The 72,089-nt window shown below is 44.8% G+C and overlaps 2 protein-coding genes across 2 annotated transcripts; both read right to left on the bottom strand.

The window, feature by feature from the left end:
* Positions 1–30,260: 30,260 nt before the first annotated feature.
* Positions 30,261–60,876, bottom strand: LOC311105556 (paired box protein Pax-3-A-like; the record flags this gene model as incomplete). Its single annotated transcript, XM_084147732.1, has 9 exons — positions 30,261–30,295; positions 31,775–32,057; positions 35,215–35,432; positions 35,638–35,803; positions 37,274–37,473; positions 58,402–58,545; positions 59,041–59,170; positions 59,398–59,633; positions 60,792–60,876. 9 exons carry the CDS (start codon positions 60,874–60,876, stop codon positions 30,261–30,263), a joined length of 1,497 nt encoding a protein of 498 aa, XP_084003858.1.
* Positions 60,877–67,917: 7,041 nt separating this feature from the next.
* Positions 67,918–68,679, bottom strand: LOC311105449 (RING finger protein 228-like; the record flags this gene model as incomplete). Its single annotated transcript, XM_084147603.1, has 1 exon — positions 67,918–68,679. The coding sequence occupies one exon, from the start codon at positions 68,677–68,679 to the stop codon at positions 67,918–67,920; it is 762 nt and encodes a 253-aa protein (XP_084003729.1).
* Between the last annotated feature and the right edge of the window lie 3,410 nt (positions 68,680–72,089).

Here is a 72,089-nt window from a genome sequence, read left to right as displayed (position 1 = left end):
TAGATGCAGGCAAGAGTGTACAAGGCAGTATTCAACGTGTCACTGTCTGTCACCTTGACTACTCAACTTTTTTTTTGTAGCAACTTAGGGAACATTTTAGTATGATGTAGTAACCTAAACGTATCGATTTTAGATTGATCTGGGAGAATGGAATATGAATCATAGTCTTCCAATATGCTGTAATAGAAATAAGGCCTCCCTCATCTTAAACGGCACCGACTGCTACTGGCCTTCAGAAAGTATTCACACCCTTTGACATTTTGTTGTGTTACAGCCTGAATTTAAAATGGATTACATTGAGATTGTGTGTCACAGGCCTAATAATGTCAAAGTGGAATTCTGTTTGTAGAAAATGTTACAAATTAATGTAATGTATACGCTAGGAGTCAGGAAGCAGGTGCAGAAGGTGACTTTAATAATGAGAATAAGCAGCTAAACAAAACAGGAGAAGCGTACTGAACGTGAACAAAACCAATACTGCCTGAAGACTGAGGCTACTGAGGGCTAAATAAAGGGGAAGTAATCAAGGTAATGATGAAGTCCAGGTGTGCATAACAATGGGGAGCAGGTGTACGTAGTGATGGTTGCCAGGTGTGCGTAATGTGGGTTGCCAGGACCGGTGGTTAGTTGACCGGTGACGTTGAGTGGCGGAGAGAGGGAACGGGAGTAGGCGTGACACTGCCCCCCCTCCCCCCACCGCGCGGCTCCAGCCGCAGGATGACGCCGGCCAGAAGGATGGCCCTGAGGAAGAGGAGAGGGCCGGTCCAGACGGCAGAGATGGGGTCCAGGATGTCGGCCACCGGAACCCAACAGCACTCCTCTGGGCCGTACCCCTCCCACTCCACAAGGTACTGAAGCCAACCCCCACGACATCGGGAGTCCAGTAGGGACCTGACGGCATAGGCAGGGGACCCATCGATGTCCAGGGGAGGCGGAGGGGTGTCACAGGGGACGGCATCAGCAAGGAGACCAGGAACCACCGGCCTGAGGAGGGAAACATGAAAAGAGGGTGAGATCCGGTAGTTGGTGGGGAGTTGTAAACGGTAAGTTACCTCATTAACCCTCCGGAGGACCTTGAAGGGCCCCACAAACCAGGGGCTCAGCTTCCAGCAGGGCAGGTGGAGCGGGATGTTCTTGGTGGAGAGCCAGACGCGATCACCAGGATTGAATACGGGAGCCTCACTGCGGTGGCGGTCCACCTGATCCTTCTGGTGGAGGACAGCGCGCTGGAGCCTCACGTGGGCGGCGTTCCACACCTCTTCTGCACGTCGGAACAACTTGTCCACTGCAGGGGCCTCTGTCTGGCTCGGAGTCCACAGAGCCAGGGCCGGCTGATATCCCCGGACGCACTGGAAGGGAGTCAGCCCGGTGGAGGAGTAATGAAGTGAGTTCTGGGCATATTCCGCCCAGGAAAGGAACCGGGTCCACCCCCTGCCAGTCCTGACAGTGACTCCTGAGGAACCTTCCCAGCTCCTGGTTGGTCCTCTCCACCTGCCCTTTGGACTGAGGTCGGTACCCGGATGTGAGGCTGACCGTGGCCCCCAGCTTCTGCGTAAAGGCTTTCCAGACCTGTGACGTGAATTGGGGACCACGGTCAGAAACTATGTCCTCCAGAAGGCCATAGTGCCAGAAGACCTGCTGGAATAGTGCCTCAGCGACCTGGAGAGCGGTAGGTAGACCAGAGAGAGGGATAAAACGTCAGGAGGTAGAGAATCTGTCAATTACCATAATAGTGCTAAAACTATCAGAAAGGGGGAGATCAGTTATAAAGTCTATGGACAGATGTGACTAAGGCCGCTGAGGCGCGGGAAGGGGAAGTCGTTTCCGTGCTGGAGCGTGCCAGGGAGTTTTGGATTGAGTACATACCGAACATGAGTTGACATAGTGGGCGACATCCTGCGCCAAGGTGGGCCACCAGTATTTATCGGAGAGGGATTGGATGGTGCGGGTGATACCTGGGTTTCCAGCAGCAAGGGATGTGTGTGCCCAGGTCAACAGCCAATCTCTCACACCCGTGGGGAATAAGATGCGCTCTGGAGGGATGGTAGCAGGAGCGGGTTCCCTCTCCAGAGCCTGGTGGATGTCCACATCTACGTCCCAACACACGGGGCCAATGATTCGGGAGGACAGATTGATAGGCTGGAGGGCACTCACAGGACCCTCCACCAACGTGGGACTACAGGGTGCGGGAAAGCAGGTCCTCCGGCATCCTGGTCCTCAGGCGGTGAATCTCATCCTCAACCAGGAGATGGTGGGATTATGAAGTTGGAGCCACGAGATGCCGAGGATGACTTTGTGTACGGGTGAGGTGGTGATGAGGAAGGGAAGGCTTCTTGGTGCATGGGTCCCACTGTGAGGGTGAGTGGTGCGTAATTGTGCCAGATTCCAATGGTTGCGTATCCAGGGCTTGGACAGGAGAGCAGGTATGAAGTTAAGTTCATGAAGTTCCCAGCCGCACCGGAATCCACTAGAGCTGTAGAGACAACACTTGAGGGACAGCCAGCCAGTGAAATGGGAACCAGAAAGGGTTTGGCGGAAAACGATGATAATGGAATACTCACGCCTACCCTGGGAGACGGAAGGTCACAGGGCCGCCCCTCTGCTCTAGTGGATCCCGGGTTGGGACGTACCGGACACTGCTGAAGCTGGTGTCCCTCCTGGACGCAATAGGGACAGAGCCCCAGCTGTCACCAGCGACGCCTCTCTGCCGCGGAGAGGTGTGTGGCCCCTACCTCCATGGGTTCAGGCTCTACCTCAGGACAGCCAAAGGAGGGAGACGAGGTGGACACCGGTGCTCTTGAATAAGGTTATCCAAACGGATATGTTGTCATCCCGACATGCCAACTCCGTCTGGACCTCCTCGCACAGTCCACTGTGGAATAGAGTGCGGAGCGCCGGCTCATTCCATCCGCTGGATGCTGCCACAGTCTGAAAGGTTAGGACGGGCTCCGCAGCAGTCTGGGCACCCTGTTGGAGTTGGAAAAGTCGCTTACCTCCCCCTGTCCTCTGGAGGATGGTCAAAGACCGCCCTGAACAGAGCCATTATCCTCTCATAGGAACCCAGCTCCTCGTCTCTCTGCCAGACGACTGTAGCCCACTCCAACGCCCGTCCAGTCAGCAGGGAAATTACCGTGACAACCTTAGACCTCTCGGTGGTGGGGGCTCCCGTCTGATAGGGAAAATAGAGGGAGCACTGGAGTAGGAAGCCACGGCATTTCAATGGCGTACCGTCATACTTCTCCGGAAGGGACAGTCGGGCATCACTGACCTGGGCGGACGGCTGGGTAGGCTGGGGGACTAGCTCACTGTGATGACCCGTTGTAGGAGGCCCTCCATCAGAGGTATGGAGAACCTCACTGGTGGTGTTCGAGGCGGTGGAGAATGCGGAGGACCTCCTTCATGGTCGTACCCAGTAGAGTCAGCTGGTCGTGGTGTTGGTTGAGATGACCCTGTTCCTCAACCATCCAGAAGACGTTGTTATCTTCTGCTGCTTCCATTTTTTTCAGAGGCAGTATTCTGTAACGTATACACTAGGAGTCAGGAAGCAGGTGCAGAAGGCGAGTTTAATAATGAGAATAAGCAGATAAACAAAACAGGAGAAGCACACTGAACGTGAACAAAAACCAGTACTGCCTGAAGGCTGAGGCTACTGAGGGCTAAATAAAAGGGAAGTAATCAAGGTAATTAAGTCCAGGTGTGCATAACGATGGGGAGCAGGTGTGCATAATGATGGTTGCCAGGTGTGTGTAATGTGGGTTGCCAGGACCGGTGGTTAGTAGACTGGCGACGTCGAGTGCCGGAGAGAGGGAACGGGAGTTGGCGTGACAATTAATTACAAATGAAAAGATGAAATGTCTTGAGTCAATAAATATTCGACCCTTTGATATGGCAAGCCTAAATAAGTTCAGGAGTAAAATTTGCTTAACAAGTCACATAATAAATTGCATGGATTATTTTATGACTACCTCATCTCTGTACCCCACACTTACAATTGTCTTTAAGATCCCTCATTTGAGCTGTGAATTTCAAACATAGATTCAACCACAAAGATCAGGTAAGTTTTCCAATGCCTCGCAAAGAAGGGCCCCTATTGGTAGATGGGTAAAAATATCCCATTGAGCATGGTGAAGTTTGGATGGTGTATCAGTACACCCAGTCACTACAAAGATACAGGCGTCTTTCCTAACTCAGTTGGGGGGGGGGGGGCAGAGTGAACTGACCTGCACATCCCCCATTTCTTTCTCCAGTTTGGTGGCTGTTCTGAAGCTTGTTAAACATTGATTCCAATATGGCCATTCTGACAGTTTATCAAAGGTAAAGCTCTCCAGAGGGTTAAACTTGGGTATAGTTCTCCATTTAGTTTTTGTAACGACTTGCAAATGTTTCTGACACAATGTCAGAATTTTGCCTGAATGCAAGGAAGGATTTGGTCGGTCATTAGTCAGGCAAGGACACATACCTTTGTAGCTTTATAGCACATCCCAACCTCAGTTTACACCCTGTCATAAAGACTACTCAAAATCTTTAAGAGCTATTATGACCGGGAATGTATTAATCCTATATCTACCTAAACAAAAATCACATGTAATATGTTTATAACTAGCAGAGGAGAGAGAAGGAGAGAGAAGGAGAGAGAAGGAGAGAGAAGGAGAGAGAAGGAGAGAGCGAGGGAGAGACAGAGATGAAGCTCTGTAAGACGTAAAGCTTTCTTCTCTTTTTCTCTTTCAACATTTATATATTTTTCTCAGACATTCTGACTGTGTTTGTGTATCCTCAGCTATTGCTATATCTTTTAGAAACGGGAGGTGATGCATCGTGACCGATGAAACATTTATCACAGGGTGATTTTTCATCAAGCCAAGGAAAGAGCCTCCATCAATATTTCAATGTGCCCATTTGAGGCGTGTGTGTGTGTGTGTGTCTGTATGAAAGTTTGTGTGTGTGAGCGTATGTTTGTTTGTTTAAGGCTGTAGTAACGGAGAACCATAGGCTGCTGTCTCCCTGTCTTCCGTCAACCCCAACACACTATCACAGATTATCACACCATCTCTCTCTCTCTCTCTCTCTCTCTCTCTCTCTCTCGGTCATTCACTCTCTCGCTCGCTTTCTCTCTTTCTCTCCCTCTCTCCCCCTCTCAGTAGGTGTTTAGCCAGGACGAAAGCAGTGTTTAGTCTGCAGGTCTGTGTACTGTATGTTCTGTTTTTCCCCCTGCTCTTCCTGTTGCTGGTCTCCGCGGTAACCCTCTCTTCTCTGAGCAGTTGTAGCTGTCACTTGTTCAGAGTTCACCGCGCTGGCTTTAGTCATCACCCCATCAAATATTAATAGAAGAGAGAAGGAAGGGTTGTAAGGTTCTCTCTCGCTCCTCCCTCTCTCCCAGTCTCTCTCCTCTCCTCCCTCTGTTCGCTCTCTCCTCTCTCCCCTCTCCTCCCTCTCTCCCAGTCTCTCTCCTCTCCTCCCTCTGTCCTCTCTCCCAGTTCTCTCCTCTCCTTCCTCTCTCCCAGTCTCTCTCCTCTCCTCCCTCTCTCCCAGTCTCTCTCCTCCCTCTCCTCTCCTCCCCTCCCTCTCTCCCAGTCTCTCTCCTCTCCTCCCTCTCTCCCAATCTCTCTCCTCTCCTCCCTCGCTCCCAGTCTCTCTCTCTCCTCCCTCACTCTCCTCTCTCGCTCTCCTCTCCTCCCTCTCTCCCAGTCTCTCTCTCTCCTCCCTCACTCTCCTCTCTCGCTCTCCTCTCCTCTCTCACTCTCCTCTCCTCCCTCTCTCCCAGTCTCTCTCCTCTCCTCTCCTCCCTCTCTCCCAGTCTCTCTCCTCTCCTCCCTCTCTCCCAGTCTCTCTCCTCTCCTCCCTCTCTCCCAGTCTCTCTCCCAGTCTCTCTCCTCTCCTCCTTCTGTCCTCTCTCCCAGTCTCTCTCCTCTCCTCCCTCTGTCCTCTCTCCCAGTCTCTCTCCTCTCCTCCCTCTGTCCTCTCTCCCAGTCTCTCTCCTCTCCTCCCTCTGTCCTCTCTCCCAGTCTCTCTCCTCTCCTCCCTCTCTCCCAGTCTCTCTCCTCTCCTCCCTCTGTCCTCTCTCCCAGTCTCTCTCCTCCCTCTCCCAGTCTATCTCCTCTCCTCTCTCTCTCCCAGTCTCTCTCCTCTCCATCCCTCTCTCTCCTCTCCTCCCTCTCTCTCAGTCTCTCTCCTCTCCTCCCTCTGTCCTCTCTCCTAGTCTCTCTCTTCTCCTCCCTCTCTCCCCTCTCGTTGTTTTCTCATTCTGTATCTCAGTATGGAGGGAGGACAGCCAACAGGACAGGGATGGACATAGGAAAGGGAGTGATGGAGAGAGGTGACAGAAAATGAAAAGACATGAAAATGAGGTGATCCATTCCAATCTGCTCTTCTCTCTGCAGATTCCCCGTCTTATGTCTGATCCTGTGTTGTATAAATATACATTTTAACTAACATCAAGATTTGAAAGAGAATAATGCTATGCTACTTTTTTCATCTTCCCAGTGCCCAAGAAAACCTGGGCAACAGGAAAGCAGAGTAGACCAGCATTAACTGTAGCAGGAGAGCAGAGGGGCGGTAGAGAGGGGTGAAGGAGAGACAGAGGACTATGAAGGAGAGAGAGGAGAGAAATAGGGAGAGAGGGGTGAAGGAGAAACCGAGGACTGTGGAGGAGAGAGGGGAGAGGGAGAGAGGGGCGAAAGCGAGACAGAGGACTATGAAGGAGAGAGAGGGGGAGTGAAGGAGAGGGAGGGGAAGTAAAAGAGAGAGGGGAGTGAAGGATAGAGAGGTTTAGTAAAGGAGAGGGAGGTTGGGTAAAGGAGACAGAGAGAGCGAGGAGAAGGTCATATTAATATTTCATCCTGCAGGGGAAGGTGCTGTCCCAGCAGTCCTTGTGATCAGTAGGGCTATACAAATATTTACCTTAAACACAGCACTGTGGGACACGAGAGCATAGTAGACGAGAGAGGAGAGGAGCCCCAGCCCCAGCTCAGCCCGACACAATGTGACACATGCAGAAAGCTGCCTGTATGCCCCCTCAGCTAAACTAAACTGGGTCACCACTGGCCACACAACACACATAGAGGAAGAGATGGAGGATTTAACCAGAGATAAAAGGAGGGAGAAAAGGGGAACAAATGGGAGTAAGGGAGACAAATGGAGTGGAAGAGAGATGGAGGCAAAAGAGGTGGACAAAGAGAACTACAGAAGGAGAAAAAAGAAGAGAGAGACATAAAAACAGATAGAATGGGTGGGAAAGTTAGAGGGGGTAAAAGAGTGAGAGTGAAGAGGAGGGAGGGAGAAAGTCAATGATTTATTCAGTTATATGTTTCTGTGGGGCACCAGCACTGTGTGGCTTAAAGCTTTGGGCCTTAAGAGGCTAAACATGATGGAGTGCCAACCATTACAGTGTTTAAAGTGCTGCCTCCCTCCCACTCCCTAAATTACAGCATGGTTAGCTCTCACATAAACCATACATCCATGGTTTATATCACGTGTCCAACTCATTCCACGGAGGGCCGAGTGTCTGCGGGTTTTCGCTCCACCCTTGTACTTGATTGATGAATCAAGGTCACTAATTAGTAAGGAACTCCCCTCACCTGGTTGTCTAGGTCTTAATTGAAAGGAAAAAACAAAAACCCGCAGACACTCAGCCCTCTGTGGAATGAGTTTGACACCCCTGGTTTATATAATCATATCTTTCTTTACTTCTCAACACTGTGTGTGTGTGTGTGTGTGTGTGTGTGTGTGTGAGTGTGTGTGTGTGTGTGTGTGTGTGTGTGTGTGTGTGTGTGTGTGTGTGTGTGTGTGTGTGTGTGTGTGTGTGTGTGTGTGTGTGTGTGTGTGTGTGTGTGTGTGTGTGTGTGTGTGTGCGTGAGTGTGTGTGTACGTATGACATCTAACATCTGACAAGGTAAGCAAGACGTCTGAATCACCGACACCAGACACTTCTCCAACTTACCCTACAGCACAAAACGACGGGACAGAGTTGGGACTTGGAACACCATGTAAGCGTCACAGACTAACAGATCACAGCTTTCCCCAAAAAAACTACAAAGCAAAAGGCCCTTTTATGTCTGTCGGGCGGTAGGTGAAGATCAACCAACCAGTGGCCGGCCGTCTGTCTGAGAGCTCATCAACATCAAACGGCTGGCAGGGAGCGCACCGGTTGGCACAGATGGCCCAAGTCAAATGGGACATTCTAATGAGGAACAACCAGGTATTAGTAGTCTAGGCAGGGAATGACGGAAGAGAAGAGGAGAGAGAGAGAGGAGAACAACACACAGGTGCAGGCTGAGATGATTGAGGGTAAGGGGGAGGAGATGGGGAGGGGTGGAGTGGAGAGTGGAGAGAACGAGAGACAGGCAGCTGGGAGGACTGGCTTTTTTTCTTTCTCTGACAACTTCATAACACACAACACAGACACATACCGTAACACTACATACCACTCACTGCAGTATTCATACCTTATGGGAGATAAAACGGCATAAACTAAACTCATAACTGACATCTATCTGCCTTTGAGGAGAATCTGAGATTCTTCTCACATTGGGAGGTTGGGTGTGAAGTAGAGGGCCTTGGGATGATATGCAGTCTCCTACTCCCACCTAGTGGTTATACACTAGATATTCAAAGAAATTGGCTATGTCCGAATACCCGTAGGCTACTTGTGTTGTAAATAGTAGGCATTTGGGGTATGCGAAAAAAATATGTTTTACAGTAGGCCTATGTGAAATTTCGATAATATAGTATTGTTTAAATGCCAGGATGTCATACTCATTTCAGCTTTTCATCTAGTAGAATTCGCCGCAAACTATTGAGGAAGAGAATATTGTTTCGAAAACCACGTGTGTCTGACAAGCGCTGATTAACAGCTGATAATAAACTGAGGGGATGCGCTGTACCAAAATGAACGAATGGCGTGAATCAACGCAATTGCGCATTAGACTAAGCATTCTCAGTAGGATGCTTTTATTTGTTGCTTTCTGTATTCATTTTTACTAAACAGTAAATAATATGTAGTATGATTCAGTGGAGGCTCCTCAGAGGAGGAAGGGGAGGACCATTCTAAGTGAATTATATATTTTTTAAAATGGTGAAACATTAAAAAAGTTATAAAACTATACTAAATATATTCACGTCACCAAATAATTAATTAAAACACACTGTTTTGCAATTAAGGTCTACAGTAGCCTCAACAACACACTGTGGGGTAGGAACATGGTGTAGCCAGAGGACAGCTTCCGTTCTCCTCTGGGTACATTGGCTTCAATGCAAAACCTAAAAGGCTCATGGTTCTCACCCCCTTCCATACATTTACCATACGCTCTTATCCAGAGCAACTTACAGTTAGTGAGTGCATACATTAAATTCTTCATTTTTTCATACTGGTCCCCTGTGGGAATGGAACCCACAACCCTGGCATTGCAAACGCCATGCTTTACCAACTGAGCTACATTCCTGCCAGCAATTCCCTCCCCCACAACCCTGGCGTTGCAAACGCAATGCTTTACCAACTGAGCTACATCCCTGCCAGCAATTCCCTCCCCTACCCTGGGCCAATTGTGCGCCGCCCCATGGGTCTCCCGGTCGGCTACGGCAGAGCCTGGATTCGAACCAGGATCTCTAGTGGCACAGCGCTACTCGGGAGGACATAGACTTACACAGTAATTATGACAACTTCCGTAGGACGTCCTCCAACCTACACTATATATACAAAAGTATGTGGACGCCCCTTCAAATTAATAGATTCAGCTGTTTCAGCCACACCCGTTGCTGACAGGTATATAAAATCGAGCACACAGCCATGCAATCTCCATAGCCAAACATTGGCCCGTACTGAAGAAGAGCTCAGTGACTTTCATCGTGGCACCGTCATAGGATGCCAGCTTTCCAACAAGTCAGTTCGTCAAATTTATTCCCTGCTAGAGCTGCCCCTCAACTATAAGTGCTGTTATTGTGAAGTAGAAATGTCTAGGAGCAACAACGGCTCAACTGCAAAGTGGAAGGCCACACAAGCTCAGAACGGGACCAGCTAGTGCTGAAGCGCCTAGCGCATAAAAATCGTCTGTCCTCACTACCGAGTTCCAAACTGCCTCTGGAAGCAACATCAACACAATAACTATTCGTCGGGAGCTTAATGAAATGGGTTTCCATCGCCGAGCAGCCGCACATAAGCCTAAGATCACCATGCACAATGCCAAGTGTCGGCTTGAGTGGTGTAAAGCTCGCTGCCATTTGGACTCTGGAGCAGTGGAAACAAGTTCTCTGGAGTGATGAATCACACTTCACCATCTGGCAGTCCGACGGACAAATCTGGGTTTGGAGGATGCCAGGAGAACACTACCTGCCCGAATGCATAGTGCCAACTGTAAAGTTTAGTGAAGGAGGAATAATGGTCTGGGGCTGTTTTTCATGGTTCTGGCTAGGTCCCTTAGTTCCAGTGAAGGGAAATCTTAACGCTACAGCATACAATGACATCGTAGACAATTCTGTGCTTCCAACTTTGTGGCAACAGTTTGGGGAAGGCCCTTTCCTGTTATAGCATGACAATGCCCCCGGGCACAAAGCAAGATCCATACAGAAATGTTTTGTCGAGATTGGTGTGGAAGAACTTGATTGGCCTGTACAGAGCCCTGATCTCAACCACATCGAACACCTTTGGGATGAATTGAAACACAGACTGCGAGCCAGGCCTAATTGCCCAACATCAGTGCCGACCTCACTAATGCTCTTGTGGCTGAATGGAAGCAAGTCCCTGCAGCAATGTTCCAACATCTAGTGGAAAGCCTTCCCAGAAGAGTGGAGGCTGTTATAGCAGCAAAGAAGGGAACTACTCCATATTAAAGCCCATGATTTTGGAATGTGATGTTCGATGAGCAGGTGTCCACATACTTTTGGTGATGTTGTGTACCAGAGCTCTTGCAGCATGAACTGACATGTTGTCCACCCAATCAAAGTATCAGAGAATGAATCTAGTACCGACAGCATAAGCTACAGCTAGCACTGCAGTGCATAAAATGTGGTGAGTAGTTGACTCAAAGAAAGAGAAAGAAAATAGTTGAACAGTTTTGAACAAATTAATTTATTCAAAACTGAAAGAAGTGAGAGAGAGATATTGAGCTTTTTTTTTCACTTTCACTTACTTTAATTCATAGGCTAGGTTGTAGAAACCTCATGATGGGTATAGGGAAAATCATGTTGTAGCCTAAACCTATCACTGTTACATTGAACTGGGTGAATGGAATATCAATGACAGTCATCCAATATGCTCTAATAGAAATAATACCATGCTCATGGGAGAAAATAAATCGTCCTCCATCATCTTAAACGGCACCGACCGCCACTGGTACGATTAGTTTAAGTAGTAGGCAAAATTTCGGACAAGGCAACTGACTGGAAATTAAGGTAGTTGTGTAGTAACTCGAGCATGTCAGTAGAGGTCAGTGTTTAGTCGTGAATTGTCTCATCGCCTGTTGAGAAAGAGTATCTATTATATTGACAAGATAGCCGAGTTTCCCGCTCTAACAACGGAAATGCATGTCCTCGATGATTGAAGATCCCAACTCTGACGTCACCCCATTGAAGTATAAATTAAACGATTAAGGGTTAAGGTTGGGGTTCGTTAGCTAAGGGTTATGGTTAAGGTGAGGGTATGATTCCGGATAGCATTAACCGTGAAGAGATGGGATGTAGGCTACATTTGGTAAGAGTTTAGGGTCAGAGACCACAGAGTTTTTGTTTCAGTGAAGGAAGAGGGTTAGCCTCTCTAGACTGGGCCCAATGTGGCGTGGGGAAAATAATGGACCTACATGAAAGTGTTAGGCCATATTTTGTATTTTTTTTCTCCAATAATTTGAAAGGGCAGCTGTTTTCGTCATTTCTTTCAAATAGCTGTTTGCATATTAGCCTATTGCTCATGATGTGATCAAACATTCATGTTTTTATTCATGGGAGGGAAAAAAATAGGATGAAGCAGTGGAATTTCGTTTTGTTTTGGGTTTGTATCATTAATCCAATACGCTATTTGAAAATGATTCTGAATGTAACCGAAGTGAGCAGCTGCGCTGAATGACTCAAAAGATTCCATTTGTATATGTTCAATCCGTGTCTGGTCAAAATTAGTTTTCCCTTTGATGTGCCCTCATGAAAACTGGATATCTAAATGTCAAAATCAAAAACTGTAAGAACAAATATTTAATAAAACTCAGTGTGGTGATGTTTAATTTATTCAAGGTAGATTTATGTAATACTTTATACCACAGTAGGCCTATAGGGTTCCGACATTTAATTGGATACCAGTTTGTTGCCCACACCAACTAACTTATTTCTAATGTAGGCCCACAAAATACTATGGAATATGACTAATTTTCTTTTCTATTGTCATTTATAACTAAGAAATTACCCAGCCAACAACCCCGATCGTATAGCTTGAGGTAACGTTGCTAATTTGCAGGCTTCCTGCAATTAGTCTTTTAAACTTCCAGGACAAGATTATAATACCAAAAACGGGAAAAATATATATTTCAGTTTAAACTGGAAAAATATAGTGACTTACTTGTTGTTGAGACAATGAAACTGCAGACCGCTGTCCAGGAAAAGAAAAAAACGTGTGGTGTTTCTGGTTATGGACTTTCTGGTCGACAAGCCATCACGTTCAATTCGATAACTATCCAACTCCATAAAGTTAAGACGTTTTTTCGCTTAATCTTTTTGTGGGTCGTAAACTAGGATCATATGTGTTCAATCACGGGTTGAAATCAGAGTCTAAAATGACGTAACTCAAGTCGACAGGGATGCTATGCTGTACTTGGGGAAACTATTCATTGCTCCACACAGCTCTCACATTAAGGCCCAATTAAACAGTAACGAGGCCAAATTGATGCGAAGATCTTAGACTGCATTACTGCTTCATATAGGCCTAAAAACTAAATGATTATAAAAGAGTTATATATATATATTTATAATTATGATTCATGTTGTAGACTAGTGTGTGTGTGTGTGTTCCATTTGTGGGGTCTCACAGCAGGCACATCTGGCTTGTGTGATGTCTGTTACTTCATGGTGTTTCAGCCTGATTCATGGGCCAGCTCTGCCTCAGCTGGTATTCCACTTTAACCATTTAACACCACATACCTCCCAAAACCTCTCTCTCCTTTCACCCACATACCTTCCCAGACTCTTCCTCTGCCTTGGTCTCTTCCCGGTTGAGGTTGCTTCCCACAGCTCTCAAAGTCCCTCTTCATCTGGCTGCCTCTACCTTCCAAAACCTCTATCTGTCTCTCTCACTCATATACCGTAAGTCACGACTGTGTATCCAGTCTCTCGGTCTGTCTCTCATTGATCTACCTCTTTTTCCAGAAATGTTGTAATTTGTGTCTACTTTAATCTTCACCCTTTTTCAAATGTTTCATGTCCAACCTCTCTTCCTTGTTCAGTATGTTTCACTTTATCTATGTCTGTCTCTTGAGTCTCAATCCTTCACATCCTTCACTTCCTGTCGCACCTCTCATCGCCACTTTTCCGTCATGGAAAATAGTTTGAGGTTTTCAGCACATCCTCATGGCTATAGGAATACTGCCGGATGTTGCCCAATGCCTTGATTGTGTTATGGCTACACCATGAAACACTCACACAACTTCACCTGTCAATCATCTAGAGGATAGGAGGAAAGTCATTAGAACTTACATCAATGAATAATAGGAATTATGAATGAATATTGACAATATCAAATAGAGTATGGATAGGATTCAGATCTTCAATGTTCTGCTGACATTGCAATGGTGCTGATTCTCGGATTGTAATGTAACCAAGTTATATTTCTAAACAAGCCAGACCCTCAACAAAGACATACAATGAAATAGCACACAGTATTGAACGTTAAATTAAAGACGAGCTCGTCACAAGTTAAGGCCATGGAATAAGAAAAATCATGTCTGTTTCTACTAGTATTTGTGGGTGTGAGTGTAAATTATGACTTGTTGTGTTTGGTCAGCCCTCCCTAGATCACACATGTTCTCCGGCTTTGTTTTGGTCATGTGGTCTCTTCATTACATTCATTTCATTGCAAAAAAACAAAGACTAAAGCATTCTAGACCCCAGTTGCCACCCTCGCTACAATTTTTTGTTGTTGTTGTTATACAATAATAGTAAATCAGTGTTAAGCTAAACTAAGTAAGTTCAACTGTGAATGGTCTTGGCGCACCCAAAAAAAGTGTCAAGGGAAGCCAGTTTGGATTTGGCTTCACACCAATCACATCACATCAAGCCAAACATTATAAACAGAAAAAAAAACTTGAATTGTTGCATCTTGTTCTGTTGTTGTCGACCGGTGGCTAGCTAGCTAGCTAAAATTGGCCCTTTCCTAAATTAGCCATGGACGGAGATATGGATATGGACTTACATTTACATTTTAAATTTTCGTCATTTAGCAGACGCTCTTATCCAGAGCGACTTACAAATTGGACTTGTGGTTTTACTTAATTATCCCTACTGGCCAATGATTATAATGGTGATTCTGATCCAACCATAAATTCAAACATTCTGCCTCTGGCCAGAGAGGATGGAAGTTCAATATATATGGCATTCGGAAAGTATTCAGATCCCTTGACTTTTTCCACATTTTGTTATGTTACAGCCTTATTCTAAAATGGATTAAATTGTATTTTTTTCTCAACAATCTACACACAATACCCCATAATGACAAAGCAAAAACAGGTTTTTAGTAATTTTTGCTAAACATTAAATACAAAGAAATATCACATTTGCATAAGTATTCAGACCCTTTACTCAGAACTTTGTTGAAGCACCTTTGGCAGCGATTATAGCCTCGAGTCTTCTTTAGTGTGACGCTACAAGCTTGGCACACCTGTATTTGGAGAGTTTCTCCCATTCTTCTCTGCAGATCCTCTCAAGCTCTATCAAGTTGGATGGGGAGCGTCGCTGCACAGCTATTTTCAGGTCTCGCCAGAGATGTTCGATCGGGTTCAAGTCTGGGCTCTGGCTGGGCCACTCAAGGACATTCAGAGACTTGTCACGAAGCCACTCCTGCGTTGTCTTGGCTGTGTGCTTAGGGTTGTTGTCCTGTTGGAAGGTGAACCTTCGCCCCAGTCGGAGGTCCTGAGCGCTCTGTGGCAGGTTTTCATCAAGGATCTCTCTGTACTTTACTCCGTTCATCTTTCCCTCGATTCTGACTAGTCTCACAGTCCATACCACTGAAAAACATCCCCACAGCATGATGCTGCCGCCACCATGCTTCACCACAGGGATGGTGCCAGGTTTTCCCCAGACTTGACACTTGGCATTCAGGCCAAAGAGTTCAATCTTGATTTCATCAGACCAGATAATCTTGTTTCTGTCTGGCCACTCTACCATAAAGGCCTGATTGGTGGAGTGCTGCAGAGATGATTGTCCTTCTGGAAGGTTCTCCCATCTCCACAGAGGAACTCTGGAGCTCTGTCAGATTGACCATCAGGTTTTTGGTCACCTCCCTGACCAAGGCCCTTCTCCCCCGATTGCTCAGTTTGGCCGGGCGGCCAGCTCTAGGAAGGGTCTTGGTGGTTCCAAACTTCTTCCATTTAAGAATGATGGAGGCGACTGTGTTGTTGGGAACCTTGAATGCTGCAGAAATTTTTTGGTAACCTTCCCGCACTATGGCAATTAATTCGACCGCATTTATTGGTTGACATGCACTGTCATCTGTGGGTCCTTATATAGACAGGTGTGTGCCTTTCCAAAACATGTCCAATCAATTGAACTTACCACAGGTGGACTCCAATCTTGTTGTTGAAACATCTCAAGGATGATCAATGGAAACAGGATGCACCTGAGCTCAATTTAGAGTCTCATAGCAAAGGGTCTGAATACTTATGTAAATAAGGTATTTCTGTTTATTTTTTATACATTTGCAAACATTTCTAAAAACCTATTTTCGCTTTGTCATTATGGGGTATTGTGTTAGATTGATGAGAAAAATAATTAATTTAATCAATTTTGGAATAAGGCAGTAATGTAACAAAATGTAGAAAAAGTCAAGGGGTCTAAATACTTTCCGAATGCACTGTATAGCTAGATGTAATAGGCTAATGTTAACTAGCAGACTAATCATTGCCAATGAAAGGAAGTTAGGCTAGCGAGCAAGCATTTTAGCCAGGTAGCCTAGAACAACAAAAACTGAAAGCGTGTACTGTAATCTTGGATTGCGTCCTACCTGACAGGTCGCTCCTACCAAGTGGCGTGGCGAGAATCTGTCTCCGCACCACGTGCTCTCACCACTGGTGTCCCCCAGGGCTCAGTTCTAGGTCCTCTCCTATTCTCGCTATACACCAAGTCACTTGGCTCTGTCATATCCTCACATGGCCTCTCCTATCATTGCTACGCAGACGACACACAACTAATCTTCTCCTTTCCCCCTTCTGATAACCAGGTGGCGAATTGCATCTCTGCATGTCTGGCAGACATATCAGTGTGGATGACGGATCACCACCTCAAGCTGAACCTCGGCAAGACGGAGCTGCTCTTCCTCCCGGGGGAAGGACTGCCCGTTCCATGATCTCGCCATCACGGTTGACAACTCCGTTGTGTCCTCCTCCCAGAGTGCAAAGAGCCTTGGGGTGACCCTGGACAACACCCTGTCGTTCTCCGCTAACATCAAGGCGGTGACCCGGTCCTGTAGGTTCATGCTCTACAACATTTGGAGAGTACAACCCTGCCTTACACAGGAAGCGGCACAGGTCCTAATCCAGGCACTTGTCATCTCCCGTCTGGATTACTGCAACTCGCTGTTGGCTGGGCTCCCTGACTGTGCCATTAAACCCCTACAACTCATCCAGAATGCCGCAGCCCGTCTGGTGTTCAACCTTCCCAAGTTCTCTCACGTCACCCCGCTCCTCCGCACACTCCACTGGCTTCCAGTTGAAGCTCGCATCTGCTACAAGACCATGGTGCTTGCCTACGGAGCTGTGAGGGGAACGGCACCTCCTTACCTTCAGGCTCTGATCAGTCCCTACACCCAAACGATGGCATTGCGTTCATCCACCTCTGGCCTGCTGGCCCCCCTACCTCTGCGGAAGCACAGTTCCCGCTCAGCCCAGTCAAAACTGTTCGCTGCTCTGGCACCCCAATGGTGGAACAAGCTCCCTCACGACGCCAGGACAGCGGAGTCACTCACCACCTTCCGGAGACACTTGAAACCCCACCTCTTTAAGGAATACCTGGGATAGGATAAAGTAATCCTTCTACCCCCCCTTGAAAAAAAAACCCACCCCCCAAAAAAAATATAATACATATTGTAAAGTGGTTATCCCACTGGCTATAAGGTGAATGCACCAAGTAAGTCGTTCTGGATAAGAGCGTCTGCTAAATGACGTAAATGTAATGTAAATGAAAGAGTCATAGACCGTTTCGGCAACATGAGAGGAGAGGTTGGCATTGGCTTTTCTCTACAAGTAGTGTGAGCCAACATGTTTTTTCTACTTGCGCACACACACACACACACACACACACACACACACACACACACACACACAGAGAAATCAGTACCAGATTTTATACACCTGTCAGCAATGGGTGTGGCTGAAATAGCCGAATCTACTATTTTGAAGGTGTGTCCACATACTTCTGTATATACCGTACAGTGTATCAGGTTTTTTGCATGGGCTGCATCTCAATCTACCGAATCTGCCTATGGTGGCCTTCCGCATCTGCGGTAGAAGGTGAATGAGCTACACTGAAAATCGGTGAAAACCATGAACAGCCACATGATATTTAGCTTACATTGATTGGACTAAATTGTTTTTGGAATCTTTTAGTTGTCACTATTAAACTAAACATAAGTGATTTAAACTCTAAAAGCTTATGCCATTGGGGTCGGGGGGTATTAAGCTGACATATGGAATTGTTTTTAAGATGGTCATACCATGGATCATAGTGGGGTCATATTAGTTTGTAGCTCAAATGGTTCGGACGCTACAGATGTTTTCATGAGAAGACCGATTATCTGAATGTCTCATGGTCTGACAAACCCCGCTGTAGCTCGTTCACCTTCTACTGCAGATGCGGAAGGCCACCATAGGCGGATGCGGTAGATTGAGATGCAGCTCATGCAAAAAACCTGATACCTGTACACTATATACAAGAGTATGTGGACACCCCTTCAAAATAGTGGATTTGGCTATTTCAGCCACACCCATTGCTGACAGGTGTATAAAATCGAGCATACAGCCATGCAATCTCCATAGACAAACATTGGCAGTAGAATGGCCTTACTCTGTAGCTCAGTGACTTTCAATGTGGCACCATCATAGGATGCCACCTTTCCAACAAGTCAATTCATAAAATTTCTGCCCTGCTAGAGCTGCCCCGGTCAACTGTAAGTGCTGTTATTGTGAAGTGGAAACATCTAGGGGCAACAACGGCTCAGCCGCAAAGTGGTAGGCCACACAAGCTCACAGAACGGGACCGCAGAGTGCTGAAGCGTGTACCGCGTAAAAATCGTCTGTCCTCGGTTGCAACACTCACTACCGAGTTCCAAACTGCCTCGAGAAGCAATGTCAGCACAGGAACTGTTAGTCAGGAGCTTCATGATATGGGTTTCCATAGCCAAGCAGCCGCACACATGTCTAAGATCACCATGCGCAATGCCAAGCGTCGGCTGGAGTGGGGTAAGGATCATCGCCCTTGGACTCTGGAGCAGTGGAAATGTGTTCTCTGGAGTGATGAATCACGCTTCACCATCTTGCAGACGACTCTGGGTTTGGCGGATGCCAGGAGAATGCTACCTGCCGAATGCATAGTGCCAACTGTAAAGTTTGGTGGAGGAGGAATAATGGTATGGGGATGTTTTTCATGGTTTGGGCTAGGCCCCTTAGTTCCAGTGAAGGGAAATGTTAACGCTACAGCATATAATGACATTGTAGACGATTCTGTGCTTCCAACTTCGTGGCAACAGTTTGGGGAAGGCCCTTTCCTGTTCCAGCATGACTGTGCCCCTGTACACAAAGCAAGGTCCATACATAAATGTTTTGTCGAGATTGGTGTGGAAGAACTTGACTGGCCTGCACAGAGCCCTGACCTCAACCACATCGAACACCTTGGATGAATTGGAACGCTGACTGCGAGCCAGGCCTAATCACCCAACATCAGTGCCCGACCTCACTAATGCTCTTTTGGCTGAATGGAAGCAAGTCCCCCCAGCAATGTTCCAACAACTAGTGGAAAACTTTCCCAGAAGAGTGGAGGCTGTTATAGCAGCAAAGGGGGGACCAACTCCATATTAATGCCCATGATTTTGAAATGAGATGTTCGATGAGCAGGTATCCAGATACTTTTGGTCATGTACAGTTGAAGTCGGAAGTTAACATACACTTAAATTGGAGTCATTAAAACTCGTTTTTCAACCACTCCACAAATGTCTTGTTAACAAACTATCAATTTGGCAAGTCGGTTAGGACATCTACTTTGTGCATGACACAAGTAATTTTTCCAACAATTGTTTACCGACAGATTATTTTACTTATAATTCACTATATCACAATTCCAGTGGGTCAGAAGTTTACATACACTAAGTTGACTGTGCCTTTAAAAAGCTTGGAAAATTCCAGAAAATGATGTCACGGCTTTAGAACCTTCTGATAGGCTAATTAACATCATTTGAGTCAATTGGAGGTGTACCTGTGGATGTATTTCAAGGCCTACTTTCAAACTCAGTGCCTCTTTGCTTGACATCATGGTAAAATGAAAAGAAATCAGCCAAGACCTCAGAAAAATAATTGTAGACCTCCACAAGTCTGGTTCATCCTTGGGAGCAATTTCCAAACACCTGAAGGTACCACGTTCATCTGTACAAACAATAGTACGCAAGTATAAACACCATGGGACCACCCAGCCGTCATACCGCTCAGGAAGGAGACGTGTTCTGTCTCCTAGAGATTAACGTACTTTGGTGCAAATCAATCCCAGAACAACAGCAAAGGACCTGGTGAAGATGCTGGAGGAAACAGGTAAAAACGAGTCCTATATCGACACAACCTGAAAGGCCGCTCAGCAATGAAGAAGCCACTGCTCCAAAACCGCCATAAAAAAGCCAGACTACGGTTTGCAACTGCACATGGGGACAAAGATCGTACTTTTTTGGAGAAATGTCCTCTGGTCTGATGAAACAAAAATAGAACTGTTTGGCCATAATGACCATCGTTATTTTTGGAAGAAAAAGGGGGTAATGCAAGCCAAAGAACACCATCCCAACCATGAAGCACGGGGGTGGCAGCATCATGCTGTGGGGGTGCTTTGCTGCAGGAGGGACTGATGCACTTCACAAAATAGATGGCATCATGAGGAAGGAAAATTATGTGGATGTATTGAAGCAACATCTCAAGACATCAGTCAGGAAGTTAAAGTTTGGTCGCAAATGGGTCTTCCAAATGGTCAATGACCCCAACCTACTTCCAAAGTTGTGGCAAAATGGCTTAAGGACAACAAAGTCAAGATATTGAAGTGGCCATCACAAAGCCCGACCTCAATCTTATAGAAAATTTGTGGGCAGAACTGAAAAAGCGTGTGCGAGCAAGGAGGCCCACAAACCTGACTCAGTTACACCAGCTCTGTCAGGAGGAATGGGCCAAAATTCACCCAACTTATTGTGGGAAGCTTGTGGAAGGCTACCCGAAACGTTTGACCCAAGTTAAACAATTTAAAGGCAATGCTACCAAATACTAATTGAGTGTATGTAAACTTCTGACCCACTGGGAATTTGATGAAAGAAATAAAAGCTGAAATAAATCATTCTCTCTACTATTATTCAGACATTTCACATTCTTAAAATAAAGTGGTCATCGTAACTGACCTAAGACAGGGAATCTTTACTAGAAATCAGCTCCAAATTATCTTAATTTTGGAAATCTGTTCCCCATTATTCCCACGCATAATAGAGAGACAAATGTGATCGTAGACAATTAATCCTAATTTATTGGATTTATATAGCACTTTTCTACCAACTGAGGTACTCAAAGCACTTTACATTGTAGGGGGAAATGTGTATCACCCACATCAGTTATGCACGGCGACCATTTTTATGCCAGAACGCTCACCACACATCAGCTATCAGGTGGAGAGGTGAGGAGTGATGTATGCCAAGTAGGAATGAGGGGGATGATTAGGTGGCCATGATGGAATGGGGCCAGGTTGGGAATTTTGCCATGACACCGGGGTGAATACCCCTACTCTTACAATAAGCGCCATGGGATTTAGAATGACCACAGAGAGTCAGGACACCTGTTTGAACATCCCATCCAAAAGACGGCACCCTACGCAGGACAATGTTCCAAAATGTAATCTAGGTTTGAAATGATTATGTTTTAGTCAAATATTATATATTTTTAGGCTTCTTGCGGTCAATTTGCAGTCTAAAAATATTTGTTTTATTATGTTCCGGCCCCCCGACCATCCGCTCAAGAAAAAATTGACCTGCGGCTGAATCTAGTTGATGATCCCTGCTGTAGGTCATGCAACTGTTTTGTTACATGTAATATGCTTTGGACTCCACCGGACAGATCGTGCTCCGGTTTTGTGATGAAACAAAGGTGTAGTTGAATTTATTCTGCCACTGTGTCTTCTTATTGTCTCGGCCTTAGGCCTATACAGTATATCACGGTCGAAAGGCATATGAACTAACAGGTAATAGAGCAAACAACGCAATTATCACAACACATAGGTTGTAATATGGCATTTATTTCTGGCTTGGCTTCCCCAGTGATTTTACCCACGCACCGCTACTGCTTTTTTAAATTATTTGAATTCAGATCTCTGAAAGTAACTACTTTTTTAAACTATTTGAATACAGATCTCTGAAAGTAACTACTTTTTTAAACTGTTTGAATACAGATCTGAGAAAGTAACTACTTAAAATTTTTATTTGAATACAGACCTCTGGAAGTGACTACTTTTCTGAAACTATTGGATTGGCCTTTAATTAATGGCAGGGCTGTATCTGGAACTGCATGTTGAAGATAGAAATATAATGAATAGAGCACACACAATCTCCTATACTATTCCAATCTATCTGACAGTCATATTTGATCTACACAATACATTTCTATCTGAACATTTTGTAAATGTCCATTCTACTGAATGTCCATTGGCCAAGGTGTACATAATCAAGCCAAACCAATTAGCCAATGATATTTTGTACAGATATGTATAAATAAGTTGACACTCAACTACTGTATGACTCAACATGCCACTGAAAAGGTCGCAAGCTGCAATTAATTTTATGATACCTGAAAATACTGCAGAGTAATTCAAAGCCATTTGCAAACATTGCAAACAGCAAGTTGGATGCTTAGCAAAAACAACCTCAAAACTCTTTGTCCATATGAGGGTAAGCGTTATTGTTTCAAACTCACACTATACCATCTTTAAAGGGATAGTTTACTCAGAATACAAGCTAAAATGATTTTCCACCTACCTTGGCTGTAGTTGATTCAAGAAGGCAGTTTTGGGATATTTGGTTTCTTTTCGATACTTAATATCCATATTTAGTTACTGTTAGCATTCTCAGTAAAACGTAACATTAAACTGTTATTGTGCCTGTGTAATAAAACCGTAATTACTTTTGGAGCATCATTTTATTAGCATCTTGTTGCATTATACTTTGGCAATTGCATTTTAATTGCAACGCAATGAGCAGAGCTTTTGTAACTAATGTACACGAGGAATAGTGACTGTTCCTTATTCCACTTATGCAATTATGAAGCAATTTCCAAAGTTCTATGTAACAACAATGTTGCTATTGTAATAATCACAAAGCCATGAAATCAATAATCTTGGGTTTTCAAATAACTTGCATATATTCAAATACCTTCAAATATAATTTGGTTTCTGATACAGTGTATGAGGAAAGGAATGAACCAAGGTGACCCCCACTCCAGCAGATTTATATTTTGCCTGGCTCCACGACTGTCAAAACATCTTTGCCTGCCTACGCTAAGCCAACGCACTGCCTCATCAAAGCAGCCTGCCATCCGTCCCATCAGCCAGCCAGCCAGCCCAGCTGTAACAGCCAGGATCAGATAACTCACCTGCAGTCTACGATGTGCTGCACCTCATACATAACCTCTTTCTCTTTCAGAGCTCTGTCATGGTAGTAATAGTCTACAATAAAACAGAGGATAAGGTGTCTCTCTCTCTTAGTTTTTACTGGCTGATTGTTAAACAAAAATGAAATAAACAATAAAAAGTGAACAGTAAACATTACACTCACATAAGTTCCAAAATAATTGAGACATTTCTAATGTCATATTATGTCTATATACAGTGTTGTAATGATGTGCAAATAGTTAAACTACAAAAGGGAAAATAAATCAACATAAATATGGGTTGTATTTACAATGGTGTTTGTTCTTCACTGGTTGCCAAAATCTTGCTGCTGTGATGGCACACTGTGGTATTTCACCCAATATATATGGGAGTTTATCAAAATTGGATTTGTTTTCGAATTCTTTGTGGGTCTGTGTAATCTGAGGGAAATATGTGTTTCTAATATGGTCATACATTTGGCAGGAGGTTAGGAAGTGCAGCTCAGTTTCCACCTCATTTTGTGGGCAGTGTGCACATAGCCTGTCTTCTCTTGAGAGCCAAGTCTGCCTACTGTGACCTTTCTCAATAGCAAGGCTATGCTCACTGAGTCTGTACATTTCCTTAATTTTGGGTCAGTCACAGTGGTAAGGTCTACCAAAATCGGCAGTGTATCAAATACTTGTTCTCCCCACTGTATATATGTTGAAGAGGTTGGGGCTTAGGCTGCGTACCTGTCTCACCCCACGGCCCTGTGAAAATAATTGTGTGTTTTTTGCCAATTTATCTCTCTCTCTCTCTCCTCTGTCTTGGTCTCTCATTCGCCGTTTATACTTGGTTCTAACATGTTTCCTTTGTCCTGATCTTGTCCACATTCTGATTGTGCCCACATTTTTAGACAGGTGTGGACGATTAAAAGACATTGTGATCTGATCTTCCTGACCACCTCGTGGGTGGTGTCTGGATATCTTACAGGTGTAGATGAATCTGGACAGTGTAACCATTTAAATCATAATAATCCCTCCCTCTAAAATCATTGACAAGTGACGCCATTGACTTATGGCATCAATATGCGTCTTAAAATAAATAAATACAATTATTTTTAAATAATATCTGTCAAATAATTTGCATACAGGGAGGGTCCAGGATATCTGGTCAGATTAGAGACACATTTCACTACCATGTGTAGATGCAACAGCTGCAATGTTGGCACAATCAGAATGTGGACAAGATCACTACAAAGGACGCATGTTTTCCTTTGTATAAACAAGATTTCAGTTTCGGCTGTCTGTCTGTTTCTCTCTCTCTTTCTCTCTCTCTCACAAACCTCCCTACAGTGAGGGAAAAAATTATTTGATCCCCTTCTGATTTTGTACGTTTGCCCGCTAACAAAGAAATGATCAGTCTATAATTTTAATGGTAGGTTTATTTGAACAGTGAGAGAAGGAATAACAACAAAAAGATCCAGAAAAACACATGTCAAAAATGTTATAAACTGATTTGCATTTTAATGAAGGAAATAAGTATTTGACCCCCTCTCAATCAGAAAGATTTCTAGCTCCCAGGTGTCTTTTATACAGGTAACAAGCTGAGATTAGGAGCACACTCTTAAAGGGAGTGCTCCTAATCTCAGTTTGTTACCTGTATAAAAGACACCTGTCCACAGAAGCAATCAATCAATCAGATTCCAAACTCTCCACCATGGCCAAGACCAAAGAGCTCTCCAAGGATGTCAGGGACAAGATTGTAGACCTACACAAGGCTGGAATGGGCTACAAGACCATCGCCAAGCAGCTTGGTGAGAAGGTGACAACAGTTGGTGTGATTATTCGCAAATGGAAGAAACACAAAATAACTGTCAATCTCCCTCGGCCTGGGGCTCCATGCAAGATCTCACCTTGTGGAGTTGCAATGATCATGAGAACGGTGAGGAATCAGCCCAGAACTACACGGTAGGATCTTGTCAATGATCTCAAGGCAGCTGGGACCATAGTCACCAAGAAAACAATTGGTAACACACTACGCCGTGAAGGACTGAAATCCTGCAGCGCCCGCAAGGTCCCCCTGCTCAAGAAAGCACATATACAGGGCTGTCTGAAGTTTGCCAATGAACATCTGAATGATTCAGAGGAGAACTGGGTGAAAGTGTTGTGGTCAGATGAGACCAAAATTGAGCTTTTGGCACCAACTCAACTCGCCGTGTTTGAAGGAGGAGGAATGCTGCCTATGACCCCAAGAACACCATCCCCACCGTCAAACATGGAGGTGGAAATATTATGCTTTGGGGGTGTTTTTCTGCTAAGGGGACAGGACAACTTCACCGCATCAAAGGGACGATGGACGGGGCCATGTACCGTCAAATCTTGGGTGAGAACCTCCTTCCCTCAGCCAGGGCATTGAAAATGGGTCGTGGATGGGTATTCCAGCATGACAATGACCCAAAACACACGGCCAAGGCAACAAAGGAGTGGCTCAAGAAGAAGCACATTAAGGTCCTGGAGTGGCCTAGCCAGTCTCCAGACCTTATTCCAATAGAAAATCTGTGGAGGGAGCTGAAGGTTCGAGTTGCGAAACGTCAGCCTCGAAACCTTAATGACTTGGAGAAGATCTGCAAAGAGGAGTGGAACAAAATCCTGTCTCTCAATGTTCAAATAAACCTACCATTAAAATTATAGACTGATCATGTCTTTGTCAGTGGGCAAACGTACAAAATCAGCAGGGGATCAAATACTTTTTTCCCTCACTGTATCTGTTTTTCCGTGCACTAATATCCTGGGGGTTGTGTGGTTAAGTTGTCCTCAGCGCGTGAGGGGAACGAGGAGAGCCCAGGTCAGGCCCAGTGGATGGGCCCGATGAGAGACTGTCTGCCTGTTGGCCGGGTCAGGGGTTAAGTGCCTGGACAGGGTGGTTGCTGACCGAGGCATAAAAACAAAATCAAAACACATCCGCTGACCAACAGAGATATTATACAGAACTTATTTATACACATAGTGTCACGATCGTCATAATAAGCGGACCAAGGCGCAGCGTGATAAGCGTACATTCTTTTAATGAGTACACACATGACCAAAACAATAAACGATACGTGAAGTCCTAGGGTTAAACACAAACCTTACAGATCAAGATCCCACAAAACAAAAGTGCCAACAGGCTGCCTAAGTATGGTTACCAATCAGAGACAACGAGAATCAGCTGCCTCTGATTGGGAACCACCCTGGCCAACATAGAAAACACACGATCTAGAACATAAACCTAGAAAACTAAACATAGAAACTAACACCCTGGCTCAACATTAAAGAGTCCCCAGAGCCAGGGCGTGACAGTACCACCCCCCAAAGGTGCGGACTGCGACCGCGCCAACCAAACACCACAGGGGAGGGGCCGGGTGGGCATTCCGCCTCGGAGGCGGATCCGGCTCCGGGCGCGACCACCACTCTCTCTTTCGCCCTCGTGGTCTGGCCCTGCTGGTCAGCTGCTCCGGCGTGGAGCAGCTGACCGGTGCCGGACCAGGCACAGGTGGAACAGGCACGGACCGTGCCGGACTGACGACGCACACCACTGGCTTGGTGCGGGGAGCGGGAACAGGCCGGACCGGGCTGACGACGCGCACCACTGGCTTGGTGCGGGGAGCAGGAACGGGCCGGACCGGGCTGACGACGCGCACCACTGGCTTGGTGCGGGGAGCAGGAACAGGCCGAACCGGGCTGGCGACGCACACCACTGGCTTGGTGCGGGGAGCAGGAACAGGCCGGACCGGGCTGGCGACTCGCACCACAGGCTTGGTGCGGGGAGCAGGAACGGGCCGGACCGGGCTGACGACGCGCACCACTGGCTTGGTGCGGGGAGCAGGAACAGGCCGGACCGGGCTGACAACGCGCACCACTGGCTTGGTGCGGGGAGCAGGAACGGGCCGGGCCGGGCTGGCGACGCGCACCACAGGCTTGGTGCGGGGAGCAGGAACAGGCCGGACCGGGCTGGCGACGCGCACCACAGGCTTGGTGCGAGGGACAGGAACAGGCCGGACCGTACTGGGAACACACACCACTGGCCTTGTGCGGGGATCAGGAACGGGCCGGACCGGACTGGTAACACACCCCAGTACCTCTCGCCGTGCCTCTACACTCTCCTTCTCCCTCGTGACCAGTGGCCCCCGTAACCTGGCGGCCTCCTCTGCAAACCTGCCGAACCGCTCTATCGCGGCCTCGCCGTCCACGGTGTGAGCCCCCCCCCTAAAAATGTATTGGGCTTGTCTCTCCCCCGTGCTCAAGGCCTCCATCCCTCTTGCCAGACTCGCACTCATCTCCTCCCAAGTCCATCCTCTCTCCTCGTCACGCTGCTTGATCCAGTCGAGGTGGGATCTTCTGTCACGATCGTTGTAAGAACCGGACCAAGGCGCAGCGTGATAGGCGTACATCTTTTAATGAGTACTTTATATAAACAACAAAACGATACGTGAAGTCCTAGGGTTAAACACAAACCTTACGGATCAAGATCCCACAAAACAAAAGTGCCAACAGGCTGCCTAAGTATGGATCCCAATCAGAGACAATGAGAATCAGCTGCCTCTGATTGGGAACCACCCTGGCCAACATAGAAAACACACGATCTAGAACATAAACCTAGAAAACTAAACATAGAAACTAACACCCTGGCTCAACATTAAAGAGTCCCCAGAGCCAGGGCGTGACACATAGTTATAGTATAATATAGTATAATGCAGGAATACACTCCAAGATACACACTAATACTGTAGTTGTAGATACACACAAACTCAGAAGCAAAAGCACACACACACATCAAGTCGGAGTGACAGAGGCAGCTGCCAGTGTGATCTCTGGGTCATGTTAGTTCACATGACCCGGGGGGGTGAATGACTGTGAAGTAAATAAGGGATACAGAGGCCCCTGGTAACCACTAACAGGGCCATATTCACTACTGACAACCCATGGTGCAATGAACTGGCTAAATAAGAATGTTATATATACATGTATATCTTTATCTCCATTAAAATAGTTTTGGTTCTAAGTAGACTCTGGGGTGTATTCAATTCAAGAGGAGGTTACATTAGTGAAACACATTTCTGTGGTCGCAGATTTGCTTGGGACTTTTACAACGACAGCGATTTGTCTTCATCTTTAATGGTACTGCCTGATTAGGAAAGCAAACAGTGTGTGTGTGTGTGTGTGTGTGTGTGTGTGTGTGTGTGTGTGTGTGTGTGTGTGTGTGTGTGTGTGTGTGTGTGTGTGTGTGTGTGTGTGTGTGTGTGTGTGTGTGTGTGTGTGGAAGTTTATGTTTGTGTCCTCATATTGGCCCAATTATTTTGTATTACTAAATAAAAATGGCAACTGTATGATTGATCCAATGTGGGCCAGCATTTCTGTTGCCATAATCTTTATTTATAAAGCGTGTGGTCCCTCCAAGGGCTGAGAGGAGACTCGATTAATCAGACGAGTGTTTTAATTAGGGCTAATATCCTCAGGGTGGCACACATACATACACACACACACACACACACACACAGACAGAGGGGCTCTGTGTGTATGACCAAGGCCTGAGAGGGGGGGCGAGGTTGCAGAGTGAGGGGGAGGAGGGTGTTCTGTTTGTCCAAACGCTCTGAGGGTTATTCTCATTTAGAATTTGTGAAACAGAAGTGTGTTTGTTACAGTATCAAGGGCCAGTGGGCTTTAATAGGTTGTGCAGATGTTTGAATGTCTTGAGTACTATTTATAAGAAAGGCTGTTGTGTTCAAGTCCAACTCCATGTCAGGAACCTCTCTTTACGGTTCTATTTTTACATAGGGCTTAGGGGTTTAAATTCGTTTATTTGAAAAGTACATGCTTGTCTCTCTATTCTTTTGTATTTTATATTGCGATGAGTCACTGTCATTTATTTACTGCACACTGATGACGAACATTTCATACACAAAGATTGCATTGAGATGAAAATGACCTTGAAATGACAGTGTAACTTTCAACGAAATTAAAACTATTTTTAGTCATTGTATTTTTTATTATAAATAGTAATAATACTGCGCTTGTACACAAGACATTGCATCATATCATTCTGTCAAATAATACAAAAAATATATAAAAATGAAAGAAACCATTGGAAAGAAAAAACACTTTTCTTTCTGTTACAGACAAATGTACAATTGACCGCTGAGTGCTTGTAGCAACCTTTGGATCTGTTGAGACATCCAGCTACCATTTAGTAAACAGACGGACACAGTATTCCTATAAGATATGTGATGTAGTAACTTAACTAAAACATTGCAGAAAGTTTAAGAATAATGTTGCAGAATTGTTTAGATACTTTAGAGAGAATAAATAAGGAAATGACGTAAACACCACACTATTGATCTTTCTGTTTTTGCAACAAGACAAACCAAAAGACAAAAGCAAAGAATAAAATGTAAACAACTATTTGGCTTCGTAATACTTCATACGTTTTTTTTGTTGACTTCTTTTTTTTTCCTTGAATCAATCTGCTCCACATGGGCTTGGAATGACTTCAATGGTTCACAATGTGCGTCCCACCTTTCCCTGTGGCTTTGCTATCATAGCAGTACTGACGATGTTGGTGGTTGTTGTTGTTGTTGTTTCTTTGTTTTGGACCTCGAAGCCTCCATAGGCACATGTAATAAAAAATTACTCAAACATGATTCGAATGTTTATCCAGAATGTTCTTAAGACACAATATATTTTTTGTTTAATCTGTTTGATGGCATTGTTGACTCGGAGGTACGTGATATTGCACTTCTGGTCAGCTGGGTTGGTCTGTGGTAGGGTGGTCCTGTTTTCTCATGTGTCTCTTGGTCGTGAGCCTCGTGACCTAATAGGCCTCTATGAGGGGGAACTGCACCCCTCGATGGATCAGCCCTGTTGCCCATCAAAACCCCTGAGTCCCCCCTCCCTCCTCCTCCTCCTTCACCTGTGACTTTCCCCAAAGTCACCCCTGAACCCTAGGAATCCCTCTAAAGCTACAAAAGATCAACGTTATCAACGGAACACAGTGAGAGTTCAACAGAATGTTTTTAAACACTGAGCATTTAACATAATGAAGGGAACGGAAGAGCTGTAGTATACATTACAGTTCTGTTTATGATGATGTCTCAAAGCTTCCTCTTTGATTGACATGTTTATTTTCTACATGTTTGTTTGTTTTGTTTGTTCCTCAGTATATGGTTGGAATGTTGTGTCACTTAGAGGGGCAGATCCTCAGGTGATCTCAGGTCTCAGATAATGAAGGGCACCTAAAAGGAAAAACAGAAGAGTTATGAGTTATCCTCAATTTAAAAATAAAGATGGTGATGATCACTGACAGAGATAAAGAGGGTTTGAACCATGGGAGCAGCATTATCATGGTGATCAGTCTAACAGTGCAGCAGCAGTGTGTGTGTGTGTGTGTGTGTGTGTGTGTGTGTGTGTGTGTGTGTGTGTGTGTGTGTGTGTGTGTGTGTGTGTGTGTGTGTGTGTGTGTGTGTGTGGTCTAGAGAGGGGAAGTGGGCAGACTTGATATCAGCCCCATTAAGGCTGGGTTAGGCTTGACACTAGAGGCCCAATACAAGTGAATCTGGGACAGAGTTCAATACTGCTTCCCCAGCTGACCTCAGCAGGCCCACACCACACACCTGTTTCTAATTGCCGCCCTGCCAGAGGATATTAGGATCCTTACACCCCCCAGAAAATACCTTTTCCCATTCTACAGACCTAACCGCACATGGGTATCCAGTCTCTGTGATTAATGACATCAAGATGTAGTGCCTCTGATGGGTTTGTGTGAGTGTGTGTGTGTGTGTGTGTGTGTGTGTGTGTGTGTGTGTGTGTGTGTGTGTGTGTGTGTGTGTGTGTGTGTGTGTGTGTGTGTGTGTGTGTGTGTGTGTGTGTGTGTGTGTGTGTGTGTGTGTGTGTGTGTGTGTGTGTGTGTGTGTGTGTGTGTGTGTGTGTGTGTGTGTGTGTGTGTGTGTGTGTGTGTGTGTGTGTGTGTGTGTGCGTGTGTCTTTTCTGTCCACTTACATATTTCTTAAAGATATTTCATTAGGCATTTATTTATCTCGGATATTAGGTTAAATATTCACTCGATACCTGCAGTCCTTTTTAAATCCGTAGCAGTCAGCTACATGGACGGTTGCCTTTGCTTTGAAGGGCGAGGTTGCTGCGAGGTCGAGAGACTGACCTGATTGGGTGACCCGTGCACAGAGGAAAATTGAAAACTGCAGGGTGCTCTAATCACGGCTGAACGCATGTGGATGACGTCAGTTTTTGAGAGTTACATGAACGTTTGTTTGATGTCAGAGTTAACCTTAGTGTAATGTTAATGTGAACTGAAGGGCCGCCTCACTGTTAAACAAGCCTCCCATAAGGAAACGTTCCAGGAGAGCCTATCTTACACTATCAGTACTGTTTGATAGGAATGAACTGAATTGCTGACAGGCGAGGTGAGGTGATGTGAGCTACAATATACCAAAGGACAGATATGATCCAATATACTCAGTGTTACTTCAGAGATAGGATCAAACAACTCTTCCTGTCTGAAACCCTGCTGTTTTTATTGGATGGAAACACGTCATGTGAACACTGCTAGAGTCCTATCAACACATTTGTCCTTTGTAAATGTATCGGTGCGGTAGACTTAAGAGCGGTGAAAGCTCAAGGCGGCTACAGTTAATGTGATTGGAGAGATAACTTCCTAGTGTTTAAGTGGTAATAAAAGTGAGCGATATTGACCTTACTTTGTCCGTGGTACTGCCCATACTGGTAGGAGGCCACGGGGTCCACGCTGTAGGCAGGAGCGCTGTAGGAGGACTGGCAGTAGGACTGGGAGTTGGGCAGCGAGGGGAGACTGGGGATGTTGGGGACACTGGACAGGCCCTCCAGACCCTTGATGTGCTCCAGACGCTGGGAGCAGCTGGCCCCCATGCCCCCGGGGGGCTCCAGGCCTCCTGTCAGGGGGGAGAGGGCGTAGTCACTCTGGGGCTGGTGGGGCACCCCGCCTGGGTTCAACAGACCCATCACCTGGAGAGAGGGAGGGAGAGGAAGGGAGGATGAGTTTTATTGACGTTACAGTGACATTCTTGACGTTCCATTCAGATAGGTGGTTAAGTGATTTTGGAACTTAGGCCTACACCACCTGGTTTCATATCTGAGGCTTTGGCAAAGCTTTGTGTTATGTATCATTCCATACCTCACGCCCAACCCCCACCCGTAACACATAGCAACACAGCCTAACTCAGACAGGAAGTTCCCCTCCACTGACATCAAAACACTTCCACCAGGCCTTTCCAGACAGGCAGAGATAGCTCCACAGAGGAAGAATTAACCAATTTGTCTCAGAACCTCTACTCCACTTATTTGGAAATTCCCTCCTGCCGCCGCTCCAAAAAGCATAGGATGAGATAAAGACTTATCACCAAAGATTTCCCAACACAGATAACATAGTAGACCTTTGGAAACAGAGAGAAAAACCTCTGGACCACAGGAGACAAGCTGCAGACAGAGAAACAGGCTAGGCTTTGACCTGTTGTTGATTAGCCACCCGATAATCGAATTTGGGGGAATATTTCTTGGCGAGCGAAGGACGGAAAAGAGCCGAAGGGTGTCGTTGTAGAGGAGGTTCAGACAGAACAAGCCGATAACAAACCCTCACTAACTTTATCTGGATAAGAAAGAAAGTTCAACAAAAGTGTCTAATAAACAGATAATAGCTGTGACTCAAGATCATCTCACTGAATAGATATCATATCCAAACCCAACATGACCACTTTAAACCTCCCTACCTCTAAATGCATCAAATCCCTCTAAACAGAGACCTCTAGCCTCTGTCGATGCCCTAATGAAAAGCAGGTTCACTGCATGTAGGGCTTTTCTGGCCCTATAAGTCACATATTATTCTACATCCACACACACAGATGGTCCCGCTTAAGTCATTTCCCAGGCAGGGGACAGAGGAGCCCATGTTGATTTTGAGAGGGGAGTTGTGTTTCTCGACCCCAGTAACATTTTCTCAAAAAATTACCTGCGTTTTGGAACACTCTGTTTAAACAGAAAAAGTATATGGACGGTTGGCGTGGTCTCTCCAAGAAACTACAGCTTTCAAAAAACGCTATACCTCTCTCTCTCTCTCTCTCTCTCTCTCTCTGTCTCTCTTTCTTGATCTCTCACTCTCTCTTCTCTCCTTGTCTCTTTAGCGTGACATGCCTCCTGGCTGAGCTTTGCCGGGGTGTTCCATGTTGGAACGTTGCCGTGTCCAGCGGCCCCAAATCAGCGTGTCCAGGAAAAGCCGGACAGCAGAGGAGAGCCGGGGAAGAATGTCGGAATGGGGGAAGTCTGAGATGTACAGGACATTCCTGCTTCTCTCATACAATATACTGTATATACAAATAAATGAGGACTTGACTTTCATACTGAGGAATGTGGAGACAAACATTGTAAGAATGTAGTCATGAGAAGCCTCCCGGTTTATGTACTGTGTGTGTGTGTGTGTGTGTGTGTGTGTGTGTGTGTGTGTGTGTGTGTGTGTGTGTCTGTGTGTGTGTGTGTGTGTGTGTGTTTATGTGTGTGTGTGTTTCCCTGATTGCCTAAGGTAGCTGAGTATTGACTGCGTAAGAGAGGGAGGTGTAGATAAACGTAAAGAAAGTCTCAACAGAGATTCAGGGAGGGGTAGTTTCCCATGAACCTTAAAACACACACTCTCACACATACATTATGGTTGTCATACAGAAGCCCTGTCAGTGGGATCTTGACAAACACCCTTGAAGAGGTTGTGGTGTGTTCCTTACAAATGGAAAACATGTGGGGGTCAGGCACCCCATTTATCAGAGAGAGAGAGAGAGAGAGAGAGAGAGAGAGAGAGAGAGAGAGAGAGAGAGAGAGAGAGAGAGAGAGAGAGAGAGAGAGATAAGGGGTGTTCGATTTGTAGAATTGTGTGTTGTGCCAACATGCAGCAAAAGTTCTCCACATCTTGCATGCAAATAATAATGATCAATCCGTCTTATTTCTAGTTTCTAAATAGAGTAGGCCTAGTTGATCTTCAATATACAGTCTTCATAACCATTTTATAAATGAAAGAACCATCCAATTTAAGTTAATTCATAATTTAAACTAATTATAACTATACATTCCTACATTCCACACACGTACCAAAAAAATGTAGATAGCCTGCACCAATTATATATGTAACAAAACATAGGAAGTAATCTACATAAATTACACACATAATTCAATTCATATTCGGTAGCAATCAATTTGGACACTGGAACCTTGATTTATTACCGTGCAAAAGCGCAAGGATGTTATGCGCGTGTTGATGGACTGAAGCGCCGGAAGATCTAGAGGCGATGATGAAGAGACTGGAAGCAAAACTATATTTGCCCTACCACATCAGAAAAATATTGAATATTGTCTGAAAATATTTAGTATTTGGAAAAGTTTTTCAAGACAATAAGCAGTCCCGACTGAGGTGAAGTTAGTGCCTCCACAATGACTGGTAAGAAATGACGAGAATACAATACATTTTCTTTGATAGACGATATCTCCCCTCCTTATGACTTAGCCTATTCATTGTCATTTAGATCAGTTGAACACAGTTCGGTAGATTAAACGGAACAAAATAAATGTCTCACAAATTACCAATAAGTATTTTAAACGTTCATCAATAATATCAAACATTTAAAAAATAAATCCTTTCCCACCATGTGACCTGTGTAAATGTCATTTTTGCCTAACCATGTCAGCCTCTCCAGTCAGTCATCCTTCATGTCCATATTGTCACACTCTCTAAAGTGACTCTGAAGCACTCTGTGTGTGTGTGTGTGTGTGTGTGTGTGTGTGTGTGTGTGTGTGTGTGTGTGTGTGTGTGTGTGTGTGTGTGTGTGTGTGTGTGTGTGTGTGTGTGTGTGTGTGTATTATTGTCTGAGGCGTCTGAAATCTCATTTTCTGCCTGTTAGGACAGCCCTTAATGTTTAGGTAAAGGAACGATAAGCCTCAGGCCTGTATAATTGGCCATAATTGTCTCATCTTTTCCTCATTCATTTGTCCTCCTCCGTGTCTGTCCTCTGTCCTTTTCAAGTCCTTGCACTCCACCTCACACCCACCTCCACCTCCACCTCCCGACATAGATAAGAATATGAACTGTGTTTCTGTGTGTGTAGATCCGTAGCTCCGTTTGACTCACCTGGGAAGAGAGGCCGTTGCCGATGGCAGGGTTCATGGGGTTGGGAGGGCCTCCTGACGTGACAAAGCTGTCGGAGTAGCCTGAGAAGCCGTGGCGTCCAGAGGCCAGGCAGTAGGCAGACCCCCCATCCTGTCCTCCCCCTCCTGAGCTCTGGTGGTGGCCTGAGGACGGGGGCAGGGGCTGGGGCCGGTGCAGCGTGCTGGCCTGCTCCGACACCGCTAAGTGAAGGACAAATAGAAAGGAAGAACTTCTTATTTACATATATTGTCTCTCAATTGACAGATTATTACATTGTAGTCAATATTTAACAATACATGACTTTGCCAATCAAGCTCAAGGGTCTGAACTCTGAGAGCAATAGCTGTATATCTGAAACTCACAGGGAGTTATTTAGCCTGTGGCCTTGTTTATAGCGTGTCCCACCTTGTGATATGGATGTAGGCGGATACGGGCTGTCAGACAGCTGATAAGGCGAGAGACTGGACATGGCAGAGGGCGGGAACCCCCCAGGGATCAGGTGATTGAAGGCCATGAGCTGACTAGCTCCAGCCTGCTTCCTCCACCGGGCTCTTCTGTTACTGAACCACACCTGGGGAAAGAGGAATACATGACATGAGATCTTACATTGTCTTAAACATTCATTCTCATATAAATTAATGTTAATGACTGTTATTTGTGCATATGTGTATATATCTCTCTATTAGTCAATGTATGTTTTTGTCTGACTTTGCGTTTTTTTAGTATCTGCTTTCTATGTATTATGTGTGTGTGTGTGTGTGTGTGTGTGTGTGTGTAAACCCTGTGTGTTATTGTCTGAGTGTGTGTGTGTGTGCGGGGGGGGGGGGGGTCATGTGTTCCTCTCCAGACCAGCCCATGTGACTCCTGGCTGCAGCCAACAAGACCCTCTCTATCTCCACATCTCATGCCTCACCACAGGAACATCATTTAAACATGGACTTGGCCATAGCAACACAACAATATTTTACACGGTTTTCCCCCCTATAAATTAATCTAACTAAAAATTAGCACTGATGGTTTTATTTCAGTCCTGTTCCATAGCCATAGAGTCACCCAAAGCTTCAAATACTGTAGTTAATGAGAATAAGAAAATCGTATTTGAGGACTGTGCTTTCCTCAAAACTCATATCCATTCCAACTAGCTCTCACAGTCTCACGTCAGAATTAGACTTTAATCTAAGTTTCTGAAACGTCAAATTTCAAAGTGTTTAAGGTTACGTTTAGGCATTAACTCCTAATTTCTAAGGTTAGGGTTAAGTTTAGGCATTATCTCCGAAATCTTAAGGTTAGTCATTAACTCCAAATAGTTAAGGTAGTGGTTAAGGTTTGGGATAGGCTTAAAACAAAAATCTCAAAAGCAACTTTCTATCGCTGGATTCAAACTAGCAACATTTGGAATCAGAGGCAGATGCAAAAGCAACTTTCTATCGCTGGATTCAAACTTGCAACATTTGGAATCAGAGGCAGATGCTTACACCCATCCGCCTCCCCGTCCACAACACCCTAGCAAAACCGAAACCTACTTGAACGTAACAGCGCTCACTGTTGCCCCTAGTGGCCGGTTTCCACGTCATCTCCCAGCATCTTCAGACATGGATGGACGTCAAATACTGACTTGTATTACGGGTGACCTGGCTGATCCATTCACAGGGACAGAGCGGTTAAATGAACCCATCCATATCAATAAATTAACATTTAACTGAACAGGCCCCCCTCTGACCAGTATGGGGGGGGGGGGTATGGCTGCTGCTGCTGAGAGTCAGTGTGTGTGACTGGCGGGACTCATGCTGATTCCATATGTAATAGCCCCATGCTGGGCCCGGTACAGCCTCCATATGGGAGCTGTTGTGGGGAATTTTCTGGGCCGTAGATCAGAGTTGGCCCTGCAGATTGGACCCCTGGGAAGACAGGATGAAGGGGCAGGCCAGAAATGTGTGCGTGTGTGTGCATGTGTGAGTGTGTGTGTGTGTGTGTGTGTGTGTGCATCCCTGTGTGTGATGTGTGATAAAGAATGTGTGTGTTTGATGTGTGTGTAGTCTACCTGTACTCTGGCCTCTGTAAGTTTGGCCCTCTGAGCCAGCTCTTCCCTGGTGTAGATGTCAGGGTAGTGTGTTCGTTCGAAGGCTCTCTCCAGCTCATCCAGCTGTTCGGCCGTGAAGGTGGTTCTACTGCGGCGCTGCTTCCTCTTCAGAGGCAGGTCTGGTTCCGACTCCACGTCTGACCCCTCATCTGAGTGGCTCGCTGCTCCAACAGATGCACAGTTAGGGCTCTCATGCTGTTAGTACAGTATCATTATCACAGGTAACAGTTACTGACGTTTTTTAAACTAGATTCTGTTAATCAAGTCCGTCGTTGTAATTAATAATTTGATCTTAACTGACTCGACTGGTTTATAGAAAAGTCTTAAAAAACACATCTTCAGTTTCTCATTGTCCCGACTACAGTGATCAAATAGAATGCAGGGAGATCAATAGGGAGAGTCCTCAAGAAAAAGAGGTGTAGTGATTCAGAGTGAGAGTGAATAACAGAAGGATGAATCCGTCCATCCACTTGAAGTGTGAACTTGTTTGCTTTCCTTTTTGCCCCATGCTCTCTGTTTACATAAACCTCTTCAGAGGAGGGGCCACCACCACCCTCCCAACGCCCTCCATCCCTCCCAATGTTCCCTCTTGTCTTGTGCACCAACAGACTTCCATTCAGAGGGGAATTCTGTGTGCTTTTATAAATAATCCCACAGGACAAGGTTCCCGAGGCGCGGCGGCAGTGGGATTGAGAGGACTAAGCGCCACACAAAGGCCTAATTTTGATCCAGGGACCGTTCGTTTTTTAAGGGGGGAAAGGGGGGTCAGTGACAGAGAGAGAGAGTGTTGGGGGGAACCTGCATTGTCTACAGTTGCAGTCTTGCTGGAGCCCCAGTAACAGTTGGGGATGGAGAGAGGGACTGGGCAGCAGCCCCCCCATACACCCCCCTCCACACCACTTGCAGGTGCATGCTGGTCTTGTTTGCTCAGAGAGAAACGCCGGCCCTTTAAAAGCTAATTCAGCAGAAGAGGCAGTGAATTGACGAGGCTCTCTAAAGCTACGGCCCAGTGGTAACACAGTGGTAACCTAGGGCAGGGCCAAGCCAGACAGACAGACAGACAGACCCAAGGCCAGGGAGACCCAGAGATCAGAGACTCTCCTCAGGCCAGGGTGACAACAGGCCATTGTGTGTTCAACGGCCAGCTTTACTCTGCCCCTCAGTGTCCCTGCGTCTGTCTCTGTGCACAGACACGCATATTTGTACTAGAGCTGGATGATATGGACAAAAATCCTTGCCTGAATTGCCTGAAATGATGCAATATTGATAAATAGAACGATACTTTATAACATTAATGTGCACCACGTTTTTTTTAAATTATCCAATGCAGCCGTTTTTTTACCTCAATATCAAATCCTTTCTGAGTAACAATTAAGTACCTTACTGTGATTGTTTTAATTTAAAACAGTCAAAATAAACAAAAATTGCTTCTTAGGACTGTCTGGGAGTCGGGAAGGGGAAAACTGAAAACTAGCTGTTATTGGCAAAGGTTTGAACTCAAGTTTTATTGGTCTATTAACTACTTTACCGCCTGGTGATGTCACCAGGCAGGGCGAAGCTCCATCCCACCAAAACAGGCTGACATTTTCTAACAGCTCCTACACTAAAAGTATTATATATATATATATATATAAAATCAAATCAAATCAAATTTTATTGGCCACATGCGCCGAATACAACAGGTGCAGACATTACTGTGAAATGCTTACTTACAGCCCTTAACCAACAGTGCATTTATTTTTAAATAAAAAAGTAAAATAAAACAACAACAAATAAGTGTTGAGAAAAAAAGAGCAGAAGTAAAATAAAATAACAGTAGGGAGGCTATATATACAGGGGGGTACCGGTGCAGAGTCAATGTGCGGGGGCACCGGCTAGTTGAGGTAGTTGAAGTAATATGGACATGTGGGTAGAGTTAAAGTGAATATGCATAAATAATTAACAGAGTAGCAGCAGCGTAAAAATATGGGGGGGGGGGGGGGGGGTTGTTGGTGGGGGGGCAGTGCAAATAGTCTGGGTAGCCATGATTAGCTGTTCAGGCTTGGGGGTAGAAGCTTGGGGGTAGAAGCTGTTGAGAAGTCTTTTGGACCTAGACTTGGCAGTCCAGTACTGCTTGCCATGCGGTAGCAGAGAGAACAGTCTATGACTAGGGTGGCTGGAGTCTTTGACAATTTTGAGGGCCTTCCTCTGACACCGCCTGGTATAGAGGTCCTGGATGGCAGGAAGCTTGGCCCCAGTGATGTACTGGGCCGTACGAATTACCCTCTGTAGTGCCTTGCGGTCGGAGGCCGAGCAGTTGCCATACCAGGCGGTGATGCAACCAGTCAGGATGCTCTCGATGGTGCAGCTGTAGAATTTTTTGAGGATCTGAGGACCCATGCCAAATATTTTCAGTCTCCTGAGGAGGAATAGGCTTTGTCGTGCCCTCTTCACGACTGTCTTGGTGTGTTTGGACCATGATAGTTCGTTGGTGATGTGGACACCAAGGAACTTGAAGCTCTCAACCTGTTCCACTACAGCCCCGTCGATGAGAATGGGGGCGTGCTCAGTCCTCTTTTTTTTCCTGTAGTCCACAATCATCTCCTTTGTCTTGGTCACGTTGAGGGAGAGGTTGTTATCCTGGCACCACACAGCCAGGTCTCTGACCTCCTCCCTATAGGCTGCCTCATCACTGTCGGTGATCAGGCCTAAAACTGTTGTGTCGTTGGCAAACTTAATGATGGTGTTGGAGTCGTGCCTGGCCATGCAGTCATGGGTGAACAGGGAGTACAGGAGGGGACTGAGCACGCACCCCTGAGGGGCCCCCGTGTTGAGGATCAGTGTGGCAGATGTATTGTTACCTACCCTTACCACCTGGGGGCGGCCCGTCAGGAAGTCCAGGATCCAGTTGCAGAGGGAGGTGTTTAGTCCCAGGATCCTTAGCTTAGTGATGAGCTTTGAGGGCACTATGGTGTTGAATGCTGAGCTGTAGTCAATTAATAGCATTATCACGTAGGTGTTCCTCTTGTCCAGGTGGGAAAGGGCAGTGTGGAGTGCAATAGAGATTGCATCATCTGTGGATCTGTTGGGGCGGTATGCAAATTGGAGTGGTTCTAGGGTTTCTGGGATAATGTTGTTGATGTGAGCCATGACCAGCCTTTCAAAGCACTTCATGGCTACAGACGTCAGTGCTACGGGTCGATAGTCATTTAGGCAGGTTATCTTAGTGTCCTTGGGCACGGGGACTATGGTGGTCTGCTTGAAACATGTTGGTATTACAGACTCATATATACAGTGGGGAGAACAAGTATTTGATACACTGCCGATTTTGCAGGTTTTCCTACTTACAAAGCATGTAGAGGTCTGTAATTGTTATCATAGGTACACTTCAACTGTGAGAGATGGAATCTAAAAAAATCCAGAAAATCACATTGTATGATTTTTAAGTAATTAATTTGCATTTTATTGCATGACATAAGTATTTGATCACCTACTAACCAGTAAGAATTCCGGCTCTCACAGACCTGTTAGTTTTTCTTTAAGAAGCCCTCCTGTTCTCCACTCATTACCTGTATTAACTACACCTGTTTGAACTCGTTACCTGTATAAAAGACACCTGTCCACACACTCAATCAAACAGACTCCAACCTCTCCACAATGGCCAAGACCAGAGAGCTGTGTAAGGACATCAGGGATAAAATTGTAGACCTGCACAAGGCTGGGATGGGCTACAGGACAATAGGCAAGCAGCTTGGTGAGAAGGCAACAACTGTTGGCGCAATTATTAGAAAATTGAAGAAGTTCAAGATGACGGTCAATCACCCTCGGTCTGGGGCTCCATGCAAGATCTCACCTCGTGGGGCATCAATGATCATGAGGAAGGTGAGGGATCAGCCCAGAACTACACGGCAGGACCTGGTCAATGACCTGAAGAGAGCTGGGACCACAGTCTCAAAGAAAACCATTAGTAACACACTACACCGTCATGGATTAAAATCCTGCAGCGCACGCAAGGTCCCCCTGCTCAAGCCAGCGCATGTCCAGGCCCGTCTGAAGTTTGCCAATGACCATCTGGATGATCCAGAGGAGGAATGGGAGAAGGTCATGTGGTCTGATGAGACAAAAATAGAGCTTTTTGGTCTAAACTCCACTCGCAGTGTTTGGAGGAAGAAGAAGGATGAGTACAACCCCAAGAACACCATCCCAACCGTGAAGCATGGAGGTGCAAACATCATTCTTTGGGGATGCTTTTCTGCAAAGGGGACAGGGCGACTGCACCGTATTGAGGGGAGGATGGATGGGGCCATGTATCGCGAGATCTTGGCCAACAACCTCCTTCCCTCAGTAAGAGCATTGAAGATGGGTCGTGGCTGAGTCTTCCAGCATGACAACGACCCGAAACACACAGCCAGGGCAAGTAAGGAGTGGCTCCGTAAGAAGCATCTCAAGGTCCTGGAGTGGCCTAGCCAGTCTCCAGACCTGAACCCAATAGAAAATCTTTGAAGGGAGCTGAAAGTCCGTATTGCCCAGCGACAGCCCCGAAACCTGAAGGATCTGGGGAGGAGTGGGCCAAAATCCCTGCTGCAGTGTGTGCAAACCTGGTCAAGACCTACAGGAAACGTATGATCTCTGAAAATTGCAAACAAAGGTTTCTGTACCAAATATTAAGTTCTGCTTTTCTGATGTATCAAATACTTATGTCATGCAATAAAATGCAAATTAATTACTTAAAAATCATACAATGTGATTTTCTGGATTTTTGTTTTAGATTCCGTCTCTCACAGTTGAAGTGTACCTATGATAACAATTACAGACCTCTACATGCTTTGTAAGTAGGAAAACCTGCAAAATCGGCAGTGTATCAAATACTTGTTCTCCCCACTGTATATATATATACAGTTGAAGTCGGAAGTTTACATTCACTTAGGTTGGAGTCATTAAAACTAGTTTTCAACCACTCTACACATTTCTTGTTAACAAACTATAGTTTTGGCAAGTTGGTTAGGACATCTATTTTGTGCATGACACAAGTAATTTTTCCAACAATTGTTTACAGACAGATTGTTTCACTTATAATTCACTGTATCACAATTCCAGTGGGTCAGAGGTTTACATACAGTAAGTTGACTATGCCATTAAAACAGCTTGGAAAATTCCAGAAAATGATGTCATGGCTTTAGAAGCTTCTGATAGGCTAATTGACATAATTTGAGTCAATTGGAGGTGTACTCGTGGATGTATTTCAAGGCCTACCTTCAAACTCAGTGCCTCTTTGCTTGACATCATGGGAAAATCAAACTAAATCAGCCAAGACCTCCGAAAATAATTGTAGACCTCCAGAAGTCTGGTTCATCCTTGGGAGCAATTTCCAAACGCCTGAAGGTACCACGTTCATCTGTACAAACAATAGTACGCAAGTATAAACACCATGGGACCACGCAGCCGTCATACCGCTCAGGAAGGAGACGCATTCTGTCTCCTAGAGATTAACGTACTTTGGTGCGAACAGTGCAAATCAATCCCAGAACAACAGCAAAGGACCTTGTGAAGATGCTGGAGGAAACACATACAAAAGTATCTATATCCACAGTAAAACGAGTCCTATATCGACATAACCTGAAAGGCCGCTCAGCAAGGAAGATGCCACTGCTCCTATACCGCCATAAAAAAGCCAGACTACGGTTTGCAACTGCACATGGGGACAAAGATCGTACTTTTTGGAGAAATGTCCTCTGGTCTGATGAAACAAAAATAGAACTGTTTGGCCATAATGACCATCGTTATGTTTGGAGGAAAAAGGGGGTTGCTTGCAAGCCGAAGAACACCATCCCAACCGTGAAGCACGGGGGTGGCAGCATCATGCTGTGGGGGTGCTTTGCTGCAGGAGGGACTGGTGCACTTCACAAAATAGATGGCATCATGAGGAAGGAAAATTATGTGGATATATTGAAGCAACATCTCAAGACATCAGTCAGGAAGTTAAAGCTTGGTCGCAAATGGGTCTTCCAAATGGACAATGACCCCAAGCATATTTCCAAAGTTGTGGCAAAATGGCTTAAGGACAACAAAGTCAAGGTATTGGAGTGGCCATCACAAAGCCCTGACCTCAATCCTATAGAAAATGTGTGGGCAGAACTGAAAAAGCGTGTGCAAGCAAGGAGGCCTACAAACCTGATTCAGTTACACCAGCTCTGTCAGGAAGAATGGGCCAAAATTCACCCAACTTATTGTGGGAAGCTTGTGGAAGGCTACCCAAAATGTTTGACCCAAGTTAAACAATTTAAAGGCAATGCTACCAAATACTAATTGAGTGTATGTAAACTTCTGTCCCACTGGGAATGTGATTAAAGAAATAAAAGCTGAAATAAATCATTCTCTCTACTATTATTCGGACATTTCACATTCTTAAAATTAAGTGGTGATCCTAACTGACCTAAGACAGGGAATTTTTACTAGGATTAAATGTCAGGAATTGTTAAAAACTGAGTTTAAATGTATTTGGCTAAGGTGTATGTAAACTTCTGATTTAACAGTATTTAACAGATAACACAGTAAAAACTACTACTAGTTTGATGGTTGTACCGTCAATTGTCCTATTAACAATCACCCAAATTAGCATACTTATTTCATTTCAAACTTCACATTTCTCTAGTATAGGCTACTTATCGTAATGAACAATATCAGCAAAATGCCTGCGATAGGTGATCGATTTGGTCGGTGTCTATCATTTTCAGTTTATCGTCCCAGCTCAACTTTGTACACACACACACACACACACACACAGTCAGACACTGAGTGGAAGCTTCAGCTTGATTGAGTTGGTGTGATGATATGAGACTTGACAGCTTTTGTATGTCTACTTTTCAAGTTAAAGTAAGATCAGTTTTAATACAATTGTGTACTCTGTTCTTAAGCGTATGGTCTGGTTTCCTACCAGGCAGTTCAAGTAGGCCTTTAGCTACTTCAGAATAGAAGTTCATTGAGGCTGGCTCGCCGACTTTGTGTTACACTTAATGAATTCCCTGGAGCGGAGGAGAAGTTTTTGTGCAACACTGTATTAGTTCCCCCTCAGAAGCAACAATAAAATACAAGAAAACCTGAATAGCTTGGGGTTCCTCATGTGAAACTGATCCACTCCCCCCTCAGCACTTTCCATTCTCAACACCAATGGCACTAGGATGCATTAAGAGCAAATTGGTAAAGAAACAATAAACAATGTGAGAGAGGGGGAGAGAGAAAGAGAAAGGGTAGGGGGTGGGAGAGATGTTGCCCTTGGGTATTTGGGAAGATTATTCTATTTTGCACTTTATCAGAATGCTACCACTTTCTAGTTCTGTTTACATTCACACATACAGGCCTTTCAGCTGCTCCCATCCACACTAAACAGAACCAAGACATAAAATGGCTGCCGGTCGCGGTTAAGACCATTACAATGAATCAAGAGGGAAAACGATATCTCTACTACCTCCAACCGCCTAATGAATTTTCACTCTGTGAGCTTCCAGTAGAACAAACCTTTGAATTCCTGACTTCATAACATCGTCAAGCCACATCACTAACCAAACGACAAATGCAAATACTTATTATAGAGAGGAGGGACCAAGGGGTGGGTGGAGGTTTTTTAGGTGGTGGTAGTGGTGGGCTGGTGGGGTAGGAATTTGGGGTGTGGAGGAGTTGGAGTGGGGGGCATTATTTGAAACAGGATTGCTGGTGAAAAACAGAGAGAGCCTTTGTAGCTTCAGTCCTGGAGGCCCATAGGGAATGCTTAGTTTCCTCACAGTTACCAGCATGCAACAGCGTTCCAAAGAATTTCACAGGGATTTAGATTCTGGGAATGCCGAGTAGAAAATCCTTAATTACTTTGGAATTACCTATCAGTTATGGCTAGTCTGCTTTGGGGATCCTAGGGAACGTCTTTCAAACGGAGGTGTCAGTATGGCACCTCTTGTAGTTTGCAGTCCCGTCTTGATATACTCTCATGTGACAAAACTATTTAGGGACATTATCTAGTTGAACTATAAAAAGATGAATCCTCTCTGCACTTCCAGATCAAACATACCAGAAATTCAAAAACACCTCATACTGCAACCTAAACTCACAGACCAACTCGGAACACTCCTTTCAGAGCAACTCTCTTTAACTAAACACCACCTAGACCTCCTCCCTCTCCCTCCCTCTCCCTCCCTCTCTCACTCTTTCTCTCCCCATCTCTTTCTCCTCACAGACTCTTTGTCTCCTTCTTCCAATCCCTCTCTCCCGTCCCCATCTCTCTCTCTCTGCCTACTCTGTCTCTCTCTTTCTCTTCCCATATTTCTCTCTTTCTCTCTCTTTGTTGCTCTAAGGCTGAGGTCTTTGCTGGCGATTTGCACGCTCCATCTGTGGAATCCGTCATGGCCGCCTCGACCCGCACAGAGGGGCCTGTCACCTGCCCACGGGGGAGCGGGGGCACAAAGAGGGACAGAAAGGGGCAAGGGGGGGGGGGGGGGGGCACAGCTGGGGGGCTCCCCAAAACCTTCCTCTGCAGCCTGGAGGGGACCATGGGAGCACCTGAGGGGTAGAGGAAGGAGGAGGCCTTTGTTGTTCTCCTATTCAAATGTAGGCTACCACAATCAGGCTTCTATCACTGTGCATTTCTGTTGTTGTTGTTGTTGTGTGTGTCAGTGAGAGAGAGAGAGAGGAGAGAGAGAGAGAGAGAGAGAGAGAGAGAGAGAGAGAGAGAGAGAGAGAGAGAGACAGAGAGAGAGAGAGAGAGAGAGGAGAGAGAGAGAGAGAGAGAGAGAGAGAGAGAGAGAGAGAGAGAGAGAGAGAGAGAGAGAGAGAGAGAGAGAGAGAGAGAGAGAGAGAGAGAGAGAGAGAGAGAGAGAGAGAGAGAGAGAGAGTCATGTCACCAAGTGGCGTGGTAGGGGGTTGAGGTGCCAAAGGTGTACCTGGTGATATGGCAGTAAGCACACTCCCCTGCCACCCGCTAACGCCCACTGCTCTCAGTGCTCTGCCGCAGAGCAACACACTCTCACACACACACACAAGCGCCTAGGTTTCTGTAGACTGTGAAATTGGACTGACAGTGCATTACATAGACCATCCTTCTACTTCTAGGTTAATGAGCTTTGTCAGCCCAACGGTAACTCTAGTGGTGTGAAGATACATTCACTCACTCATACACTCACTCACTCATACATTCACTCACTCATACACTCACTCACTCATACACTCACTCACTCATACATTCACTCACTCATACACTCACTCACTCATACACTCACTCACTCATACATTCACTCACTCATACATTCACTCACTCATACACTCATACACTCATACACTCACTCACTCATACACTCACTCACTCATAAACTTACTCACTCATACACTCATACACTCATACACTCACTCACTCATACACTCACTCACTCATACACTCACTCACTCATAAACTTACTCACTCATACACTCATACACTCACTCATAAACTCATGTACTTGCTGCTTTTTCAGTACATTCTAATTTAGACATAGATATTCACTATTTCACACATTGGTCACACAAACAAATTCATACTAACATATTTAAAGCCTAAGCACATAGCATTGAGTTTACCATTTTCCCTGATACTACTTTGGTCATTACTCCTGAGTTAAGAATAGTTCCACGTAAAATAAAAAGAATAATTGTATAACAGGATGAATGTGCTTATTTTTTTTAGCTAGTAAACTCGGCACACAGCAGTGAAAATCAGATCCTTTACAGCTCTTTTGTAACCTGTGGTCTCTGAGTATCCCGTTAGTCCAAGCAGCCGCCCACCGCTTCCCTATCAATGGATCTCATCGCTTTTATTTGGCACTGCTGAATAGCCTTTGCAATCAAATTATCCACCAATCCCACATATCTATATATACATAACCTGTATCTTAAAATGTTGTATTCATACTCCAGCTAAACTCTCAAACGTACTTTTCCATGTATTTTCAGTTCACCTCAGCTGTGAGGGGAGTGGGTTTACAGTATGTGTGGGATTGGACCCGTAGGCTTGCCAGTTTGTAAAACCCCAAAAGACACAGTGCAATCCTTAAAAGAGTCAAAGCAATCTGAATGTCAGAGACCCAGAGAAGAAGCCTGGCTTGGGCTGGGACCGCCGGGGAGCCGGAGCATTGCTGCTTTAAGCCGCAGAGAGAGAAGGGGAGCAGCACAGAAAAGAAAACTGTTTAATTTAACCAAACTGTAGCCCTGAGAGGCATACAGCACATAGCAGCCTGATCCAAAACAACCTGAAGAGAGCCAAAAGAGCAAAAAATGAGGGTAAAGAATAGAGGATTTAACTGAAACACACTGTGCTCCTGGAAATCGTACAGCTTGGTTTTGTGGGGACTGCGAGTGGGGACAAAAAGGCTTTAAAATGTCCACAGAGAGATGGAGGCGGGATGCACTGAGTGTATGGAGCTCAATTTTGGCCATGGTGGGTTGGTGGATGGGTAGGGTGGCTGACCATATGTGTTTCTGTTTACAACCTTCTCATGGGAGTTACTGGACGGACGGCGGGTACAGCCATGGAAGTTCTTCTGGGGTGGTTGGTAAATGAAGAGGGTAACTGAGCCAGTGACATGTGCCCACCTCCGAAACAAAACCAAAGGCTGAAGAAACAAATGAAGCATTTATTTGGGCGGGGAGTGACGCTGGTCCCTTTCAGGGGCCGGGGGACTAAGTGACTGCCCAACTGCATTAAACAGTACATAGAAGACTGGGCAGATGCCTGAAGGACTGAAGGATAATGGTTAACTGACAGCTTATGGGCCCATCTGCGCCTCTAGCATGTTGTTAAAGGAGATTTGGGGGTGCTCACTTGACTTGCTAAGGAGGAGCCCTGACCTCTACAGCTGCCCTGTAATTGAGAGTGTGTGAAGAGCGCTGTGTGTTTGTCTGCACTGTCAACGAGGGTGTGTGTGTGTGTGTGTGTGTGTGTGTGTGTGTGTGTGTGTGTGTGTGTGTGTGTGTGTGTGTGTGTGTGTGTGTGTGTGCGTGCGTGCGTGCGTGTGTGCGCGCGTGCGTGCATGTGAGCGTGCGTGCGTGCGTGCGTGCGTGCGTGTGTGTGTGTGTGTGCGAAAGAGATGATGTGGTGAGAGAGAAAGAATAACTCATAACTCATAACCTCATCAAGCTTCAAGAAAATAAAGAGTGACCAAGCTCTCCTCAAACGATGAAAACCTATAGAGAAAATCTAGAGAGAAAACCTAGAGAGAAAACCTAGAGAGAAAACCTTGAGAGAGAAAACCTCTATAGAGAGAAAACCTCTAAAGAGAAAACCTCCAGAGAGAAAACCTCCAGAGAGAAAACCTACAGAGAGAAAACCTCTAGAGAGAAAACCTCCAGAGAGAAAACCTCCAGAGAGAAAACCTCTAGACAGCAATGAGAGTTATGAGAGTATGTGCTGTGGCGGGACAACAGGAAGCTGTTACCTGTCATGTTGACCCAAATATGATTGTAACCCTGTTTCCCGTAGGGATGATGGAGAATGACCCTACGTCGTTGACCTCTGACCCCACTTACCCTAGTCTGACAGGAAGAGAGCTAGGCACTGACTGACCACTGGGGAGTTAACTCAATGCGACTTTATTTTTTACAAGAGCGCAGCTCTTGTCATCTTTAACTGTTGGTAGCGCTTTACATTACGCCATGTAATTAAATGTTAATAACATGGTAATAGTATAGTAACAACAAGTTATAGTTCCTTACAATAAAAAAAACATTATATTGCCGTTTCTAGGTTCTACTATAGAGAGCAAGGTGAACTCCCTCCCTCCCAGTTTGCCCTGCCCTGTCCAGAGCCTTATGCCCCTACCCCTGCCCTGTCCAGAGCCTTATACCTCTGTCCCTGCCCTGTCCAGAGCCTTATGCCCCTGCCCCTGCCCTGTCCAGAGCCTTATGCCCCTGCCCCTGCCCTGTCCTGAGCCTTATGCCCCTGCCCCTGCCCTGTCCAGAGCCTTATGCCCCTGCCCCTGCCCTGTCCTGAGCCTTATGCCCCTGCCCCTGCCCTGTCCAGAGCCTTATACCTCTGCCCCTGCCCTGTCCAGAGCTTATACCCCTGCCCCTGCCCTGTCCAGAGCCTTATACCCCTGCCCCTGCCCTGTCCAGAGCCTTATGACCCTGCCCCTGCCCTGTCCAGAGCCTTATACCTCTGCCCCTGCCCTGTCCAGAGCCTTATGACCCTGCCCCTGCCCTGTCCAGAGCCTTATGACCCTGCCCCTGCCCTGTCCTGAGCCTTATACCTCTGCCCCTGCCCTGTCCAGAGCTTATACCCCTGCCCCTGCCCTGTCCAGAGCCTTATACCCCTGCCCCTGCCCTGTCCAGAGCCTTATGACCCTGCCCCTGCCCTGTCCAGAGCCTTATGACCCTGCCCCTGCCCTGTCCAGAGCCTTATACCTCTGCCCCTGCCCTGTCCAGAGCCTTATACCTCTGTCCCTGCCCTGTCCAGAGCCTTATACCCCTGCCCCTGCCCTGTCCAGAGCCTTATACCCCTACCCCTGCCCTGTCCAGAGCCTTATACCTCTGTCCCTGCCCTGTCCAGAGCCTTATGCCCCTGCCCCTGCCCTGTCCAGAGCCTTATGCCCCTGCCCCTGCCCTGTCCTGAGCCTTATGCCCCTGCCCCTGCCCTGTCCAGAGCCTTATGCCCCTGCCCCTGCCCTGTCCTGAGCCTTATGCCCCTGCCCCTGCCCTGTCCAGAGCCTTATACCTCTGCCCCTGCCCTGTCCAGAGCTTATACCCCTGCCCCTGCCCTGTCCAGAGCCTTATACCCCTGCCCCTGCCCTGTCCAGAGCCTTATGACCCTGCCCCTGCCCTGTCCAGAGCCTTATACCTCTGCCCCTGCCCTGTCCAGAGCCTTATGACCCTGCCCCTGCCCTGTCCAGAGCCTTATGACCCTGCCCCTGCCCTGTCCTGAGCCTTATACCTCTGCCCCTGCCCTGTCCAGAGCTTATACCCCTGCCCCTGCCCTGTCCAGAGCCTTATACCCCTGCCCCTGCCCTGTCCAGAGCCTTATGACCCTGCCCCTGCCCTGTCCAGAGCCTTATGACCCTGCCCCTGCCCTGTCCAGAGCCTTATACCTCTGCCCCTGCCCTGTCCAGAGCCTTATGACCCTGCCCCTGCCCTGTCCAGAGCCTTATACCCCTGCCCCTGCCCTGTCCAGAGCCTTATACCTCTGCCCCTGCCCTGTCCAGAGCCTTATGCCTCTGCCCCTGCCCTGTCCAGAGCCTTATACCTCTGCCCCTGCCCTGTCCTGAGCCTTATGACCCTGCCCCTGCCCTGTCCAGAGCCTTATGCCCCTACCCCTGCCCTGTCCAGAGCTTATACCCCTGCCCCTGCCCTGTCCAGAGCCTTATACCCCTGCCCCTGCCCTGTCCAGAGCCTTATGACCCTGCCCCTGCCCTGTCCAGAGCCTTATGACCCTGCCCCTGCCCTGTCCAGAGCCTTATACCTCTGCCCCTACCCTGTCCAGAGCCTTATGACCCTGCCCCTGCCCTGTCCAGAGCCTTATGACCCTGCCCCTGCCCTGTCCTGAGCCTTATACCTCTGCCCCTGCCCTGTCCAGAGCTTATACCCCTGCCCCTGCCCTGTCCAGAGCCTTATACCCCTGCCCCTGCCCTGTCCAGAGCCTTATACCCCTGCCCCTGCCCTGTCCAGAGCCTTATACCCCTGCCCCTGCCCTGTCCAGAGCCTTATGACCCTGCCCCTGCCCTGTCCAGAGCCTTATGACCCTGCCCCTGCCCTGTCCAGAGCCTTATACCTCTGCCCCTACCCTGTCCAGAGCCTTATGACCCTGCCCCTGCCCTGTCCAGAGCCTTATGACCCTGCCCCTGCCCTGTCCTGAGCCTTATACCGCTGCCCCTGCCCTGTCCAGAGCTTATACCCCTGCCCCTGCCCTGTCCAGAGCCTTATACCCCTGCCCCTGCCCTGTCCAGAGCCTTATGACCCTGCCCCTGCCCTGTCCAGAGCCTTATGCCCCTACCCCTGCCCTGTCCAGAGCCTTATGCCCCTACCCCTGCCCTGTCCAGAGCCTTATGCCCCTACCCTTGCCCTGTCCAGAGCCTTATACCCCTACCTCAGTCAAGTGATTGACACCTCTTTGTCTGCCTTTCCTTGTTCAACCACTGCATTCAGTTGCCTTTGCCCTGCGTTCCACAGCTTTGACACTCCAATCCCTCCTCTGCACATGCACACACACTCACACACACTTGTAAATACAACCTCTCGCCCCATTCCTTCTCTCTCCCTCTCTCTCTCTCTCTCTTTTTCTCTAGCCGTTGTGTTTGGTGGAATACTTCTATCAGATAAAGAGAGGCCTTATTCTATGGCAGCCATTCTCCTTGACCTTCACAGGCCTTTTCACTCTTTCACTCACGTCAAACCGTCTTTTGGCAAGCTTGGCTGAATGTGGCAAGTCCATCACGGGTGAAGGGGGAAACCCCGAGCCCCTCCCCCTTCTCCATCCCCCCACTTCAAAGTTGGCCTGCATTCATTAATTGCCCTTTGAATTGATATCAGAGGGTCACAATAGGGGTGTGAAAGGAGAAAGGGGCTTTAATGAAGCATAGAGCCCCCATTCATTTGGAGATAACTATGTTTTTATGCTTGGATTGTCATCATGCACGCCATTATTAAAAAAACTCATGCGAGGCGGAGGAGTAGGGGAGGAGGAGTAGGGGAGAGGAGAGGAGAATAGAGGAGAGTAGAGGAGAGTAGAGGAGGAGAGGGACAGAGAGAGCCCGAGGCGAGGGTTAGTGAGAGTGATTTGGTGCTCCCCCTTGCCCCCTGTGCCCTCGTGCCCAGGGACACACTGAATGACACATTCCTCAGACAGACTGATATTTCCCGTCATCAGATGGTCATGTTATTTAGGGCAGTCGCTATTTTGCACTATATAACCTCAGTCTAACTCTATATAACCTCAGTCTAACTCTATATAACCTCAGTCTAACTCTATATAACCTCAGTCTAACTCTATATCACCTCAGTCTAACATTTACATTACATTTACGTCATTTAGCAGACGCTCTTATCCAGAGCGACTTACAAATTGTCTAACTCTATATAACCTCAGTCTAACTATATATAACCTCAGTCTAACTCTATATAGCCTCAGTCTAACTGTATATAGTCTTAGTCTAACTCTATATAACCTCAGTCTAACTCTATATAACCTTAGTCTAACTCTATATCACCTCAGTCGAACATTTACATTACATTTACGTCATTTAGCAGACGCTCTTATCCAGAGCGACTTACAAATTGTCTAACTCTATATAACCTCAGTCTAACTCTATATAACCTCAGTCTAACTCTATATAGACTCAGTCTAACTCTATATAACCTCAGTCTAACTCTATATAACCTTGGTCTAACTCTATATAACCTCAGTCTAACTCTATATAACCTCAGTATAACTCTATATAACCTCAGTCTAACTCTATATTACCTCAGTTTAACTCTATATAACCTCAGTCTAACTCTATATAACCTCAGTATAACTCTATATAACCTCAGTCTAACTCTATATAACCTCAGTCTAACTCTATATAGAACCAGTCTAACTCTATGTTTCTCTGACGCTCTAAGCCTTAAAACAAGAATCACAAGCACTCAACACTCTAATAATTTTCATGTTCCAGACATACTCACATATTGTACATTTTCCATAGAGCTTCTTCACCCTACTTTGATCGCTGCTAGAGAGCATAGCAACAACCATTAATGTGCCAGAAGTTACTATTATTTACAGCTTCTCGTATAGAACACAAGATGTAAGAACCGAAGATGTCAAGGTTGTCACGTTTTCTATAACTCTCTTTAATGAACTACCTTTATGAATGTATGAATCATCTACTGCTGGATATTTTAATTGTGAGGTCATGCTTACAAGGTGAAAATTACAGAGAATAAATAAAGTCTGAAGTCTATTTAAGAGTATACATGCAATGTGCCATGAGTGGAATCAATCATGTCATCTTACTGAGTTTCCCTATAGTCTAATTCTTCTGTTCCCTAACTTGAAATGCACATATAACTCAAACTTTCACTAAAAAATATCAATGCATGACTTGTGTGAAAGCTTCAGTGACACGCATGCATCAGCCATTATTTGGAATGTGCCTTTGGAGTGTAACTGAATCATTGAAGATAACTGATTCTCAGCAGGGAGCATCTTTAACACCTTAAAACATAAGAACTGGAACCTTATGATGAATATGGGAACGTGATATGGGAACTTGACCATGGATCTATGCTACAGTATAGTGTGTAATGTGTTTCCAACTGCAATGCCTCTTAAGCTTCACAAACCAGATGCCCACAATAGCAAACCCTCATCTCACCACTCTTCACTCTTCTTCCAGTGCCACTGTATAACAATGATGAACATCACAAATCCAACATCAGAAGCCATGCAGAACATAACTCTGCAAACACTCACACACTAAATACACAAACATAGCCCCTAATACTCTCTCAAACCATTCTCTTTTACCCCCCCCTCCCTTCTCTCTTCCCTCCCTCCCTCTCTCCTCCAGGCACTAATCCAGTGTGTGCCCACATATTAAATTGTATAGAAGCTCCATCCTTCGTCTGAGTAGCGGGGGACCCCAAGTTCCTCAACTTTATTTACACAAACAAAGTCCTGCTCAGTTTCTGTAACAAAAGTAGCTAAATCTTTTGGCCCTTTCATGTATTGTCAGCTCTTGGTTCCCTTTTGTCCTGCAGCTATTGGCCTGGCTCTGGGCACAATGAGGCTGGGAGAATGGCAGCAGATTGGCGGAATGCGCCTCAATAAACCTAATTATGACATGACGACTGCGCTCACCATGGCAGGTTTTCAAAGATCTCAGACTTATTCAATTAGCCCTTTCCAGGATTCCCTTTCACAAAATAAAGTTATCCCCCTTTGACTGTTTGTCTTTCAGATGGGGAATTTTGTGTGTGTCTGGGTATAAATGGAAATGTGCTGGGCCATCAAGTCTCCTCTGTATGTATCATCAGTGTTACTCAGGGTAATTTTAATTAGCAATGTAAGGTTAAGAAGATACACTGGAAATATGAGAGAAGAGGAGAGAGGGGAGGGCCACTGTGTACATTATCAATCATTAGCTCTATTTCTAGGGTTAATTAATTCAATGTTAGCCTTTTAGATTCTGGAAGGCAGAGAAACTATTATATCCAACATCAACTAATGGTTAGGCAGGAACTGTGCCAAAATAGAAAATATGTACATGAGGCATTTAGTGAGACTGGAGCACTGACTGGACATCAAGAAAAGTATTTTCTGAAGAATGGCAGAATGTGTTCAACTATTGTAATTCTAAGTGGAATGTATTTTCTCTAATACATGAATTGAGAAAGATAGCCTGCCCTACTGTCTACTTTCAAGTCAAACTGCACCAGCCTTTATTCCAAACACATTTGGGCGTGAGGGTATGCTTGCGCATCGTTTTAGGCACTGTGGTGCACGAGGCTGCAATTTAGGGAGCTTGAGATTTTCGAAACACATTTCCGGTTTTTTTCCCCCAGACAAAAAAATCCAAACGAGCTGCCTTTGATGTAGACACTTAAGGGAAATGACAATGAATTCTGAACGACCAGGGGCTCAACTAGTGCTCCTCCCTCGCACAACAATGGTCTCAACAAACATCTACTTCATCAATGTTTGACCCGCTTGGCTGAAAAAAATTATTTTTCAGATTGTAATTGCGGCTGTAAAAACAACATTCCAAATGAGACCAGACAGAAAAAAACGCACGAAAATAGTGAACACCACAGGTCTCGATAAAACTAAAAGTCGTTAAAAAAAAAAGGTCGAGAAATTACGTTGCTGGCATCCCTATACCCATAAAAGACGATCTCTAGAGTGCCATAAAAGCCTAGTCCTCAGGTCCAAACACCATCCAATTTGGAATGTGCGCTCATTACAACCCTTATTACCTACGCATAATAGCCTAAACTATGCATTAGAATAGTCAACTGATATTAGTGCAAACGTTACGTGTTCCCGTTTCAAGTCAAAGCATTGTCGTGGTAAAGGTCATTTACATTTTTCGTTAGCCCTTAGTTTACAATGAACATTTGACCGGTATGAATGGAAATAGGATAGCAAACTGACTGAGGTAAAGCGAGCCCGAATGAGAACGTGGACCCTTGACAACGTTTACAACGGAAACTGCTACTCTATTAGGCTTGTTAATATTAACTTATAGCCTACATTCTGGAATTAATAAAACAATGTGACATTTATTGGCAACCCAATAGATAAAGACAAATATCAGAGGGGTCAATGGCTTAGCGGAGAACTTAATTTTAGGGACTTTTCTACAACGAACTGACTTTCTTTTGTTAGCGGTTGCACTCCTGAAGATGAACCATAGATATTAAACGAATGTGCGCCGCAGGCATAGAGAGAAAGAGAAGGAAAGTGAGGGAGAGGGGCGGGTTCACTCTCCGGATGAAAGTAAGATGAAATAAAGGGCTCGATTTAATCCGCTTGAAGAGATTTTGGGAGCGCAAGGGGGTGAGAGCATGATGGGTGAGGATTGCAGCAGTGCGCATGTTCCATTGTGACCGCCGCTCGAGGCCAAGCGCGCCTCTCCGGGGAGAACATTGGTCCCCATTCACCAAAGGAGTCTTTAATACACTCTCTCGATCATTAAATGTGACATAGCACAATATCAAATCATTTAGAAGACATTATTAATGTTTAAGAGGGCAGGAATAGGGCATCAAAGACTTAATAATAGACCATGCAGAGAGGCATGTTACTAGCCACTTGTATATCATTAGGCATATATTGGTAAGAAAAATATATTGTGCAACAATTTGTACTTATAAAAATAATCAAATGACTACAATTATTGGGCCTATGAGTTAAATTATTAATAACCATCAAGTAGCACATGCATATCTTTTGGAAAATATTTGTCATTTTATGAGCTATACACAGAAAATATAATTTATTATCTTGTGGTATTGGAATTTGTAACTTGCCTAAATAAATCCTCGGTGACATTAACAACAACATACGTAGGCTTATATAAAGGTGTTGAAAGCAGGAACCAGAAGCACAAAAAAAAACTATAACTTTTAAACACTGTGTAAAATATGTGAGTGTGCACAGAATGTATAACCTTAATGCACATAATACACAAAAAGTTAGTATTTTCGTAAACCATTATGTCGGCAATGCTCTGCATGTCCAAAATTAAAAGTAACACATTATCAAGAAGTTTAATTCATCTCGCCATTAAATCAGCGTGTTAAGCTGATTTGAAAGTTATGTTTTTAAATATCAGTTAGGCCTATACACTATAGCTGTGTGTGTGCGTGTGTGTGTGTGCGTGTGTGTGTGTGTGTGTGTGTGTGTGTGTGTGTGTGTGTCTGTGTGTGTGAGAGAGAGAGTGAAAGGGGGCTTGATAGGTTTTGAATGGCAGTCGGCTTCTTTAGACGACCTAAAAAGACTCCAAAAGAAACATTTTGTAGGTGAAAACGGCCATTTCTCCATGGTGAACAGTCTCTAGACCTAGCTCGAGCAGCGGCTATTGGCGGACCTGAATAATTCATCCTTCATTGCGGGTTCATAATGTCTTTTCTCGGCCTTTTGTTGGGAAGCTCCCTCTCCTTTTCTGACTGAATTATAAACAGGTTGCCTTCTTTTATGGCGACCAAGCTGCGGCGATGCCAGGCTTTGTCCGCGCATAACCGAAGCGTCAGTCTCAATGGACTCTCCCGCCTTTGTCTCCCAAGTTCATCCTCAAGTGTCCGATTGTGTGCTCGAAGCCTGGCTTTGTGAGGGATGGAACTGTTATACAAATGTTTGATCAACTCATTTGGCATGTTTTGTCCCCTCCAACTCCCCGTCTTTTTCTCTGATTTGTTTTACTGTGCCTGCATTTTACAGTAGAGCGGAGAGAGCAGCTGCATTGAGATGGAATAGGTCTGCGAATTCGTTCATCATAAATCGTAGGAAACCGTAAAAGGGATGTTATGAGATTTCTTTGTTTGAAATACACCATGACAATTAGGGGTTGAAAAAGTTTTTGGTTATTTTTTATATACTTTTGATAGGGGGTATTTCCTCAAACAAACGGGGCTATGTGCATCTCGATTAAAATGCATGTATAGGCCTAATAACAATGTTATTAGAATGATAAAGACGTTTTAAAATAGGCCTACAAGGTAAAGTCTGCCTATATATAAGCAAAGTGGCCTAACATAAACCATTAAATAAATGCAATGGAAATATATGTAGCAGAAGTAGAATATGCACGGCTATTCGAATAAATCTATAGGATACTTTTGCATGAAGAACATTCGACTGATTCGAGGCCTGTACCTTTTGTCGGTAACAAATCTCATGTGTGTTGCTCACTTTGTGTAAGCACGTGTGGTTACACATTCGTTAACTTTTCATTTTTTAATGATCTCTCTCTCTCTCTCCCTCTCTCAAACTCTCTCTCTCTCACACACACACACACACACACACACACACACACACACACACACACACACACAAACACATTCACAAGGGGCAATCCTCCCTTTCCCACAAAATCTATCACCTGCTGTTTGAATTATCCTAACGCCTCATGGGACAAGCATTAGCAGGAGCGATATGGTCGATAAAGAATTCAAAACAATCCAGTGCACTTTATGACGGTCGACAAAGGAAGACACACTCCCTGTGCTTTCATCGCATCGAAAAGCAACAACTTTACAACAACTAAAACTTTTTAGAGTTAGAGACAGACTAAGCCTATCTACCTCACAAAGTCTAAAAATGAATGGCAACCCGTAAGGACAGGTGACACCAATGGTGAAAATGTAGGCCTAGCCTATCAAGAATGATTTCTGAAAGTCAATAAGCTTACATAAAACAAGATGAAAACCTTTATCTGTCCATCTTTGTTGAGTTTTGAATAAACGAGAGGTTTCCTCACCGTTTCAAAGAACATTAAAGTGCACAGTGGAAAAATGTAGGCCTGTATATGAAGGGCCTTCCCCCTTAAGCAACAAGTAACTGCCTCACACAAGTTGCCTATAGAGGAGAGAACATTAATTATTAATTTATTTATGATTGCACTCACATCGGTCTCCTAAGATGCCCTCGATGCTGTGTTTGGCCCGCCGTTCGTGTTCTTCTAATTCCTTTTTCTCGATTTCATCTTCATCATCATCGTCATCTCCCTTCCCTCCGAATTTACTCCTCATGATGCGACTGATAGAGCTCACTGTGTTACAAGAAATTACAGAGCACTGATTAATAAATAATAAGCTGGGAAAGTCTAAATAAAAGTTCAACAATCTGCACTTATTGATTTGATTTTTTCTTCTAATCTACGGTGATGAAGCATCAAATAAATATAACTTGATATCAACAGATGAATCATTTTTAAAAATCGATTGACTTTAGCGTCCATAATCGCATTGCAATAATTTTTATGATTTTATCTTAACTTAAACTTAACATGGCAATTATATTATAGTATTTATTATTTCCCCACTCATAATTTTCAGCAGTTGTTTACGTTTTTGTTTTCAGAGAGTAAACTGTTTTTTATTGTGGTAAAATGTGGTTATTGAGACGGAAAATACATTAGGCCCATTATGATAAATAAGACGATGATGATGGTGATGATGATGATGAACAATCTACGGCTGCAGGTGAAGATTGCACCCATTTAAATGGGCAGCAATTATGACAGAATGCAGATGTTTCTTTTTACCTGATGGAACGGTGTTCCGGTCACATATCCCATCCATCAGTAATTTATCCCGAATCTCCCAGCTAAACATACCCGGGTTGTCCCGCTTGTACTCCTCTATTCTCTTCTCAACATCAGGCGTCGTCCCCTGCTAAGGAAACGACAAATAATATAAATGTATTAAGGCATAATAAAGAGCACATGTCTACTTGTACTCAGCAACACAATATAGGCCTCTTACATGCTTTCCCAACCTGTCGCTTGTTACATTTTAACCCAACATGTCATACCTCGAGACAAACAGTTTTAATAGGAGAATAAAATGCATGACAATACAAAACCCAACACTTTCACCTGCTCGTGCTCCCTCTCCGTTACCTTGGGTTTGCTTCCCCCGATGGCCCCGGGTCGGATGGAGCCGGTCTCCTGGTACCGGCAGAGGATTTTGGAAACGCAACCGTGAGAGACGCGGAGCTGACGGGAGATTACGCACGGCCTGATTCCATGGTGGGCCATTTCGACGATCTTATGACGGATATGGTTGGGCAAAGGTCTGCCATTTATGAAAACTCCCCCGAGCTGGTTCATTCTGCCTTGGCCTAACGGAGTAGAGACTGCGTAAAAGAAAACACAAAATGGTCACCAGATGGCTTCATGATTATAAACTATAGGCCTACAACACAACAACTAACATTGATTCCGTCATATGCTACTAATAACACCACAAGGCTACTACAAATGTTGTTAAATAAATAAAAATATTACAATAGCCTAATACAAAAATAAGTATTTTAAACTGAAAGGTTTGGTAACAATAAAAGGCCTTAAAAGTTCCCTTAAGTAATGATATGTTCTGATTTCATATAGAAAGTTGTATAGCCTACTTATATGACCCTGTACATATTCTGTAAATAAACAAAAACTTTGTTTTCAGAGATTAGGAAATTATTAAATTAATAGTTTCATTCTCAAAATTAGACAAACAAATAGATAAATACAAAAAGGTATGTCAATAACCACTACAAAATAAACTAGATGAAAACGACGAGGTTAACAGTTCAATCCATTTTTTTACAATTGGATACGACCAAGTTTATGTTTAGGAGCAGTGGTGTAAAGTACTTAAGTAAAAATACTTTAAAGTACTACTTACGTAGTTTTTTTGGGTATCTGTACTTTACTTGACTATTTATATTTTTGACAACTTTTACTTTTACTTCACTACATTCCTAAAGAAAATAATGTACTTTTTACTCTATACATTTTCCCTGACACCCAAAAGTACTCGTTACATGTTGAATGCTTAGCAGGACAGAAAATGGTTCATTTCACACACTTATTAAGAGAACATCCCTTGGTTTGCTTAGTATAAGGAATTTTAAATTATTCGTACTTTTACTTTTGATACTTAAGTATATTTTAGCAATTACATTTACTTTTGATAGTTAAGTATATTTGAGCAATTACATTTACTTTTTATACTTAAGTATATTTCAAACCAAATACTTTTAGACTTTTACTCAAGTAGTATTTTACTGGGTGACTTTCACTTTTACTTGAGTAATTTTCTATTAAGGTATCTTTACTTTTACTCAAGTATGACAATTGGGTATTTTTTCCACCACTGTTTAGGAGGGGGGCTTATGGGGTAGGCTACAGGATTGAATTCACAGAGTATCCTATATTAATAATCGCTCTTTAATTATTAAGCATCGAAGCCCAAATCTTCCCACAAGCAGTGCTCAAAAAGTTGTTTCGACTTTTGATTTTACCTTCCAATGGGAAGCCACTGTGGGGGTAGTTCTGAGCCAGCATGGGGCGCATCATCCTTGGTATTGCCCCAGCCAACGCAGTCATACCTCCACAACCCTACGCCTTCTGCTAACCTCCCGCCAGAGAGGAGAACGCGGAGCTGCCGACGATGGAGCTTGACCAGTGGGGGAAATTATGAGTAAAAATGTCCTGTATTCCAGTTCGTGGAAGGTTAGCCTTGATAGGGTAGCCACTGGACTAGATAGGAACAAGCGTCCCGGGAGAAAAAAAACACTCCCGACTCTCGAAGAAAAGAGCCCAAGTTACCAAATCAGGAATAACTGGAGGTAGACTTCTGAAGAGTGCGCCTGTGCGTTGATGTTTCACCAGTCGAGAGGCACTTGGATACGTGATGGAATCTGCGGTGTCATCAAGACTCATACAAGTGATGTTGTTCTCGCTATTGTTGTTGACACACGTTCAGAGTGAGGGAAGATGGTCAAAACCCAGAGGAACATTTATTAGTTGTGCTGCACTTCTTTCCCATCAGTGGTCCAGGCGCTGTGATTGGTTTAGAGGAGGCAGACCCGGCTCTTGGGCGTGCGTAATGATTGGCTAACAGTGCAGGAAACTTTCTTCCTCAGTTGTTGTCAGAGACGTTGTTTGGGACAGGACTGAGGAACGGTCTTCCATCATCTCATTGACAGATGTGACAGCACCTCAGATCATAAATTCACACGCAGATGTTGATTAACTATACAGTTAATCCCGTGTAGCTCAGTTGGTAGAGCATGGCGTTTGCAACGCCATGGTTGTGGGTTCGTTTCCCACGGGGGACCAGTATGAAAAAAAAAAATGTATGCGCTCACTAACTGTAAGTCGCTCTCGATAAGAGCGTCTGCTAAATGACGTAAATGTAGATACGTGTAGTTTTAGATGTTGCCATATTGATTAGTCACTCAACATACAATAGTGTTTAATTTAAGGTATTTTTTTCCTAGAGCGCATGCACCCATTTGTTCTCACTCCATGGCCTGAAGATAAGACAAATGCAGCAAAAGTTAGTGCACCTCGAGGAATTTATTGTCGCTTTTAGATTGCGCACTACCTAGAGGAGAGCCGTCTGACGGGGACTCGCGCCCCAGCAGGGTACGACGCCAGGACAGCGGTAAAGAACTTCTGCTCTGCTGACAGAGACGTTACTATTGTGTTGTCGGGCATTTATTTATAGTTGCCTTGCTAGCTGAAAAGACACGAAGTTTCCCTATAGGCAATCGCACAAGGAAGGGGCATTGCTATCTCTCTCTCTCTCTCTCTCTCTCTCTCTCTCTCTCTCTCTCTCTCTCTCTCTCTCTCTCTCTCTCTCTCTCTCTCTCTCTCTCTCTCTCTCTCTCTCTCTCTCTCTCTCTCTCTCTCTCTCTCTCTCTCTCTCTCTCTCTACTCTCTCTCTCTCTCTCTCAAAGTTTGGCTGCAGTGCAGGGCATTGTAGAAGAAGTCAAAGCAGCCATGCTCTTTAGAGCCACCCTATCAATCAAAGGAGCACAGGTTCATTCCCAACCTTTGAATTCAGACAAAACCCCTCTTCCCTCCACTGTCCATCTAAAGGAGCTCAACTCTACTTGGTTAGTTGCATGTTTGCTTTTAAGTTTAATTGATTTAGTCCCAATAGTATATAGAGTAACACACACGTATTACAATGTTTCTGTTTTTATGATCCGATCACTTTTGGATGGTAATGGTATTTGGATGATGTTGGAGTAAACGTGTCATTTTTTTGTCATACATTAATCCCATGGCCTTGTTTTATTTTGGGCTGATATTTTCAAATGCAATAAGTAACATAAATACCCTCTTCATCGATTTGGTGAATAATGTAGGCCTATAATTTATTGTTTTGTAAGCGTTTTCATTTCATTGTGTGTCATCCCAAATACCACCCGTTTTATATTTTATTATCTCCATAAGGTGGTGCTTGCGCGTGGGGTGCAGAATCACAGAGGTCGTTACCCATCCAGGTGCCGAGGTGCGCTCTAACCGGATTAGCAGCCACTGGTTGGAAATCTTCCACACGCACCTGATGTTCCAGGTCTTTTATGTCTTTACCTCCACCTCTCCAACCCCGTAAGATCACCTAGAAGAAAAGTGGGCACAGCGGGGAGATCGAACGTAAGCACTATCATACTTCTCTTATTTACGTAGAAAATATGTATCCCACTGGCTTTAGATGGCTTCAATTAACATTAGCCTCTTTTGTACCTTTGAAACACTTAAAATGTTTTCTTTCTGTTAGAACCCGCGTAGACAATAGCTACGCGGGGGGAGAAAATACGCGGGGGAAACGCGGGTCCTTTCACGTGCTAAAGAGCAGATTATTGTCCTTCACTGAACCCTTAGGAGGAGGAAACCAATTCAATAAAATTAATATTAGTTTTGTCAATTTACTTCACATTTAAATAGCCTATTTGAACAAGGAAAATTGTCAAATATTGATGACCAAAAATATTATAATAGTCATTGATGTATTGCTTTTATACTTCTCTAAACAGCCTATTTAAAACCATTTTTACAGATCAATTCGATGGGAAGAAAATGTATATTGGCACATGCCAATATGAAGTTGCTGGTGAGAACATATTGTAAAGAATACAATGATCACATTGATGATTATGTCGTGTATGGAAGGCTTTGATGGGCTGCACAAAGATTATTTGTGGAAAGTTATTTTATTAGGACAATTTTCCTAAATATAAATATTTTAGTTTAAGAACATCAAAAGTCACCTTTTAGTGAAATGATAGGATTTTTTACTTTACACCTAACAGTGTCATCCCTCTTGGACATTCTGGCAAAACATTTGTCTTACATTTGCTAACGTGGCGATTTTGGGGGTCATTGAACTTATTGAAACTGGATAGTGTACCCTAAAAAAAACTGAGGGAATGAAGGAAAACAGAGAGCGATGATGCATATCTCGGCCTTCTTGAAAGCAACACAGAATCTCCGTGTCTAATCCATTACCGGGGATGAAATTCAAAGTTAGAAATTTCACTTGATGAGAAGTAAATTAGTTGCATCAGGTATACAGAGTCGGAGTCAAATCTATAACACTTATTTGTCCAATATTTTTTAAATTAAAGCTATAGATTAACAATTCACAAAAAACAAAAAAAAAGTCGAATTAACATATGGATATAGACTAACTAGAAGACTGACGAGATGGTTATTAAACAAAGTTATATAAAAACATGCCTAACTATGTCTCTAAATGTTTTACCGTGTTTATCATGATATAAATGTTTAGTGACACCATATTATGAGTTATCAAATAATTTGGGGATGTTGTTGTAATTATGTTCAACCGGATGCCACGTATAGGCTATATTGATAGCTATTTATGGTTCTGTGTTCAATCATTTAACACAAAAGTATCTTGTTAGAATAATTAAATGAGTGAAAATATGTTTACCCTGACAAGTGGAGATATGGGAACGCAAATTATGTTTAATCAAACAGAAAAATGTGAGCGATGAATGGATAGTTGGTTGGTAAGAGAGGGAGGGGGGCTTTAGCAAATTACAAAACGTTTGAAATGTTATCACCACAGCCTGTAAAACAGGGGTGTCAAACTTCTGGATCAGGGCCTCATATACTAGCAGATTTCCATCCTTGCATAATGGTCTAGACAATTAAATTGACCTGAGAAAATGATGGAAAAAATAAGAAACATTGAAGGAAAACAAGGGAAGGGGAGAATGAATGGATATAGGGCAGCTCAGCTAACACCCTCTCTTCCCCTGATCCTCCAGGCCTCGTTCTCGCTCTGATGTTAACCAGGAGGTGGCGGTAGAGGTGCCTGCAGGTGAACCTATCCTTTCCACACCTCCTCTTCCCCCAGCCAGAGTTCACCATGGCTCCCCGGCCCACGAGGCCTGCCCTCAGGTGAGTCTCCCAGCAGTGCACCAAAACCCACCCTCTCTCTCCTTGGGGTAACAGAATGGTGCATGGATGTTGCATGGTCAGGGGTGGGCTCAGCCTCAGAACCAAAGCAACCCAATACCTGACTTGCTCATCTGAAAAGCCCTCTCTCATCTGTCTACCTGCCATCCTACCCAAGCCACACTTAGGGAAGTATACTGGAAGCAGAACAGATTGTTACTCAAGGCACGGTTGTTACAAGCCATGTGGATTGCCAGGTGGTGGAAGATATTACATAATGTGTAATGACCCGTGAACCCGCGGCTGTATTCTTCTCATCTTGGGCAGAGAGGGGGTTGACCCTGGTAACCCTAATCATGACCTTCCTCCAACCGCAAAGGAAGTTTCTGTTTCAACAGGAACACAGATATGGCAAGTCCTGAATGGATTGTGTTGGTCACTTACAGATAACCTTAGAGTAGACATCTGGGCCCGGAGAGGGCTTGAAGAGAGGATTTTTTTTGTGTGAATTTACTCTGCAGACAATTTAACTCAAGAAAACAGTAGTGTCAAAATTACAGTATGCATTTTGATACAGCAAATGCTCTACACTCTTAGAAAAAAAGTGCTATCTATAACCAAAAATATTTATTTGGCTGTTCCCATAGGAGAACCCTTTGAATAACCCTTTTTGGTTCCAGGTAGAACCCTTTTGGGTTCTATGTAGAACCCTTTCCACAAAGGGTTATACATGGAACCCAATATGGTTCTACCTGGAACCAAAAAGGGTTATCCTATGAGTCCAGCCGAAAACCCCTTTTGAAACCCTTTTTTCTAGTCTAGTCTATTTGTGTCTACCACAAGAGGGTGTCTCTTCAGCCAAGGACTATTCTATGGCTTGTTGCATCTATGATAACTCAAAAATCAACAATTAATAGTCCGTTCTTAAAGGGATAGTTTGGGATTTTGGCAATGAGGCCTTTTATCTACTTCCCCAGTCAGATGAACTCGTGGATACCATTTTTATGTCTCTGCGCGCAGTTTGAATGAAGTTGCTAACTAGTGCTAGCGCAATTGCTAACAAGTGTTAGCGCAATTGCTAACAAGTGTTAGCGCAATGACTAGAAGTCTATGGATATCTGCTAGCATGCTACCAGATACCCATAGACTTCCAGTCATGACTAGAAGTCTACGGGTATCTGTTAGCATGCTAGCAGATACCCATAGACCTCCAGTCATTGTGCTAACGCTAGTTAGCATTGGCTCACAAAACTACCTCTAACTTCCTTCATACTGGACACAGACATAAAAATGGTTTCCACAAGATCATCTGACTCTGGGGAAGTAGATAAATGGCATCATTGCCAAAATCCCAAACTATCCCTTTAAGTATTCTCTACTGATATGCCCATCAACAATATGTCTAATTTCAAAGTTTTAAGAGAAAGAATCATTGCACATAAACATCGTACTGTTTTCTTTATTACTGAACTGTTTTAAACAGCACATACGTAACATTTATCTGTGCAAATACATTTTAGTACCTTAACAACAATGACATTTCCAACAAACTCCAAAACATACGTTTTTTGTTTTTTTCCCATAATTAATTAATACAATAATAGACAATATACAGTATATAAACCCTTTACTTGTGTCAAATAAGAGGGTGAAAGTGCATCTTCTAACGGTTATACTGACAGTCTGACAGGTTGATTGAAGCAGGAGTGGCAATCCTTAGAGGCCAGGTCCATAATCATGTTTGATTGTGAGGCAATGTTAAAGTGAATGTGTTAGGGCAGTAAGTGCTTGGATATAACTCTCTGTAAATCCCAGCCTTCTCCTATGTGCATATTTTTATGTGAATCCTAAAAGACATGCGTCTGTAGCAAGTGGGCCCAACAGTGTCTGTTCTACACAGAGCACATACAGTTTAAAGTAAATACAAAATGTAATAGCTTTAGGGCTGTATAAATCTAAACCTTGTGGTCTACAGTAGTACTGTTGGGATTATTTCTCCTTCTATGGTAGTTAAGTGATTGATTAATATCATTGATTGGACAGAGAGTCCACTCATCAGTCTCTGATTATAGGGGAACCAATGCAGCACTGTAGGCCCTGATTTCAATACCCCTGGCCTATTGACTAATATTGACAAATCCAATCCATCTCATTTTAGTCTCCCAAAAGAGAGGGGTAAATTAGCGCCTCATTCGAAAATTGAGGAAATGCCACCTCCCTTCTTCAAGAAGCTCATCAATGATCTGAAGTGAATGACAACAAGACTCAAAGCAATATGGTGGGAAGGAACCTTGCTTTCACATTCACTGTCTGTCAGACCGGTGGTGATGCTCAGTTGACAGGCAGGAGGAAGGGAAGAGGATGCTTTCTGACATATGAGCAGAACCCGAGCTTTCAGAGGCCTGGCAGATGATAATGATCTGACTACACAGGCAGGAGAAAGGCCAGAGAGATGTACACAAGTGTAGGCCTACCACCGGAGCACATTTCAAATAAGAATGGAGCAGGCACCTGTTCTCTAGACCTACTCTTGGTAACCTAAACACCATGTACATTTAAATACCGGTAATGACACCTCTCCTATCTTCATAGATACTGTACTATTTACACATCTTACATTAGTGACTTCTCAATTACATATATTAGTGACTTCTCAAATAACAGTGGGCCTGTTATAGCTGTGATACAAAATCTCTAACCTATGCATGTGGAATTGTATAGCCCACAATACAATAACATAGGCAGGTGCGTCTTTGAGATGCAAGGGAGGGAGGACAGGTTTTCATACAGTGAGCGGCATAGTGGGTAATGTATACTTTTCAGGAAACTGGTATCAAACCCAGGTCCTCAACTCTGTGCATTCAACCAGTCTAGTATGGGAGCAAAGGCAGTTAATCTAGGTCTCAGGCAAGGTTACCCATCATCATATAAGCCTTCCATAGGTAGACCTACAAGTGCATGTATGAATTTATCAATGGTAGGTTACTGTAGGCTTACTGCTCAATGAGCAGATGAAGGCCTTTATATGGTGTTTGCTATATCCTACTGTTAAAAGGCCGTTCTGGACAATGTTTATTTCTAAAAAAAAAAAAAAAAAAATAAAAAAAAGGAAAGGAAAGGGAGGGACATTGTGCTAGTATACAGCAGTATATACATAATCACACACACAGTACATTATCATCATGATTATCATCATCTTCATCTTCATTATCAGGCGTTCCTCCTATTCGTTCCAGATGAGCGGCCTGATTCGTGATCGGGTCTATATTTTAACCAGCAGATCAGCCACGTGACGACTACCGAGAACATGGCTAGGATGCTGGCCACCGACAGGCAGATGGGTCCCGCGGGCGAGGGCGGGCTGCTGTGACTGTGCACGAAGATCAGGCCCATGAAGAGCAGAACCAGCATGGACAGAAAGGAGAATATCACGCACACACAGCCCGTAGTCAGGGCAACCCGCTTGCAGCTCTGACAGCTGTCATAGCGCACGGAGTCCTGGGAGAGGGTAGTGGCCGTGGACAAGGTAGTGGAGGGGGTAGCTTGGCTCGTGGACGCACCCGATGTCTCCTCGCGCCTGAGGGCGACGAGTGCGGGGTGCAACGGGGGAGGGTACAGGGGCAAAGCATCCTGAGGCAGAGGGTCAGAGTCAATGTACAATGGGAAATCCTCCGTTACCTTGGTATTATTGGGCAGGTTTTGTATCCGATAGTCCGGCACGGGCGTCCTGTGGCGACATATAGGGCAGCTGATTCGCCATGGACGCTCCTCGCGGAGATGGAGTGTGGTCAGGCACTCCTCGCAAAATGTGTGCAAGCATTCTAAAATCTTTGGCGCACGACGGTCAAGGTCGAAATAATTGTAACATATTTTGCATTCATACTCCTCGTACGGGAATGCTATCTCCAGCCCGCCCGTGGGTTCCGCTCCACTTGATGCTGAATCTACCTCTGCCATGTCATCTTTCGCCATTCACATTCTCTACGAACACAAAGGAGCCGACAGGCAGAGATGCGGATGACGGTGTTCGTCTATCCCCTGTTCATAAAAGCGACATCATCTCTCTGATGAATTGTATAGCCTACGTTGACATTGTTGATATATTTGTATAATCCCCACGATGTCAAAAAATGAAAATCCAGGCGTCACCCATCATCACCAGTGTTCAGATCCGCTGGTTAAATATGAAATGGGGTCTCATTTTACGCTTCGGGGTGTGGGAATCGGGTGATGTAATGCTCGTGATGACTCTTCGATGCGAGGGTTGGGGTTAATCCGCGGGAGTGATCTGTGCTCAGCCCGCAGAGGAGACAGTAAGGCGGCGATCAACACACAGTTCATGGTTGTTATCTTGCTTCTCGGTTGGTCGAAACCGCCTGGGTTGAAAGGAGAAGACAAGAGACACCGTTTTCAGCCCTCTCTGGGAGTCTGAACGAGAGGCGATGTAGAGAAAACAAGGTCCGCCGCCATCATGCTATACAGAAGGGATGCGCCATCATTAAATCAAAACAGCTCATGAGTTCAAACTATAGACTCTGTCAAAAATGCAAAGTTTAATATTGGGCCCCCTGTGACATAAACTGTGTTCATACTGTTTGGTTTTATATCCTCCTGAGACCCAGCAATTCATTTTTGCCCTCTCTAGTGGTCGTCAGTTCTTGGTCTGTATCTCTGAAGCCATTCAAACCACTGTATTAAGTCCTGTTGTGCCTTTGAAAGGAAATTCTGAGCTTTTCAGTGATATCACGTGTGGGGGTGTGACATTGACTTTATCTTCCTGGTCAAAAGAAATGTCTGCCATCAAAATTTTGCACATTTTATAGACATTTCAAAAGAAGTGTGTAGGCTAACTATTAATGATATTTTTTATGAGTTTGGTATTCAAATTGTTTCTAGTAGGCCTAAGTGAATATCTCAGCAACATTTAAGTCAGCTGTCAAGACTGTAAAAAATAAATAATAATAATAATAATAACATTAAATAAGAGTTTATGAAGAAATGTCCTCTGCAGTGGACTACCAGATGCCCCAACTATGTTTTTCACCTACTGTACCCATTGTCTGTAGTCAAAGGCAGTACGGTGTGAAGATAGGCTGATCACACTTGTAGGCGACTTCATGACAACGTTGGCTAGCAAAGCTCATGCGTAGAAACACTTCATCCGGGCTAACGGTCGTCTCGCGCCAAACTGCGCATGTGCAGTCCGTCAATCAAAGCACGCCTTCGATATATAGACGAACATGATTGTCAGGAAATAGAGACTGTATGGGCAACAGTGTGGGCAGTATCAGAGGGAAAGAGAGAGGATCAGATTTAGTATTAGGGAGAAGGGGATACAGGAAATTAGTTTAAAGAGTATATTGAGTAGAGCGTCATTAGATATAGTCTCAAATATTTTGCTATCTTTTATAAGAGAAACGGGGTTGGCAGGTAGGATTTAGTTTATCCCTGTCTCTGGCCCACACTCCAGGACGGTAGGTGGCGGTCTGTTTGGTCTGTTTCCCAAGCATTCCCGGAAGTCTCGCGATGTTACGCCTCTTGGTTTAGAAGCTGTGTTTTAATGTAATGTAGTTATTCTTCATATCTATGTCCTGATGACCACTACAGAGGACAATTTTGCACTTACAATAAAAGAGAAATAACAATATTTGTTGACATTTTTTTCTTGGTAACATGTTTTTATTTCTCACCCCAAACACTAAAAAAACAATCCCAAACTTTTTTTCCGGATCTCAGGAGGATATTATAATTTTCGGTTGGCCTATAACCTAAACGGACATAGGCAATTTGCACCTTGCAGCATATCCCGTTTTGGGAATATTGTAGACTAGGCCTATTTGTTTTATTATTCTGTATAAGGCCTAAAGTAGATACGTATTTTATTTGACCCATTAAGTCTTCATGTTCAATATCACTTATTGAATAAAGGCATATAGCATAGCCTTAACCACATTTGGCCTCATTAGGTTATATGTTGAAAAATATATATTAAAAGAAGAAAAAAAGAAAGACACACCACATACACACACACACACACCACATATACACACACCACATATACACACACCACATACACACACACCACATTCACACACACACACAACACATTCACACACACACACCACATACACACACACACCACATTCACACATACACACACACACACCACATACACACACACACCACATACACACACACACACCATATACACCACATACACACACACCACATACACACACACACCACATACACACAGACACCACATACACCACATACACACACACACCACATACACACATACACCACACACACCACATACACCACATACACACACACACCACATACACACACACCACATACACACACACCACATGCACCACACACACCACATACACCACATACACACACACCACATACACACACACCACATACACCACATGCACCACATACACCACATACACACACACACACCACATACACACACACCACATACACCACATGCACCACATACACCACATACACACTCCCACCACATACACCACATACACCACATACACACACTTACACCCACACCACATACACCACATACACACACACCACATACACACACACCACATACACCACATACACACACCCACCATATACACCACATACACACACACCACATACACCACATACACACACACACCACATACACATACACACATACACCACATACACCACATTCACACACACCACACACACCACATACACCACATACACCACATTCACACACACACCACATACAACACATACACACACACACCACATAAACACATACACCACACACACCACATACACCACATACACACACACCACATACACCACATACACACTCCCACCACATACACCACATACACCACATACACACACTTACACCCACACACCACATACACCACATACACACACACACACCACATACACACACCACATACACCACATACACCACATACATACACCCACCATATACACCACATACACACACCACATACACCACATACACACACACACCACATACACATACACACATACACCACATACACCACATTCACACACACCACATACACCACATACACCACATACACCACATTCACACACACCACATACAACACATACACACACACACCACATAAACACATACACCACACACACCACATACACCACATACACACACACACCACATACACCACATACACACACACACACCACATAAACACATACACCACACACACCACATACACCACATACACACACACACCACATACATCACATACACACACACCACATACACACATACACACACCACATTCACACACACAAACACACCACATACACACATACCT

Source organism: Coregonus lavaretus (genome assembly GCF_964263955.1).
Source record: "Coregonus lavaretus genome assembly, chromosome: 30".
Classification (NCBI taxonomy): Eukaryota; Metazoa; Chordata; class Actinopteri; order Salmoniformes; family Salmonidae; genus Coregonus; species Coregonus lavaretus.
The sequence above is the reverse complement of the archived record's forward strand: the minus strand, read 5'-3'. Positions and strand labels throughout refer to the sequence as shown.